The 60,948-nt window shown below is 40.9% G+C and overlaps 1 protein-coding gene across 1 annotated transcript; it reads left to right on the forward strand.

Moving 5' to 3' along the window:
- The first annotated feature begins 6,058 nt into the window (after nucleotides 1-6,058).
- LOC144687345 (mitogen-activated protein kinase 11-like) lies at nucleotides 6,059-57,342 on the forward strand. Its single transcript, XM_078553334.1, has 12 exons — nucleotides 6,059-6,555; nucleotides 20,875-21,004; nucleotides 24,716-24,774; nucleotides 26,972-27,083; nucleotides 29,407-29,436; nucleotides 30,051-30,098; nucleotides 30,229-30,343; nucleotides 33,799-33,870; nucleotides 45,260-45,339; nucleotides 52,807-52,885; nucleotides 55,270-55,443; nucleotides 57,005-57,342. The coding sequence occupies exons 1-12, from the start codon at nucleotides 6,443-6,445 to the stop codon at nucleotides 57,076-57,078; spliced, it is 1,086 nt and encodes a 361-aa protein (XP_078409460.1). The 5' UTR covers nucleotides 6,059-6,442; the 3' UTR covers nucleotides 57,079-57,342.
- Nucleotides 57,343-60,948: the final 3,606 nt, after the last annotated feature.

Raw genomic sequence — 60,948 nt, forward strand, 5'->3', positions numbered from 1 at the left:
ATTAATGCATTTTTGTTATCTGAGGATATCAAAGGATATGGAGCTTGCCACAGGTAAATGGAATGGAGGTACAGATCAGCCATGATCTAACGGAATCAGGAAGCAGACGCAAAGGACTGAATGGCCATTTGCTGTTCCTATATTCCTGGGTAGGTCCTAGTACAGCATGCCTGGAGTAAAGCAACAAAGAATTTAGATTGGAATACTGGGCTGAAGGAGATTACAGAGATAGAGTGAGACAAATCATAGAGGGATTACAGCTGAAGGTGGGGATTTAAATATAACGTTTTTGAGGAGATGGAGCCAATGTAAATTAATGAGGACAAGGCTGATGAACAGCAAAACTAGTTTGGGGCAGAATACATGCAGCAGGTTTTGAAAAGCTTGTGTTTATGATGGGTGTAGGTTTGGGGTTCAGCAACAACTTACATTTACTTAATACCTTAATATAATAAAATATCCCAAGGTCTTTCACATAAGCATTATAAAACAAGGTTTGAAACTGAGCCAGTAAGAAGGGCATGGGAGTAGTTGAATCGAAGATGAAGCTGGCGTCATATTTATCTCAGCGGAGATGTGGCGAGGGTAAGGGCCAGAGTTGGCAATGGCGAAACAAATAGTCTTGATAATGGATAATTCAGGGTTGAATAGGCCAGCAAGATCTTTCATGGGATGTGGCCTTGCTGGCTAGGCCAGCATTTATTGTCCATCCCTAATTTTCCTTCAGAAGGTGGTGACAAGCCGCCATCTTGAACCGCTGCAGTCCATCTGGTGTAGGTACACCCACAGTGCTGTTAGGAAGGGAGTTCCAGGATTTTGATCCTGCGACAGTGAGGGAATGATAATGTAGTTCCAAGTCAGGATGATATGTGGCTTGGAGGGAACCTGCAGGTGATGGTGTTCACATGCGTCTGCTGTCCTTGTCCTTCTAGGTGCTAGAGGTTGCAGGTTGCAAGGTACTATCTAAAGAGCATCTTATATATAGTACAAAGTGCTGTCACTGTGTATCAGTGGTGGCTGGAGTGATTTTTAAGGTAGTGGATAGAGTGCCAATTAAGCATTTGTTTTGTCCTGGATGGAGTCAAGCTTCTTAAGTATTGTTGGAGCTGCATCCACCCAGGCAAGTGGAGAGTATTCAATCACACTCCTGATTTGTGCCTTGTTGATGGTGAACTGGCTTTGGGGAGTCAGGACGTGAGTTACTCACAGCAGAAATAATAGTCTCTGACCTGCTCTTGTAGCAACAGTACTTATATGGCTAGTCTAGTTCAGTTTCTAGTCAATGGCAACGCTCAGGATGTTGATAGTGGTTCAGCAATGGTCATGCCATTGAATGCCAAGGACAGCGATGTCCCGGGACTGAGGTGAGTGGCTGCAATCATCTTCCCTTGTGTTGGGTATAACTCCAACCAGTGGAGAGTTTTTCCACTGATTCTCATTGACTCAATTTTGCAAGGGCTTCTTGACGTCGCACTCAGTCAAATGCTTCTTTGATATCAAGGGCAGATATTCTCACCTCTCCTCCTCCTTGAGTTCAGCTCTTTTTTCCATGTTCAGACTAAGGCTGTTATGTGATCAGGAGCCAAGTGGCCCTGGCAGAACCCAAACTGAGCCTCAGTGAGCTGTGTAATTGCCGATTGATAGCACTGTTAACGACACCCACCATCACATTGCTGATGATGGAGAGCAGGCTGATGGGGCGATAATTATCCAGATTGGATTTAGAACCATAGAAAAGTTACAGCACTGAAGGAGGCCATTCGGCCCATCTTGTCCATGCCAGCCATTTGTCCTGCTTTTTGTGGGCATGACATACCTGGGCAATTTTCCACATTGTCAGGTAGGTACTAGTCTTGTAGCTGTACTGGAACAGCTTGTCTGAGGGCACGGCTAGTTCTGGACAACAAGCTTTGAGTACTATTGCTGTGATGTTGTCAGGGCCCATAACCTCTGCAGTATCCAGTGCCTTCAGCCGTTTCTTGATATCACATCGAGTGAATTGAATTGGCATCTGTCATGTTGAGGATCTCAGGAGGAGGCCGAGATGTATCATCTACTCAGCACTTCTGACTGAAGATGGTTGCAAATACTTCAGCTTTGTTTTTGAGAATAGAGATATTTTTGGAGCTTCCTTCTCCTGTCAGTTGTTTAATTGTCCACCACCATTCACAACTGTATTTGGCAGTAGTATAGAGCTTTGATCTGATCCATTGTTTGTGGGATCGCTTAGTGCTGCCTATCATATGCTGCTTCTGCTGTTTGACATGCAATTAGTCATGTGTTGTAGTTTTAACAGGTTGACACCATATTTTTAAGTATGCCTGGTGCTGCTCTTAGCATGCCATACTGCAGTCTTCATTGAACTAGAGTTGATCTTCTGTTTTGATGGTAATGGCAGAGAGGGATATGCTGGACCATGAGGTTACAGATTGTAGTTGAATACAATTCTGCTGCTGATGATGGCCCACAGTGCCTCATGGATTGAGCTGCAAGATTTGTTCTGAATCTATCCCATTTAGCATGGTGGTAGTGCCAAACAACACGATGGAGGCTTTGCCCAGCATGAAGACAGGACATTTCTTCCCAAGGACTGTGCGGCAGTCATTCCTATCTATACTCTCATGGACAGATGCATCTGTGACTGGTCAATTGGTGAGGACAAGGTCAAGTAGGTTTTTCCCTCGTTGGTTCCCTCACCACCTGCAGCAGACCCTGTCTAGCAGCTACGACCTTCATGACTCAGCCTGCTCAGTCTGTAGTGGTGCTACCGAGCCAATCTTGGTGATTGACATTGAAGTCCTCCACCCAGAGTACATTCTGTGCCCTTGCCACCTTTAGTGCTGCATCCAAGTGGTGTACAACATAGAGCAGCAGCCACTCGTCAGCTGCGGGAGGGTGGTAGGTGATAATCAGGAGGAGGTTTCCTTGTCCATGTTTGACCTAATGTCATGAGACTTCATGAGGCCCAGAGTCGATGTTGAGGACTTCCAGGGTAACTCCCTCCCAACTGTATACCACTGTGCCACCACCTCTGGTAGTCTGTCGTGCTGGTTGCATAGGAGATACCCAGGGATGGTGATGGTGGTGCCTGGGACATTTGATATAAGGTATGATTCTGTCAGTATGACTATGTCAGGCTGTTGCTTGACTAGTCTTTGGAACAACTCTCGCAATTTTGGCACTAGATCCCAGATATTAGTAAGGAGGACTTTCCAAAGTTGACAGGTCTGTGTTTGCCATTGTCATTTCCGGTGCCTAAGTTGATGCAGGTGGTCCATCCGGTTTTGTTCCTTCTTGACTTTTCTTTGTGGTTTGGTACAAACGATTGCCTTGCTAGTCCATTTCAGAGGCCAGTTAAGAGTCAACCATATTGCTGTGGATCTGGAGTCACATGTTGGCCAGATGAGGTTAGGACGGCAGATTTCCTTCCCTGAAGGAAGGTTCAGCCTACATGAATGGCTGAGGAGGGGGATGGAGTCAATGGCAATGGAACAAAGTTTGTAGCAAGGGCTGAAGATGATGCTTTGGTCTTCCCAATGTTGAGCTGAAGGAAATTGCAAATAACCCATGATCAGCTGTCAGACAAGGAGTCGAGCAGCACAAGAGATGGCGAAATATATTGGAGAAATACAACTGGATGTGATCAGCATGCATGAGGAAGCTGGACTTGTGTGTGCAAATAATGTTACTGGTATAAAAATGGGGGTGAGGAGGGAACTAAGGATGAATCCTTGAGGTCTCCTGAGGGGAAATGGAAGAGGCGCCATGCTCAGTACCAGCATGTCATATTCTGAACTTCAAGCCAATTTTATATTTTTAAAAACTGGATAATAAGGCTTGAAAAGATGGTCACTGAAAGTCACCTGACTCTTTTCGTGGATTAGAACTAGTCCCATTTCTCAAGAGGGAGCCAAAGAACGTTACAGACTGATGTATGTATTCCCTTCCCTGAAACCAATCAAAGAGGTATCATCCGATTTGAATGGGTCATTCTAAAACAAAGGCACTGACTGTCTCAAACTATCAGAGGTGTTAACCCGCAACACAGGATGTGGAATCAACATGAACACCACATCTTATTTGGAAAAGGCCTTGAACTTCTGAATAGAAACATGGAGACAGCCATGTTTTCTTTGTCTGTTTAAAAGATCAGCTAGGGGCTGTGTGTAGGTAGTTCCACCAAAACTATCAGAACCATTAGTTTATCCAGCCTGTGAACCAGACTCAGAAACCAGCTGTGAGGCATCAGACAAACATGTAGAACATGTAACCTGCTCCAGTTTTCACAGTTCACCTGCGAACCCAGCTCCTAGATATTTGACTACAGGAAATCTCACATCTGCTGTGAATCCTTTAACTTTAAGCCATTGCATCCATTCAAAAGACCACAGGCCTGCTACATGGGAGACCAAGATCATAAATCAGAGACTGAAATAACTGTAATCTGTGCATGGCCTTTATCTGTATCCAATCGTTATGTATGTGGGTGTGTGAGTGAGACCGAGTATGTGTGGTGTTGTGTTTAATTTGGGTAAGTGTGTGAGAATAAATAACCTTATTTATTTTAAACTCACAAAAGCTTGCTGTTGAATTATTTAATTGGAATACACATTTCAAGGGTAAGAAAGCACACACCTCTTGCCGTACAAAACGTACTGAGTACAGGCAGTAAGAGAGAACATAAATTTTGTCCATGACAGAATTGAGGGCTGCATCTGAGATTTAAATCCATTGGACCAAGCAAGCCAAATCTGACTCCACATGAAAATTGGAAGTAGAAAGGAAAAGTGACATAGACAAAATTGTTGAAACAAAAGCAAAACAGATTACAGCAATAAGCTTTGTGAATTCTAACAATAGGAAGTACGATGGCTGATTTTGACATAAAAACATTCATGCTACAGGAAGACTTAACTTGGGCTAAATTACTGTCCCTAACCATAACAGAGCTAAAAGCCATGGCTAAGCAGGTAGAGCTTGATATATGCCACAAAGTATGGAAGCCCAAGGTACCAAACATACTGGCTGAGCATCTTGGCCTCACTCCAGGTTCAGAACAGGTAGAGGATCCGGAACCTGAAACAGACCAGGTTACCCTTGGCCAAAATTCAACTAGAAGAGCGGAGGCTAGAGTTAGAATTTCAGGCAAGATAAAAGTGGGGGTAGAGAGAATTCTGAGAGAAAGAAAGAGAATTCCAGGAAAAAGAGAGAGTGAGCCTTCCAACTAGAGAAACAATTACAGGCACAAAATGATAGGGAACTAAGACAGATTGAAGCAGCTGGGGAGAACTTGACTTTACCTAGTAGGAGTGGCGGTGGGCGTGTTGCTGGTGGAGAGGGGTCACTGGTAATTCAAATACGCCTAGCTCTGAAACAAGTTTTGATTTCTTAAAGTATTCCCAACTACTGCCCGTGTTTGAAGAGGAGGATGTAGAAACCTTCTTCACAGCCTTTGAGAAGTTGGCAGATCAGCCAAAGTGGCTGGGAGAAGTCTGGACTCTCCTAATGCAAGGTCACTTAAAAGGGAAAGCCTGCAAGGCTTATTCTCTGCAAAAACTCAGCAGGTCGAACAGCATCTGTGGAGAGAAAAACAGAGTGCTTATGACTCATCAGAGAAGAAAAAGAGTCTGAAGAAGAGTCTGAAAAAGAGTCATACGCACTCCTAAGGTTAACTCTGTTTTTCTCTCCACAGATGCTGTCAGACCTGCTGAGTTTTTCCAGTATTTTCTGTTTTTGTTTCAGATTTCCAGAATCCGCGGTATTTTGCTTTTATCTTAAGGTTTATTCCCTATTGCCTGCTGCCAGTTATGAACAGAATAGAGGCTGCAATTCTCAATGTCTATGAACCTGAGGTGCACTGCCAACAGTTCCAAAACTCCATAAAAAAAACCCACTCAAACTTTCCTTAAAATGGAATACACAATCCAAGGGTATGAAAACACACACTTCTTTCCATATAAAACATGCTGATCACAGTAGAGAACACTTATATTCTGTCGGTGACAATGGAGATATGCTGATTTCTAATAGGAAAAGGGAGGATCAGGAGAAAGGGGGCGGAGGAGGAGGAGGGAAAATGTATGTAAGGCAAACAAAAGTGCGTAGTGGAGTTCTCCCAGTAATTTATAGTTTTAAGGGTGAGACCATATAATTAAAAGGTAATTTAATTTAAGCAATTCAGATATTCACACCGTCCAATGTGCTCAATGTGACAATTCCAATTCCAACGCTGGTCGTTGTGCAGCTTCAGCGCTTGGTCCATTTTGCAATGCTGAGCAGATTAGTATCTACCCGCTTGTGCGGATTGCGCGTTGTCTGCCATCTGCGGCCGAAATGTAATAAAATGCAAACGTGTGGCTGTAATCTGTAATCAGTTTCGATTCGACGTTGCTGACGGAGGGGGTTGTCCAGCCGCCGGGCTGCAGCGTTTGATGGAGTAAAGATGTCAGTCAGGACTGGCTTTTACAAGCAAGAATTAAACAAAACGATATGGGAAGTGCCGGAGAGATACCAGAATCTGACTCCCGTTGGATCAGGGGCTTATGGATCTGTCTGGTGAGTAAAATATGTCCTGAACTATAATAGATTCGCTTAATGGGGGATTTATGAGTTTCATGTTGTTTTGTGGCTGTTTTTTTTTTAACCATTATAAGCACATCTTGCAGACTGCTCGATATCCTTTCAAAATTGTGGTTATAAATATCTGGGATTTTTGTTGTTCGCATATGTTCATGTAAAAAATGCTGACCAACGTGGGGATTGATGTTTTAAGTGTACCATAGGAAAGAATGAAAGCAATTTCAGTTAGACTGCGCTTCTTAAAAATTGCAATGACTACTTTATCCGGATAATGGGCTGTATGGGCGTGGTTTGTGCAAGCCAATTTCTCGATGTAAATGTGGGGACACAGTATCGATGCGATCCTGAAAAAAAAGGGGCCTTTTAATATGTGTCTTTTATAATTGCACCGTGTGAGCGGTTAAACAGCGGCTACCCGGTCTCTGTGGTGCACTAGGGCATATTTGCACAAGCAATGAGTCTTCATCTCGCTTTCTTTGGCTGGGCGATGGTGGCACTCATTGTGGCTACACAAGTGACTGTAATCCGTCCTGTCCATTGGGAAAAACCTTTATAAAAATAATTTGATAAGACAAAATTATATCATGGATAATTGCATCTTTTGTGATGATTTGTCTTTTTGTTTTCGCTTTAATTCCCGCAAGGACTCGAATGGTGCTTAGGTTAATGCAAATGGCTTATTAGCCAATTTTATCCTTAATATATTAAACATACAAGTGAAATCTTGAAATATTATTTCAGTAAGTTGAGTAACTGAAGATAGATATTGCATTAGTTGTTTGATTTTTCTATTAGCTGATGATGAGAGCTCCTTGTGCCTAAAATGTGACTTATCTCTCTGATCTATGGTACTACTGGGTATAATCATTCCACATAGTTAGCATGATACAGCACAGAAGGTAGCCAGTCGGTTCATCATGCCTGTGCTGGCTCTTTGAAAGAGCTATCCAATTAATCCCACAACCCCGCCCTTTAACCATACCCTTGCAATTTTTTTCCCCTTCAAGTATATATTCAGTTCCCTTTTGAAAGTCATTATTGAATCTGCTTCCGCCTCCATTCTCATCTTGTCCGATCCTTTTGCCTATTACTTTTAAACTGAACCCTTTGGTTACCTTCTGCCACTGGAAACAGCTTCTCCTTACTCTACCAAAATTCTTCATGATTTTCAATACCTCTATCAAATTCCCTCTTAACTTTCAGTGCTGTAAAATGAAGAACCCCAGTATCTCCAGTCTCCTAACATAAATCTTTCATTGCTGGTAGCGTTCTAGTAAATCTCTTTTCTAAGGCCTTGACATCCTTCCTGAAGTGTGATGCCCAGAATTGAGCACTCCAGCTGAGGTTTAGTGTTTTGTAGCGGTTTAGCATAACTTCCTTTCTTTTGTACTCTATGCCTTTATTAATAAACCAACAGCCAACAATCCTTAATACTTTTTTAATAATCTTCTCAACTTGTCCAACCATCATCAGAGATTTGTGTGCATACATCCCTAAGGTTTTTCTGTTCCTGTGCCCCTGTAAGGTTGTACCATTTAATTCATATTGCCTTTGCTCATTCTTCCTATCAAAATGTATCACTTCAGACTTCTCTGCATTAAATTACATTTGCCACATATCTGCCCATGTTACCAATCTATGCCCTCCTGAAGTCTGTTACTGTGCTCTTCATCGTTCAATACATTTCCAAGTTTTGTGCCATCTGTAAGTTTTGAATTGTCGCCCTGTATAACTAAGCCCAGTCATTAATATATATCAAATCACACTTTGGTTGCACCACCAACTTGTTTATCCTGTCTGTTCGGTAAAGAAGAGTTTTGGTTCAAATTATCAGCAAAAGAAAGGGTTTTGATTAGTTTTATTAGTGACACATTCTCACTCCATGGCACGAACAGTTTTATGGTGGTGCAACACTTTGGGTGGCAAAGAATGATATTCATTTTTCTTATTAGTTCCCAATATGTGGGTATTTCTGGTAAGACCTGTACTTACTGTTCATCTCTAGCTGCCTACAAACTTTAAAGTGGACTCAGAGGTAAAAACAAATTAAATAACAGAAACAACAAGCTTGAAATATATATTTTCACACTGATGCTTTGAGTAGGCCCTCTTTTATTTTGGGTAGATGTTTGATTCAACTGAGCGGCTTGCCAGGTCACTTCAGAGGGCAATCACATGGGCATTGTTTTCAGACTGGGTGAGGATAGCAGGCTTCCCTCCCTGAAGGTCATTAATGAACCCATTGGGCCTTTATGAAAATCTAATATTGACAAGGCTACTTTAATGGATAACAACTTTTTTATTTCTGGATTTTTAAAACTGTGTTCATATTCTCAAAATGCCATGGTGGAATTTAAACTTTAATTCTCTAGATTACACCCCAGGCCTCTGATTACTAGTCCAATAACCAGTGTAAATTAATGTTGCAATAGAGGTAAGTACTGCTGTGTGCTTATTGACTTTGTGTGTTTGATAGTGTGTTTGTCCTATTGGTTGGAGTATAATGTTGTGATGGCCACATGTTAGTGTTCTAATGTAATTCACATATACATCCCTGAAACGGATAGGCCAGAGGCTTCACTAATAGCTTTGGTTATTTTTTGGAATTATTTTTTTCTGGTCTCTTTAAACCTTTAACTTTCTGGTACTAAGTATTGTGAGAGGCTATTTTAGTTCCTGGTCATAATTCTTATGGCATGCATATGTGCCAGAAATTCATTTTAATTAGGTAATTAGTATTAATTCAGCAACATGACTTAGTGCCACTAAATTTAGTTGAACTTGGGTGTCACAGCGTTTAGAATTGTGCTTCATGTCTGCTCTATCTCAAATGCAAACAGTACAAATAGAATTTAGCATTTCAAGCATTTAGAAATTGTAAAACAAAATTCCATGTGCATTGAGTGACTGGAATAAAACTGTTTATTTCCCTCTAATGCACTGGGCACACCAAAATAAAATGAATGTTATGTGTCCTTTGTGAAATGCCTTACCTGTAACAGGATTAAAATGCATTTCATGCACAAATGCAATAACTGAGGTTCTTTTCTTATTTTTCAATTATGATTCCTCAAGTAGTTCAATATAAATCAAATATCGAATCTGATTACAAAGCTTCTTACTGAGAAAAAGGTTTACTTCCAGGAACATAAATGGGTCATAATTTGCTGTAGGACTCGATCTAAAGCTGTCTTGTTAGACTTGCCCTTGCCTGTTTATTCTCAGTGATATTTTGTGCTCCAAATTGCTGAAATTGCAAACTGATGTAGAGAGAGAAAATGGACATCTGGGACCTGAGCGAATTGGACAAGGAACTAGATCTCTCCTTAACCAATCAGATTGAAGGTATGTGAAATTTGCAGTGCAAGGACTGAGAAGGAAGTGGCAATTAGAGTGAGTGAAATCCTTGTCAAATCAGATACGGAAAGGGAAAGAAATATTAGATTAAGGGAGGGAGAAAAAAGAGATAGAAGGGAAAAGAGAAAAAAATACATTTTTATAATATCCAGCAACAATTAAAACCTCAAGGAAGGAGACTCCACACATAATTATTTTCGGTGCCAGAGTAGTTCACTGGTAGTAATTAACAATTAGCATATTGTTAAAAGAATCTTTGGCAACTAATCTAGTCTTAATTAAATATGGGTATATTATAAATGGCTTAAAAATAGGCTTGTGTCAATTGAGATCAGCTCTAACTTTCTATGGTGACTTTAGTTCATTTCCATTGCTCAAGTACAACAACTTCACACCGATCATTACATTTCAATGCTGAGACAATGAATGAGATGGTGTTTTCGAGAAGCTAACAGCAGAGCAGCACATCTCCAGCAGCAACTTTTGGATTCTAATTACAACAACAACTTGTATTTCTGTAGAGCATTTAACGTATTAAAACATCCTAGGGCATTTCACAGGAGTATTATTAGCAAAATTTGACACTGAGCCATATAAGACAATAGATGATCAAACGCTTGGTCAAAGATGTAGGTTTTAAGGAGTGTCTTAAATGAAGAAAGGGAAGTGGAGAGGTGTAGGCAGGGAATTCCAGATGTTCGGGCCCAGGTAACTGAAAGCACCACCACCGATAGGGCAATTAAAATTGAAGATATCCAAGAGTCTGCAATTAGATGTGCTACATAATCCTCCAAGATATGTGCTGGAGGAGATTATACAGTGAGGGGTGAGGCAATGGCCGGATTTGAAAACAACGATGAGAATTTTAACATTGAGATTCTGCTTAACCCGAAACTAGTGTAGGTCAGCAAGTATGGGTGATAGGTGAAGGAGATTTGGTGCAAGTAAAGACATATAGAGCAGAGTTTTGGATGCCCTCAAGTTTATGGAGAGTAGAATGTGGAAGGCCAGCCAGTGCATTGGAATTGTCAAAAACAAGAGGTAACAAAGGCATAGATGAGGATTTTAGCAGCGGATGAACTGAGGCTGGATGGTGTCAGGTAATGTTATGGAAGTGGATATCGGCAGTCTTAGTGATGATGTGGATGTATGGCTCAATGCTGATCTTGGGGCCAGATATATTACCAAGGTTGCAAACAGTCTGTTCCAGCCTTCTATAGGTGCCAGGGAGAGGATTGGTGTCTGTAACTGGGGAAAGGAGTTGTCAAAGGATTCGAAGACAATTGCTTCATCCTTTATTTAATTGGAGGAAATTTCTGCTTATCCGGTACTGAATGTTGGCTAACAATCCAATAATTTAGCAACAGTAGAGGAGTCGAGGGAAGTGTGAGCTGGGTGTCATGTACAAACTAACACTGTTTTCGGATGATATCACCATGGATCAACATTTCTGCATTTAATAGTGCATCTGCCCTCACCTGAATTTGCTGTAAGATTTGTCCACAATTATTTTGACAGCAAATTATGGTCCATTACCCTGGACAAATACTAGCATGTTCCAAGCGTTGTGCTATATCATCATATGTTGTTTAAAACTATTATATTAAAATTTCACATAATAACACGTGCTTTTAATTTAGAAAACTGTCTAGAAATAAGGAAAACATTGCAGAAGGTGCCAATCAACATCAGGTGAACTAACACAGAAGCATAACTTGCAAGCGTATTACAGCTTTATCAGCATTTATTAGAGAAAAGATAAATGCATGTTTTGGCTGAGTTCCATTCATCAGGATTAAGGTAGTTCTGTGCTGAAGCAAAAGAGCATGGTTTATAAAAGCCGAAGTAAAAGTTGAAGTAGCAAAAGACCAAACAGCTCTGAAGTTCTACTGACTGCAGCCAATATCACTGTGTATAGAAGGGACACAGGCTATTGGGGGATGTGTCATTTAGTTACTGTGGCCTCCCAGAACTTATTTGATTGCCTTCAGGGATAGGGGAAGAAATTGCCTTTCCCCAATATTGACCTGGGGTTTGGCAGCAGGTTGGCTGGGCGGGGCAGTAGGTGTTGATAAGTTATGCATAATGGATCTACATGTTTTTTTCCCTGTCTGCCATTTTCATATGCTTATAAAATTTTCTCAGTGCTTGTTGTATTTGAATTACAAACAATACATGTTGCTAGAACAAATTAGTGAAAGTCATTTGTGATTGTGATATTGTTAGAAGTATATTCACTTCTGGCTGCCTCCCGTATCCTACCCTACGTAAAATTTAGGCCATCCAAAACTGCCGCATGTGTCTTAACTTGCAGCAAGTCCCGTTCCCCTATCACCCCTGTGCTCACTGACCTACATTGGCTCCCAGTCATACAACGCCTTGACTTCAAAATTCTCATCCTTGTTTTCAACTCTCTCCATGGCCTAGCCCCCTCCCTTTCTCTGTAATCCCCTCCAACCCACAATCCTCTGAGATATCCGCGATCCTCTGATTCTGGTCTCTTCTGCATTGCCAATTATAATTGCTCCAACATTGGTGGCTGTACCTTTAGTTGCCTAGGCCCCAACTCTGGAATTCCCTTCCTACACCTCTCTGCCTTTCTACCTTGCTTTCCACCTTTAAGACACTCCTTAAAACCTAACTTACCACTTTGATCAAGTTTTTGATCATCTGACCTAATAGCTCCCTAATGTGGCTCTGTGTCCTATTTTGTTTCATGAGGCTTTTGTGAAGCACATTGTAACGTTTCATTGTAATAATATATAAATATAAATTGTTATACAAATGTGTGTTAAAGTGGGGTCAGAGATTCCCATAGGCAATCCGAGTGGGGTAAATTCAGTGTCTGATCTTGCCGATATTTTCATGTAATCCAATGAGAAGTTAAGAAAAAACAGCATCTGCAGCATTTTGCTTTTGTATTTTTAAAAATTAGGTTATTTATATAAGTTGATAATTCACAACAAAATTTCAAATGCAAATGGCATTAATGTTCTGTGCTGCAGAATGCAAGGAAGCACTCTCAATTTGTTATCACTTGGGGAGCTTTCCAATCTCAGCTGCACCTTCAGCTAACATCGAGCGAATATTAGAGAAAGATATAGGGCAAGTCTGTCAGGGCTGTTGTTGCACACCGCCCAATTCAACAATGCAATTGCCACAGATATTTCTTCAAGTACCAAAACATAGAAGTCTAACCTTTGGTTGCTCTGCAGGATTATAATTGTTAATAATTTAAATTTAAAATAAATAGCAAGAAATAGCTGGCACCCTCAAAGAAGCAGTCAGCCTCCTGTTATATTTGGTCAGGGCTTCAATCACACGTTTGAACATCATTTTGAGGAAATTACGGGAGGGATGAAGGTATTTGCTTTGTTGCAACCCAGTCACCAGTGCAGCGCTAGGCTGAATTCACCACATGTGCTTAGCACTGATACTCAGTGCCTTTCTAAACCTAATATTGATGCCTCATCATCAGGTGAACCAATAAATATATAATTTATTAGAAGGAAAGCCCCAGTGCCGAAAGATTCAAACTAACATATTGCATATTTTCTAATGGGTAATTATGAAGTACCGTAGCAGATGTATGGGAGCATGTTAATGTTATACAAATGTGTAACACCAGAAGATTTCGAAAAAGAAAGTACTAAATAACTTATCCCCTTTGTTTCAACTTTATGTGATCATTAGGAAATATGAAATTAATAAGGTGACATAATCCTGTACAAATCATCACCTGAGCTAGAGTGGAAGGGACCCATTACATGAATTGTAACTGAACATGGACAGCATTGGACAGTGGCACTGACTATTGTAGCATTGGTGCACTGCTAGGGAATGGAGAGAAACAAATTTGTTCTAGAAATTGAATTGCGTAAATTAGTTGCCTAAGGGCTCAGTATGGCAGGCAGTTTGCACCTTACTCTGTGCTGCAAGTGCACTTACAGCCATATTGGTTGCAACTCCTCCGTAGGTGTCCAGGGTGTATGCCTGAAACTGGCATTTCGCCCACGTTGCTAACGCAAAGGTGGCGGGTCTGCCATCTGTTTCAGGCTCCTTAGCGAAGTTGAACAATGAGTGATCGCTGCAGGACCCAATACATGCTGTGGTCAGGTCTTTCAGGGGCTCAGCAAGTGAGCCAGCTGGCCTTAAAGTGACTGCATGGAGGCTGCCATTACAAATGTAAATTTTGAGTAATTTTTACTTTTATTGTGGGACCAGGAGGAGCACAGTTGTTCCTTCCAATTGAACATTTAACCTGTGCACCACTGCGGGTCACGACTTGCCACCTTGCTTCCCCTAACTCCCACCATGAGAATCTTTTGGTTCACAGCCAACTGTAGTATAAGGGTCTGGCACATAAAGAGTTAACATGGGACTGAATACTGTACCGCACACACAGTGATGTAAGAGAACACATGACCCACACCTAGGGGTCAGTGTAGCATTCGACAGAGCCGTGTGCAGGGCAAACATGGAGACAGCTCTTAGCTTGAATCTTTTACTGTACCTATGTTTATATTTTCTAGTTATTCAAAAATATTCATTGTCTAAATACCTAAGATTATGAATACCTTAATAGGACCTACTGAGCTACAACCAACACCTTACAACACCAACGTCCTAGCTGGCCAATCTTGCTGCATCCTCAGTAAATGCTGAACTGTCTCAATCATGCTTTAAATGAAATATGCTAAATATACTGCCATATCAGTGAACATATATGATGCATTTTTAAACAAAAGCATGTCATTTGAATTCGGAGAGTAGCTGCATTGTGGGCCATTTTGTTCCCAGCGGAGGAAGGCATGGTTTACAGACTATCCCTATGTGTTTGGAGCAGTATCTTGATTTTGTTTAGGCTTCTGTGAAATTTTCCAACAACATCTGCAGGATGGGACAGCAGGGATCCACCCATTCAGAAACATAGAAACCCGGAGGTGGAGAATTGCTTCGGTTTCTATGAGCAGCTAGATTGCAGTTGCATTGGTGAAGCTTTCCTCTGGTATTTTAAATTGTTCCTTTTTAGGAATTTGCAACTTTGCTAGAAATCTTCACAGGCACATTTGCAATACCACGAAACATAGAGATGACAGGAGTCTGAAAGTCCTTTTTATGATCCCCATAGAGACCGATAACTTTTAAAAAGAGATATGAATTTCCCAGTGACCGAAGCAAAGGATCACACAACAAGGTTTCACATTTTGAGATTTTTGCTATAACAATCAACATTGACTAAATATTAGTTGATAGACAACCAATACATTAAACTACAGAATAGGTAATTTCCATTAATTCTTAACATAACCGAAAACCCCGTGCCACGATTATACATTATACTGCACTCTTAGCTGAAAAGAAGTCTTGTGTTTAAAGTTCCTAAGCTGCTCCCAGCTTTAACAGGATCTCTTCCCCCTGCCCACCAGGATAAATCTTTGTGCCCTTTTAAACAAAGCCTCCACTCAATCTTCTGGACGTCTTTTGGCAACTCCTTGGTCTTTTACTCTCCACAAGCTTTGTTTCTTCAAACTGGGAATCTGTCCTCACTTTGTTTGGTGTTAACCCCAAAACAGTGCTATTTTCCTGCTTGGCATAGCAGCACCTGTTGTGGGTCGTCTTCCTCAAATGTCTCTATCTGACTGACTCTGAGAGTCTGTGGGCGGAATTTTACGGCCCCGTCACAGCAAGGGTGGGGCCAGAAAATGAAGGGGGCCATTCAAAACTCCATTGAAAATCCTGTCGGCTGGAGGGGGTCAGAAAATTCCGCCCAGTGTGTCTGTATGCAGCAAGGCAAGCTGCCTCCTCCTCTTCTGTCAAGGTGTTAAAAATTACACCTTACTTTCAATAAGTTTTGACTTGAGTTCCTGCCTCCATAGCAAGCAGGTCACATGGGTTTGTCTCCAGGCATATTTCATTCGAGGTTACATCCTCCTCTCCAAACTATAACATTTTACCTTGCATTAAAGGAAACAGTTGAAAATGTAACTGTCGTAACAACCTAGTGAAATAAATATTTGCCTTCCTAAATCCTGGATCTGCCTTTCCAGAAGTAATACATTACTGCTTGGATAATTTGAAGCCAAACACAACTGATAGATAAACATGCAAAGTTCTTCCATCATCTACTCATAGTTCACAAAAGGACATTGTAACTTTTTGTTGCCTAATATATCTTTATTTTTTGTAGTCAAATTACTAGGTTATGAGTTTTGATTTTTAACAATGAGATAATATGCACTCCTAGAAAGTTTAAAGTATTTAAAAACAATAAAGAAATTATTAAAGTTAGATGATTAGGCCGCAGAAGGGAGTATGTATCAGTATTTCTGCTGATTAATGATAAGAATGATTGTGTGCACTCAAAAGCCTTCTTGCCTAGAAGCAAGAAGTATTTCTTCTGAATCCCAGCTTTTGGTTAAAAATGCAAGTGGAGAGATTTTTATAATCTGTTAATGTACAAATGAAGGAGAAACAAAAGATAGTTTTACGCCTTTCACTACAAGTAGGTGCACTAACACCAGGAAGTACTTCAAGACAAGTGCTGATGGGCATCATTCACTGAAACAATGTGAACAGTATTTTTGGCAAAGGTTCATCACCTTCTCCTATGTGTTTCTTAAAGGCATGTGGCTAGAAGCTAATATCCAATCTGTTTTAAATATTTTGTTATAGATTCTCAGCTCCACCATAACAATCTTGTGAAGGTCATTAACATAGGGAGAGGCAACACCATTATTTGGAAGAGAATTCTCATCTAAACAAACCACTGAAGGCCTAAAATAACTGCCTGGGATGTTTGCAGATTTCGACACTCAAGTGTTTAAGGGTAGCGGAGTATAGAAGTTGGTTTCAAATTCATAAATTTGAGAAGGGAAAGTGTAAAATATTTGGCAAGGGACCAAGTACACATTGTTTTGCTTAACTACTGCAAAGCATAAAGCACAATGTACAAGATGTCATTAGTTTCTCTTATAAAACAAAAGCTGTCATTATTTTCCTTAAATTAGTATTAATAAATGGAAGAGTCACATTAACGGCCATTCACCTCTGGGGCTTCAATTTGAACCAGGCCTCAATAGTGGTTACCTCTGTCTAATGGATGTCAGTCCCCACAGGTTAAGCATGCCCAAACAGACCCAGGATTGCGCAGTGCGAATTATGAAGTCTGAGATGGAAAGTGCCCTAGGTACAACAGCAAGCCTACACGGCCATTTTTTAAACAAGAAAAAACAGGTGGTTGTTTTCTGCAAAATGACAGGAAGCCTGAAAAACACGTCAAATGAAGGGGCTAGAATGGCCAAGCCCGCACTTCATCTGCCATGGGAACTTTGGAGCTCACTCTTGTATGCTGCACGGTGCTTTATTTTATATTAGCCCTTGTGGGCATCAGCATTGCAAAGCAGCTTTGTTTACCAGACTTAAGTTTCATTAAACAGGAACCTCTGTTACCAGATGGCTGAATATCTGGTTTCCTTTTATAGCACTGCCACTTTTCTCTTTGTTCTTCAGGTCATGAATATTCTTGTGGTTGTCAGCTATCTTCACATGGTACACCAATGAATGTGCACAGAAAAAAATCTGACCTTTACGCCCACCAAGCTTGTGTGCAGACTACAAACTTTCACATCTGGGATTATTGTATTGAATTTTTTTAAAAGGTCATACTATTCATTCAAAATAAAGGAGGAGAAATTTGGCTTCTGCACTAACAAGGCAGTTATTCGATGAAATGAATGTTCTGTGCATCTGCCCATGTCGGCCTAAGGCATAGAGGCAGCTAGTTGTTGGCACCTGCAGATAGGTATCCTGATACACCTCGCCAGATGGGGACTGGCTCTGAATCCCATTAAATATCTACAGCGCTGCTGCACCCAATCATTAATGATAATGCACAGTTAAGAACCTAATGAGATGAGTAGGGGGGTCCTTGCTTTCTCAACAATGGTGGAGTCCAGCACAGACATGCAAAAGACAAGGCTGACGCATTTGTTGGCATCTTCAGCACAAATTGTCAAGAGGATGATTCTCCTTGGCTTCCCCCCCGGATCCCCCACCATTACAGATGCTAGTCATCAACCAATTTGATTCATACCATGTGACATCAGGAAAAGATCGAGCACACTGGATACAGCAATGGTTATGGCCCCTGACCTTGGCTTTAGTGCCGAGGACCTGTGCTGAAGAACTAGCCACAAAACTACCAAACTGTTCTACTAAAGCTAGAACTCCGGCATCTACCCAGTAATTTTAACATTGTCCAGATTTGTCCATTCCACTTAAAGCAGGCCAAATCCAAACCAGGCAATGACTGCCCTATTGGCCGACTTTGAATTATCAGCAAAGTTATGAAAGGAATCATCAACAGTGCTGTGAAGTGGATCCACCAATAACCTGCTTACTGATGCTTTTGTCTGGGCTCTGCCATAACCCCCTTATCTTCAGACCTCATTACTGCGTTGGTTCAAATACGGACATGGGGTGAATTTCAGAGGTGAGGGGAGAGTAAATGCCCTTGGCATTAAAGCAGCATTTGACCGAGCGTGGCATCAAGAAACCCTAATATAACTGGTCAGTGTGGATCAGGGGGGAAAACGGTCAGGTGGCTAGAGTCATACCAATTCTTTGTTCCTGGAGTCAGGCATAAAGGAAGATCATTGGCTTTTAACAATTACAATCATCTCAGCCCAAGGACAGTGTTGCAGGAGTTCCTCAGTGTCCAAGCCCTGAGTATCTTTAGTACTTAATCAATAACCTTTCTTCCATCATAAGGTCAGATGTGGGGCTGTTTGTTGATGATTGTACAGTGTTCAGTTCCATTCACAATTACTCAGATGATGAAGCAGTCCTCCAGGCCAATATGCAGCAAGACCTGGACAATATGCAGGCTTGGACTGATAAATGACAAGTAACATTGTGCCACACAAGTGTCAAGCAATGACCATCCCTAACAAAAGAGGTTGTCCAATGAATATGGACCTTCCAGTGACATTACCATCACCAATTCCCCACCATCAATATCCTAGGATCGTCATTGTCCAGGAACTTAGCTATATAAACTCAAGCCACATAAATACTGTGGTTGCTGAAACAGACTAGAGGCTGGGTATGCTGTGGTGAGTGGCTCACCACTTGACTAGTCAAAGCCTGCCCACCAGCTGCATGACACAATTGAGTATGGTGGTAGACAATCCACATCTACTTGGTTAAGTGCAGCTGAAGATGCAATGACATGCTCAAACCTAAATATCAACCAGTGTACCATGTCTGCAATGTATAGTATTTGCAGAATGCCTCACTGGCTTTGTGACAATTCAGCTTTCAACTATTGCGCACTCTCCTTCCTGTCTTCCTCCCTTGGTCCCTCATTAGGAAATCTTGACCGAAAAGTCAGGGACAACCCCACTTTGGCCGAGTATGGAAGCCTCAACTGAAGCTTACATTGATCTGGCACTTAATGACTGCAGTCAAAGCTTCTGGTTCTCAAAGATATCCAATCAGAGGACCAGCAACTCTCCAGTTCCAGCAGCACCATCAAGTGTGGTGGCCACAGCTGGAACTACAGTCAGCCCCAGGCAGGCCACCCTGGAGGAGGGCCCGAAGTGCAGATAAGTCAGGTCAGGCTCTCCAGGGTTAATCAGGCAGGTCCTGGCAACGGGGTGGGTGTGGGGGGAGGTGGGGAGGATGAGGTGTTGGTTGTGAGGGCAGGGTGGGGACCTTTTTGCTGATGCAACTCTTGTCAGTGGGTGTTGGGAGGGGGGCCTGTGGGCTGCAGGTGTTGTAAGAGTTTGGTGCCTCACTAAGAGGCCTGGAGGCTTGTGTGGTTGAACATTCAGTGGTTATTTACAATTCATAATTATGTGCGTCTCCAAGGTATATCCCTGACTAGGGAGTATTACCATGCTGATTTCTGCTAGACTACTGTTGTACTCAGCTCACTATCATGTGAATCTCTACATCATGCTGCGGGTGGTACTGTTCTCCTATCCTTGCTATGCCGAACACCCTTATGCTGCATCAGAGGGTGCCCGATCATGAACGTCCCGCCCAGCCGTGGTCCCGCAAGGAGGCTGTCAGGGTTTAGCTGGTGGTCTCCTCATGTGGCAAAATGCCTAGCTGCAGGAAGAAGCCCTTAATTGCCACTTTAAGTGCCTCAATTTGCCTAAGGGTGATCAGGCCGTCTGCCACCTACCCCCTTCCAGTGGCAGTGGGAAGGCGACAAGCATCCCATCCTTCACCATCCCACTCAATTTTACACTCCCTCACTCCTCCCAGCATGCTCCCTAAGGCGCTGTAAAATCCCAGCCCTTGACATCAATTCCAAATATAGACTACCTCTAGCATGAGTAAGTTTTGTTTTTTTAAGCTTCTTTTCCCATTCATTGTGCCATTTTCAGATTAGCAAAACTGACATCACCACTGGGGTGGTTACTTAACTAGTTATGGGGTTTATTTTCTGTTTGTTTAATAGCAACAATTATGGATATATACTGAGGGAGTGGTTTAAAATGGTTAATGGTAAGTTAAGGCATTGTAGAAACAAAAATGGAGCACTGTTCATTTTGTGTAGCCTATATAGCATTGCCAACACAAATCCATTTAAAGTCCTTTCAATCTCACAGCAGAAATATGACATGCCATTTCTTCTGAAGTAGGAGGAGATACATTGCATGATCCCTCATAGTGTTGTATTTCAAATTACAACGGCTGCTGTTTGGGAATCCCTTACTGCAAAATGTGACCAGCTCCTAAAATACACAAATGCTCATTTTCTTCTACAGATTCAAAAGGGAATCACAATCAGTTAGTAGCTGAATGAGATACGAGTGAGAACTTTTCAGGTAGCTGCCTAGAAAGCTTTCATCTTGTATGCCATTGTACATTTTGTGCTAGAACTATTTTAGTGAGATGCTGATTTGTGCTGTTATATTTGTTTAGCTCTGCCTATGATACAAGAACAAGACAGAAGGTAGCTATAAAAAAGCTATCAAGACCATTTCAGTCCCTGATTCATGCAAGGAGGACATACAGGGAGCTGAGATTGTTGAAGCACATGAAGCATGAAAATGTAAGTGGATATTTTATTATAAGATTTTTAACTACCTGTAGCAACATTATTATTACAATCAAGAAAATGCTTTTGATTTTGTGGAAAATTTGATCACATTTGATTCAGTTACTTCTATTCTTACAAATAAAACAAAAATATTTGAGAATTTGATGTTCATTTGACATGCAGTCTTCAATCTGATCGAGTTTATTGGTTTTTTTTGCCCCTTCAGGAAGTCTTCAGGGTAATTATTGATATCGCAATCCCAATGGAGAGCTTCAAAAACGTTTAACGTAAATTTAGGTGCATCATGCCATGATTATCAAAGCATACCAGTCAGTAGATTATGGGTGCTGTGCCCGATTTTCCAGTATGCACTCCCCCTGTGGAGCACTAAATGGGAGATTTGCCCCACTTATACATAATTTACCAAGTAGATGGACAAATGCTTTCCTTCAGATTGTCCCAGTTTCATTCTATCAGGGTTGCTGGATGGTCTCTAAGAGTTGCCTTCAAATGTGCCCTTCCTATCTAACATCTTGGTCCCCAAGATTTGCAGCCCCACCAGCGCATTCCTGCCACCACATGGATGAAATCTGCTGGAAGGGCCACAAATTAATATGGCTGCTTTTCAGCCATATATTTGGGCTTCTTTACTGGATGACTACCTGTCACTGCCATGAAAACAGGGACTGTCTTCCTAACCCTGCCAACTTTAGGGTTGTGGCAGAGACCCAGGTGGGTTCGGCCCAACACTTATGACAGAATGTGGCCTGCCTATATTTTCCAGCCTCCCTGCTGCTGCTCCCGCCAGCCCTCCTCTGCTCACTCCTGCGGGTTAAGTTTCCACAGTTTCATCTGTGAATCTGCACTTTCTGTCTAAGGCTGAATTTGTCCATGAGATTTTTATGTTGGCAGCTGGTCAGGATGTTCCGAGTTAGATTCCAGAAATTGAATGGCTCACTGTTATATTTAACAGTGCTCCTTTGCATTAGTTAATATGGCTCCCTACTAGATGGGCCGCTGCGCAGCTGTTAAAGCAATGAAAATAATAAAACAAGGTGTTAATCAGCTTTCTTTATAAACCAGCAGAATATAACAGTAATGCTCAGTTAACCCCTTAATACCAAAACAGTAATTTCTGGTCTATTGCCTTTAGTCAAATATTAAAATAAATAATTCAGCAGATCTGCTAGCATCTGTGGAAAGAGAAACAGAGCTGACGTTTCAAGTCCATATGACTCTTCTTCAGAGCTCTGGCGAAGAGTCATACGGACATGATACATTAACTAGGTTTCTCTCTCCACAGATGCTGCCAGACCTGCTGAGTTTTTCCAGCATTTTCTGTTTTTATTTCAGATTTCCAGCATCCGCAGTATTTTGCTTTTATTTTTTGCTTTTATCTTGAATGTCACAAAATCGTTGACAAAATGTAGTGACAGAAATGATTCCATTCCAGACATGTATGAACAAGAAAGGAGAGATAATATCCTTCCAATAGACTTAACAGCACGCAAAATACCAAACTAGTTCCTCCAGTGACTCAGGTATAGCCACTGGCTGAGGCACATAGGCCAGAGAAGCTCCTGGTTTCAAACTTCGTTTGTGTTGACATAGCTGATCACAGGAAAGCATTTGGAGCACAAAACCTGGGTTAGGAAAGTGAAAATCAACTAGAGTTCCCATTCCTGATCACTTTAGAGTGAGCCATTTTTGAACAGTTGATCTGTGGCTGCCAGGTAAGGTCAGAATCATATCCAGCTATGTTGCTGCTCATTTCTTATTGTCACGCACAGGCGATGGAGAAACTCAACTTCTTTATCCTCTCCCTGTCTGTCCATAAGCAGAGGTGTTTCTGAATTATTTTTAAAGTAGGCTGTGCCGTGTTTCTCCAAACCCTCAGTTTGTGTGATCCAATTTAATAAGAACTCACAGCAACCTTGCGTTATGACTAACTGAGAACATTAGTTTATTCACAGTCAAACTTGGGGGAGGGGGTAAGTGTTCGCAACCACACACACACACACACACACACACACACACAAAAATAAGGATGCTAGAAAAGAGGAAGATTTACAGCTAAGGGCAACACAGTAAAAGAACCACAGAAATGAATATTAGTTGACATGATTTCTAGAGTCTATGAAGTCAAAGTCCGGAGGATGTTTCCTTCATGGTGGAGTTCAGTCCAGACAAAAAATCCTTGAAATGTATGATGCTGCAGCACCATGGGATTTTTGTGCTTAGACTGCTTGGCAGGCGATGATAAGAGACTTTTAAAAATCAAACTGGCATTGAGGAGTTGAGAGATGGTGGCCGGCTGCTTGGTTAGCTGGGAGATCTGCTGGAGTTCTTTCCAGTTGGTGTTAAATCAGCAGACTGAGGGTTTCTCAGTTCTCAAAGGAATATCGAGATTTCAAAATGGTCACTCGAGTCATGTAACCTTCTTTCTCCACAATGATGTCAAAATGGATCTTTACCTATTGTCTGGAACTGGCTTTTGAGTCCCAGCCATTAGTGTTTGAGTTACCATCCAGCTTGAGGTTCTTGTGTCAGGAAGCCATTGTCTAGGCAGACCCTCTGACTCCACTAGAGGGGTAAACTTATCAAAATGCAAATGACACCAATTATCCCCTCAGATGTCCCTTTTTGAAATGGACCTGGACATTCCCAGGTGTGAGTTGGGTCTGTTAACAGGTCTGCAGGCATAACAAGCTTTGATCTGTGAGTCCCCTGGTTTCATGAGTAGAATGTCCTTACAATTAGGTGGGAGATTCCAGAATGATGAGAGGAGGATATTTTTGTTCTTGTAACTCCTATTGGTAGCTTCCAGAACAAAGGAGCTAATCATGTGGTCATGTGACTTGCAGCAGCCATCTTTTTGGTTCAGCAAAAAGTCCATTTTAAAATGGCAAATAACAATAATGTATTTATATATATATATATATGTATAGTTTTGGATTTCTTTTCATGTCTTATTGACATAACACTTATTGACACATTGTTAAAGTACAAGTGAATTATGGCTGCCTGCTATCCATTGGAACCTTAGATCTGTAAGGGGAATCAATGCCATCAGGGCATTGGGAAATGGCTTCATGAGTATATATGCTGTGTGATACAAACTAGAAATATCCCAGTGCTGAGTAGCTTGATCTTAGACAAAGTAATGATGGGACTGCACTGGAAGTGCTTTTAACTCACACTACCCAGGCACATACCTTTATTGCCATTTGGAGAGCTTTGCAATGAACCTCTACCTCAGTGTGATTTGTTTCTATTGGGAAAAGAGAAAAATATAATTTCTAGTCTTTGAAGAATATTTATTAATTAAATTTGCAGAAATAGATTTATCTTACTGCCCGTTTCCTAAACCTTATAGGTTTTTGGCCAGATTTCTCGCAGCCAATTAATTAGTTCTTGATGAGTCATATGAGAAGAAAATATATTATTTGGTTATGACAGAATTAAATCATTATAATCTTCAAGAGAAATACAATTCAATAACTGTAGATTTTCTTATCATTTTTATAATTTTATTAAAGACTATTATATACCACAACCTTACAGAATTTTCACAAGCACTTAAGACTGTCACAACAGTATTATATGATGATGATGATGATGATGATGAATCCATTGGAGCTTTAAAGGCTGCTTAATTCTTTAACTGTCCATTGTTTCACAAATGGGTGCTTTAATTTCATCATTTCTGTTGATTTCTTTTAGGTAATTGGATTGTTAGATGTCTTTACACCAGCTGTTACACTGGAGAATTTCCGAGAAGTGTAAGTTGAATAGATTCTTTTGTTCATCAGTTGTAGCTCACTAGTTTGTACTGGAAAGATGTTGCCTGACTCTGGGGCAGCCCCAGAATGAGACTAGCCCAAAGAATGGCCCACAAGGGATTCTGAACAAGAGAGTGCAAACAGCTTATAGTAGCAAAAGACTGCAGATTTGTGGGGGGAAAAAATCTTTTTTTTGGTTGTGTTTCATTTAACCCTCGGAGTTGCTTGGTGAAATCCTGCACAATCGTGTATTGGTCAAGCTAAGGATGAAGAACTGACACTGAGTTTCCTTGTTCAAACCACACCAGCTCCAACTGGATATTAGGAGAACATCATTGATGGTGGTCAACAACTTGGCCTCCTGGCTAGAGTAGAAATGGAGCAGTAGATGTCCGTTTGAGCAATCAGGATTTGGTGGTTAAACACTGTTACAAGTATCTTTTTGGAAAATATAAGCAACTTGTAAAAATAAAAACTAGTCTGACAGTCCATGGATGTGATACATCTTGCAGCATTTTAAATATTGTATGTAACATGGAAAGTGCTTTTTAGAGACAATAGGCTGAATGACCTTTTTCAATGCTGTGAACTTCCATGGTTCTAGGTTAGGCACAGTTTCAGTGCATCACAATTTATAATTAACAACCACCAGTGTGGAATTTGAGAGGTCAGTTTAGATTCCAGTTTATTCTGACCAGGCATATCTCTGAGTTGGTGATGAATGGGATCTATCCATGGCGAAAAGCCAGAGCCAGGTAAAAGAGTTCATACGAGCGAAAGCAGCCAGGGTTTCCAGTCAAACCTGCATTTGTGTTTTCCTCGAGAGAAGCCCTTTAAATTGTGCTCTTGCAGAGTTCATCTTGACTGTTAACACTGTGATTTGCTGAAAACATTCGTGGCAAGTCACAGACCAACAAATGTAGGACCCTTATTTAAGTATTCTGCTGAGCAGTTTTAGTACTTGTATGCCCAGGATGAGTACATTCTAATACGATGGGCAGTGCACTTCCAGGTCAGAAAGAGTGCACAGAGTCTGCCTGCTATATTGGGCTTGTTTTACAGCTATAAAATAATGGAGGGTGATGAAATTTCTCGGTTTCCATGTGAACTTGTCCCACTTCAATTCCACCCTTTTGCCAGTGGAGGTGCTTAAGCAGCATCACTGACAAGAGCTGTACTTGTGGAGGCAGTTTCCATTATGAATATGAACACAAGAATTTATAATAGGAATATAAATACAAGGACAGAATGTATGATTTTAAAATGGCAACTGTGTTATGTCTGTGGATCTGGTTCAATTACCCCTCATAAGAAGACCATGCCCATGACTCCCAATGTACAATTCAATAAAAGATAGGAAGTAATACTAGGTTTTGGATATGTTTTGTTTGTTCTCCCTGGTTATCACCGGAACCACACATAGGGAGTGAGAGCTGGTAATCTATTGTCAGTATTTCTGCTGATATTTTCTTAACCTCTGCAGGGAGAAGTGCAAGATTAGTCTAAGATAACTTGTCTTTTTAAGGAAGAAGCAGTTGATGACCACTTCCTGTATCTCATACTGCAGAGTCAGGAATAGAAATGTGTTACATGCGGAATGATAAGGCTGAACAGGCACTCTATTAACTTGTGACAGCATATTGAAGTATTCTAATGGACTATTAACTGAATCCATTATTCTAGGCATCTCTAATGATGCAATTTCGAAAGGTTTCAAGTATTAACTGATATATTTTTTGCTTTTATCTGTTAGAAATTATAAACTTAGGAACAGAAGTAGGCTATTTAGCCCCTCTAGGCTGTTCCAGCATTAAACTAGATTATGGCTGATCTGGATCTTGACTCCATTTACTTGCCTTGGTTCCACATCCTTTAGTATCCTTACCTAAATAAAACATCTATCAAAGTTTTGAAATCTACAGTTAGCCTAGTTGCAACAGCTTAATTGTAAAAAATATTCTTTTTTAGGTTCTATTTTGTTGTAGGAAAGGAACTGTTAGTGAAACTCAATGATTATGATGCTGGAAAATCCATACCATGACATTCCTGAGATACTACTGCATGTTTGAGGAAAGGATTATGTCCTTAAAATGACCTGTATTTGACCCCAAAGAGACTGAAAAAGGTTGATTATGTGACTGTCAAACTCTTTCTTTGAAACATTTGTCTAAAGCCAGTTATATTATTACTACTCTAGGTATTTGGTGACAAACCTCATGGGTGCAGACTTGAATAACATAGTCAAGTGTCAGAAGCTGACAGATGATCATGTGCAGTTTCTTGTGTATCAATTACTCAGGGGACTTAAGGTACAGTAATCAATGTACTATATGTAGAAACAGAACTAGACTAACAATAGACAATTAAAAAAGGGTGTGTGGTTTTCATTTCTCTTTCTTTGTCCAATGCATACTTGTGTGGTTTCAATATCATTTACACATTTCAGTAACTTCTATCAATTTTATCCTCTCTGATCTTCCAACGTTATGCTACCCAAGACATAATGACTGACTCCAAGCAAAGCCCACATAACTCCATAAGTTATTGCCCTAACAGCAACCCATTTTCTGTATTTAAGCACTGCTTTCAGCAAACCTAATTTACAACAGATCTTCCAAGTACTCAAAATGCCTAGGGCTATAATGCAGTTTGCAGATATTTTTAATTATTACTTAAAGTATTTCATTGCATCTCATTTACATACAGACAGAGGAGCTTTAGAAGTCAATTCTTTCAGGTCTCACTCAGGGGCAAATTGTCACTGCACAAAATGTGATGTAAGCCTTTTAAGGAGGCAGACTAAATGGAATTTATCATTATTCATTAATTACTTGGTGAAAATATTAGCTTGGTTATCAATAATTGCATCTTCTCCTGTGGGTATTATTATATGAGTGAAAATTATCTGAGTGTGAAATAAAAGGTTACCCAACCTAATTCATCAAATGGAAAACCACATGCCTGTTGATCATCTTTTCACTGGAAAAAACAATGCAATGTTGTGACAGAAGATTAACCTGCTGAATAGTCATATATTTTATATACACTATACCAAGGTTCCCCTCACCCCCCACCCCCAACCACCACCACCACCCGTCTAGGGTAGCATAGATACAGATCTCAACACCAAACAACAACTTAAAAATAATTGACAGGCCCCCAGGAAAGCTGGTAGCTCAAACTTAATTGTGAATATAGACTTTATGACACTGACTGATCTTTGACATTTTATTTGGTGTATTTTGAAGGGAGCCTACTGTGGTTCTACTTTTTATGTCAAAATAGCTTTTCCTGGAAAAGTTACATATTTTAAACATGAAAATAAAAGTGGTTGTCAATCTTTAATAAGTCAAAATAAATAGATTTATACATTAAAGTTATGTAGAGCAATTTGCAAAGCCATGGTAGCTCTGGGGATAAAAGTAATCACATAGCAAATATTTTTGTAAAAACGAAGTGCACCAAGGTATCATTCCCAGCAACAGGGATGGAGAGTTGAATTTTACAACTGCCTGAAGTCTAAGGTGGTCATTGTACCCTTTGTCACGCTTCATATAGACCTTGGATGGTGACTACTCTACTCTAAATGGTGGAGGGTCTTTTTCCAATTACTTTGCAGTGAGAAAGGACCCTCAACCATGTATACACTTAAACTGTACTACCTGTGTTATAAAATTGACACTCTACCACTAATCTGGCTCATCCTCAATTACTAGCATTCGATCCTTCTCGTGTTGGCACTGTAACCTTTTTACAATGTTACCCTGGTAAAATCACTGCCCAAATCTTGAACAGGGATGTACTGGTGCTTGCAGCAGCTCCTCAAAAGGTAATTTGTGACTGTTGTGCAGAAATGTTCACATATGTGCTACTGTGTGGGCAAAGGCTCACCACACAGGAAAAGAGTGTGCTAATCAATAGGAACGGCCCTGTGGAAGATGTCCAAGGACTCCTGGACAATTAAGCCTGGCAGGATTTTCTACTGGTATGTTATTTTCTTGATATTTTCTCTTTTACTCCTTTGTTACTGTTCACTGTGCCACACACTAATTTTAGCTATAAGAATCCACTGACTGTTAGGGCTCCAGCAACATTGTTCTGAAATAAACTGCCAGAATATTTCCAAAAGCAGCCATGGTGGTTCCTTCTCTTATGGGAAAGCACAGACTGAGCCCAAGTCCCTTGGACTTATGCAGGCAAAATGATATCTGTTGTATGTTTACTCACTCTTTGACCAATGCCAAAACTGACTCCTTCCAGTAGCTTCCCCAAGACCCCGACCTATCCCCTTGTAGACTCAACACCAATTACCTCAACTTCATCAAGCAAGTATCCTATAACAAATAAATCAGCATTGAAAAATGTTTTACTTTTCTAGGTCAACCCTTTCCCTCCCTCTCTTTTTTGGTCTCCATCCTCTCTAATCTCTCCCAATGTTTGTGGAGAAAACAATTGTTCAGACTTTATCAAAAGGCAAACATTTATTGCCTTTGGCAGCTTAGCTGTGTGAAAACAAAATGGTTGATTTCAACAAGAAAAATCTGGCAGTTTCAAGTTCCATTTTAGAATATGCAAATGTGATGAGGCTTTTGATTTACAATGTCATTTTTTTTCTGTTTTTTCTTCTGATAGTATATCCATTCAGCCGGTATCATTCACAGAGTAAGTTTAGTTCTTATTATGCGTTGTATTCTGTTCTCTGCATGTATTGCTTAAGTGGAAGTTTAATGAGACCAAAGTAAGTCAAGCCAGTAAACAATAAGTAAGAATCAAATCAATTGGGTGAATTGAGGAGAGGTGGTTTCACCACACAATGACCAAAGTGTCTGACCTCATCAGAGTTTCCATTTGTTTAGTGGTGACTGTTGCCCTGCCAGTTTTGTTGCACCATAGGCTAGATGGGTTCAGCAAAACACGGCCTTCCCAGAAGTCGTAAGCAAAGCTGGTAGATTTAGCTGTAAACAGCCGCAAAATTTTGAAAACGGCCCTTGTTTACATGAAGATGAAAGGCCATATCTAATAATAACACAGCTATGGAATACAAATAATTAAAGACTGTAACAGATGGTTAATCAAAACTACAGAACAAGATTAATTTCCTCATGCTATAAGGTTTATCAAGTGATAGTGGCAGAAGTAGTAAGAAAAATCAGAATGACAGCAGTTAAAAGAAAATGAATTGCAGAACCTATGTAATATCCTGTTTATGCACTCCAAAGCATTCAATGTTTCTAAATCAGTTTGGACTAGTGATATAAATTATTTTCCCTCTGCAGGACCTGAAACCAAGCAATTTAGCAGTAAACGAGGACTGTGAACTACGAGTAAGGATAACATAGTTCCCTTGGTATTTAATTTGTATTTCAGAAAGAATAACCTTTTTATTTACCTCTTACTCCCCCTCTGCCTCTTGCTCTTAATATTTAGTTTAATGTTGTCCATCTAACTTGGCAGATTCTAGATTTTGGGTTGGCACGGCAGACCGACGATGAAATGACTGGTTACGTAGCAACCAGATGGTATCGAGCTCCAGAAATAATGTTAAACTGGATGCATTATAATCAGACAGGTAAAAGTGGCACTTACTCTTACAGAAACACCACGCAACTTTCTTAAATGCTGCAAAGGGTTCTTTGAATGTAGATTGTAGAGTCAATGTTCCAGTCTCAGTTTGTATCATGGGGCCAGTGCTCTGCAAACCTTGTATTCTAATATTTTACTAATGGCCGGCCCAGCCAGATAACTGGGTTTGGACTAATTATATTTAATACAAGCTCCCATCTCAGATCGGATGTTCCACCAAGAGCTCACAAGATGGGGGGGCCATAAAAAGGCAAATTAAAGGAGTGAATGAGATGAATTTTCCCTTTTTAGCATATTCTCATAATCAGGGCAAATAATTTTGCAAGTCAGGAAAATTGGACAGAAGTCATTTCCAACATAAAATAGTTCCCTGTTTGCATGCTCTGGTCCTCTCAAGCATGTTCCCACTGAGTCCCTAGTGTCATAATTTACCTTATGAGAGCCAAGGGCACTGAAGCTCTGAGTTCCCTACTCCTACATTCACTTTGCCCGTAAATTAAGATGGAAAATACAGTGTGTGCACACGAGGGAATGTTATTAGCGCTCTTTCTGCATGATAATTTTGAACAAAATCTTTGGATAGAAACTGCTAGAAGATAAAGGTATTCTTCCCTCACAACCGCTGTTTGAATGATACTGATGTATTAGATACAGTGCATAACCAAAATTCAATTCAAGTCAAAACTCTGGCAAAAATATCAAGTCCAAGCCTTTGGGAGAGGCTAGGGTCTTCAAGCAAAAATGTTAAATAAAAAATGAAAAGACATAAACGACAGTATGGCAAATCAATTTAATTACGTTATCATGATGTATATTTCTCTATTTGGCTCAAACCTTTATTTTAGGCACTAAGTATTTCAGTTTCTGAGAAGAAAATGATAAGAAACATTTTTGGAGAGCATTTTGAGGAATTTGTAGAACATGGTGGCCAGTTTTGCATAGAATAACAAGTTTATGTAGACATAACCCATTATAAATGTGCATCTTCCTTAACCTTTCTGTAAATTCTTCCTTGGCATCAATGGCTGCTAACTTGTTTCAAGCTAAGAGCTTTCTTAGGTACTTAAGATTTTTAAAAATCCTTTAAATCATTGGCTGAATTAAGACTGTAGTGTCCAGAAGAAGAAAAACTAACTTAATGGCTTGTGTGCCATTAACAAGGGCGGACAGAGCAGTTATCAACTAATAACAATATCATCCAAGCAGTTTCAATGGAATTTTTTGATCTATGTTGTAAAAAACAATCATTGTCATGCAAACTTTGGCCATCCAGGCCTCAGGCCTGTAATCAACAACAACTTATATTTATATAGCACCATTAACGTAATGAAATGTGCCAGGTTCTTCACTGGAGGATTATAAAACAAAGCACGACACCAAGCCACATAAGGAGATGTTAGGTCAGATGACCAAAAGCTTGGTCAAAGAGGTAGGTTTAAGGGCTGTCTTAAAGGAGGAAAATGAGGTAGAGAGTCGGAGAGATATAGGGAGTGTGTTCCAGAGATTGGGGCCTAGACAACTGAAGGAACAGCCACCAATGGTGGAGCAATTAAAATTGGGGGTGTACAAGAGGCCAGAATTAGAGGAGTGCAGATATCTCAGAGGGTTGTGGGGCTGGAAGAGATTCCAGAGATAGCGAGAGGTGAGGCCATGGTCTTGTAGACGTTTCACTTTTTTAAAAGAATAGCGTGTTTTTGACTTCCACATTACAAAAAGCTATAGCTATCTGCTCTAGTTATGTTGGCACTGATGAAAATTGAAACAGGTTGTTTATCACCAGTACACAGCTGGTAGAGTGCTTCTGTCCAGATTGCACTTACAAAACAAGGCAGAATCATCTACATTGTAAATATGTCCCAAATTATAGATCTGCAGAATTTTGTGGACACAAACCTTCCACTCGTTATCGAGATTTATCCTCACTGCATGTTTGCAGCAAATTTACCTTCGCTGCCCTCACGTTGTACACAACGTGATGCCAAGGCTTGAGATGACAAACCACTCAAATGCTGGTGGGGAAATTTTCCTTGCTCAGGTAGCCAGCAAAAATCTTGGCCGCCATAGTAAAAATTTTGGGCAAGATTTTCTTAAACCCTCTTGGCTAATGCGTCCTCGATATCTTCATATTTTGTAGGCATCCTTTTTTATCTGTGACACGCAGGTTCCTGATTGTGTTTGACCTTTATGTCTTCAGCAGATTTCTACCAGCTGTCTAGGCTGTTGTTCTTAACAGAGCAAGGTTTGGCAGACTTTTTTTTCTCTGCACTTTCCATTCTCCGTTGCTTTGTGCAACACTTTTTGTTTGATTTCCAGCATCTGCAGTATTTTGCTTTTAACTTATCCTTGAGTGTTCTGATGTCATGCTTCTGTTCAATTCCAGCCTTGCTGTTCATTTTAAGTAAACTATGATCGGCACTCAAACCTGGCTAACTTATAGGCCTAACAAGCAGGCAGCACACTTCCATGTCAAATCTGTCAACTTAAGCCATTCTAACAAAAGGATTGTCATACTTAGGAATTTAGGCTTTGTCAAATTCGACTTGTCAGAACTTATGTCAATGTGCGGAGTAGGTTTTTGGTAATAGGGTGTGGAGTTAGGACTGGGACTTCCCTTTTTTTGTTGAAATTAGCAGGGTTTCGACAAACTGATTTCAGACAAATGGGCTACACCATATTGGAAAATTGTCGGCAGTGTACTGACTACTGAGTGTGATGTACACTCTAACACAAACTAAGGTGAGAAAAAGACAAATGTGAAAACATTGGGCTGAATTTTCGTCTCAAGGCTGAGGCAGGTTTGGAGATGGGCATGCTGGCAATTTCCCACTACTAGTCGGTATGCCGGGCTGCCGGCATGTTCCCGTCGCCAGCCTATTTCCAGGGAGGCAGCTTCTGGGTGTGATGGCTATACATCCATCAACAGCGGATAACCAAATAGGCCTCTTCACACACCGTCTGGATTTTCCAGATGGCAGACACCATTTAACACTGTTCCTCCATTCAATGAGATCTGGCCAATTTGTGACCTAACTCCATATACATGCCTTTACCCCGAATCCCTTAAGACCTTTGGTTGAAAAAAAATCTATCAATCTTGTTCAAAGTTAGCAATTGATCTGGCTTCCATAAGTTGTCGTTTATGGAAGAGAGTTCCAAATTTTTACAACCTTTTTGTGTGTAAAAGTGTTTCCTAATTTCACTCCAAAAGGTATTGCTCTAATTTTAGACTATGCTTCCTAGTCCTAGAGCCCCCAACCTATAGAAATAAGTGAGAAAACCGGTGTTGCATTTGAGCCTTGTGCGAACATTTTAAGTGCTTGCCCTGTAAAAAAAAATGAGTCTATCATGGTAAAATTGTAATACCAATATCCACAATATTGTTTTGGACTCTTGTTTTACTGTATTTTCTTCTAAATCCCTTTGATTTTTTTTCTCCCATAGTGGATATATGGTCTATTGGATGCATTATGGCAGAGTTGTTGAAAGGAAAAGCCCTTTTCCCAGGAACTGATTGTATCCTTGACAAATTTTGCTTACTTTTTTTTAGTATTTATTCTGATTTTAGATTAGTGAATGAAATGAACATAAAGTAAAATGACTTTCCTCCTGAAAGAATTTGAAATATAAATTAACTGGAATTGCAATAGCATTTATATTTATCCCCTGTTACGACCACAGCCGATGTTATTTGCTGAGCAAGCCAGATCCCAGAAGGAAACCTGTCTCACTGATCATAACCTTTTTTTTGTGTTTTGAAAACGAGGAGGAAAAGCTACTGATCTCAAACATAGAACTCCAGCAACACCTTTAGGATTTTAAAACACTAAAAGATTTATTAACAAGAAGAAAAAAAACTTAAGCACATAAGATTAATGTTACACTGTTGAATCAGTCTTACAAAACATTCCCCCAGACAAAAACAAAAAGCTAAAAGCTACTGCGGATGCTGGAAATCCAAAACAAAAACAGAATTACCTGGAAAAACTCAGCAGGTCTGGCAGCATCGGTGGAGAAGAAAATAGTTGACGTTTCGAGTCCTCATGACCGAAGTTCTGCCGAAGGGTCATGAGGACTCGAAACGTCAACTGTTTTCTTCTCCACCGATGCTGCCAGACCTGCTGAGTTTTTCCAGGTAATTCTGTTTTTGTTTTGGATTCCCCCAGACAAATCCACTTGGTCAGAATACACAAGTAAACTACTTGGCAACAGCTCCCTTAGAGATTTTTAATTATAAAAATCCAGTAATATTACCCCAAGGTAAAACTGCTGTTACTCTGGTAAAGGTATACCACACACTCTGCTGTGGAAATCCAAGAACATTCAGAAAACAAACTGCTTTCTGAAACAAGACTTTTCTGGTTTGACTAGATGGCTGTTTCAGATTTCACACTTTTTCTCGTCCTAAGATCAGCTCTGTGCTATCTCCCCCACACAACTCAGCTCAACATCTTTTCCTTAAATATCCTTTTCCCCTTTCATCTCAGATTCCATTGTCCTCAGCACATCTTTGAACTCAACTTTTTCAAAACACAAAAATCTTTCATGTTTTCCTTTTGCCTCCATTTTCAGGTCAAGTAAAATTTAATAACCTTCCCTTGTTTACTTGTGAAACCGTTGTAATTTGTAAATGTCAATTAACCTCTCCTTTGAAATTTAAAGGCTGAAAAGCCAAGTCCCTACCTATCTCTTAATGCAAATTTTTAAAACCCAACCTATTGTAAAGCCAACTTCACCATAGGCTCTCATTACAAATGCATGTATCTAACACCTTTATCCTTTTATTGCTCAACTCTCACTGACAAGCTGTCTCTATTAACCTTCCCCCAGTTTAATTAATCATAGACGCACATCCTTCTTTATGGAATACCACCATATTCCCAAAATAGTTTTTAAAAATTCATCTTCACACCTCCCTCAATGCAAAAAAAAAGTCATATTTCAAAAAGATGCTTTAATTTTCACATCCCACTTTGTATTACTTACTATACTTATCTATACAAAACGAAACTATTACACTATGATGTACATGCATCAACCATGAAAATATATGAGTGTTTTGTAAGAGTAAAATTCATTCTGGTCCATTATCAATTTCCCAACATCCAAGTTCTTTTGAATTTAAGATTTTGACACTGCATCTGCAATTAAATCCTCTCGTCCAGCCACATGTATAATTTTTAAATTGAATGGTTCGCAATAACATGCTCCACCAGAACAATCTAGCATTTTTATCCTGAAATTTCACCAGAAACTTCAAAGGGTTGTGGTCAGTATATACAACTGTCTCTGAAGAATTGTTTGCAACATACACTTCAAAATGCTGCAAAGTCAAAACCAAACTGAAAGTCTCTTTTTCTACAGTTGAATATTTTTTCTGATGTACATTCAACTTTCGTGAGAAATACCCCCCCTGGTTCTCAAGTCCCAGTTCATCTTTCTGTAGTAACACAGCACCAACATCCACATCACTGGTGTCAACAGCCATTTTAAACTGCTTTGTATAATCGGGTGTAGCAGTTAGTACAATTTTCAAGCTGTCAATGCAGTCTGAAACTCCTGTGTCCATTGGTATCCCCCTTTTCTTTTTTAATAATCCAGTCAATGGAGCAACTACACTGCTGAATTTTGGCACGAATTTTTGATAAAATCGACTCATGCCCAGAAATCTCAAAATGTCCCCTTTCTTTGTAGGCACTGCGAACTCTACAATAGCTTTTATTTTTGCATCCCGTGGGGCCCCTTGACCTTGTGCAACAATGTTCTCTAAATATGTAACTTCTGCAAATTAAATTTTGATCAAATTTACAACCAAATTGGCTTCCTGTAGTCTGTCAAACAGTTCCTTTAAGTGTTTTAGATGTTCCTCCCAGATTTGACTGAATACCACTAAGTTATCAATATAAACAACACAATTGCTCAGTCATTCAGCCACTTTGTTACTCTTTGAAATGTTGCTAGTGCATTTTTCATACCAAAGGGCATTACTTTGCATTGAAAAAGATAATCCAGCATCATAAAAGCTGATATTTCTTTTGCCCTTTCCGATAAGGCTACTTGCCAGTATCCTCACAGTGACTCACTTTTTGTGATAAACACTGACTGTCCCACTTTCTCAATACAATCCCCCAATCATGGAATAGGATATGAATCTGCCTTTGTTGCTGCGTTTACTTTACAGTAATCAATACATTGTCTTTGTGATCTATCCAGTTTTGGCACCATTACAATGAGTGTACCCCAATTTTTGTGACTGGTTCTATAATGTCATTTTGAAGCATAAATTCAATTTCTTTCAGCACTTGAGCCAATTTTACTGGATTTAATCTATATGGGTGTTGCCTTATTGAAACTGAATCCTCCACATCAACATCATGCAAAGCTAAATCTATTTTCCCTGGTCTATTTTCACAAATTGATTTGTGTGAGTGCAAAAGATCTTGTAAATCACTTCAGTAGTTTTCTGGAAGGTAACGTAAAATTACATTTAGATTCTTAAGTACTTCATCATTGTCCAATTTAATCAGAGGAAGGTCAGCTTCCGAATCTTTAATTTCTGTTTCCTCCTCCTTACAACTACTAGTATCTCCTTCTGTTTATCCTCTCTGTCAAAGTATAACCGTTTTAATTTTAGTTCCTATGCTGTAACTTCACTAACTTCAATGAACTAAACACCTCAGCCTCATTCTCTCCAATCTTCTCCTCCTGAGTAATCCTTTCAAAAATAGCTCTGGTCAACTGAGGTTCAACATCCTCTCCCTGTCTTTTAGATTCTTGCTCTTCCTGTTTAATTTTGTGCGCCTGTGATCTTGTCACCACACAATCTGGAAGCAATCAAGAGTGCTCTTTCTGTAAAACCTCTGTTGACTGTATCTCATTAGGTTCCTCTACTACAGTAGGCATAGTCAGTATTTGTGATCCAGCTATATCATTCCCTAGAATAAATTGAACCCCTGAAATAGGCAATTTCTCCAACATTCTAACAATTACCTCTCCTGTTTTCAAATCACTTTTCAAATTTATTTTATACAACGAGATAGGTCTAAACCCTCCATGTATTCCACTAACTAACACTTTTTCATGCAATAACCCTTCTGGACAGCAGATGGCACTATCCCATAACATTAATGATTGACTGGCACCAGTATTCCTTAGGATTTTGACAGTATTTCCTGCTTTTCCCAGAAAACAAGGATATACTTTACCTTTGCATAAAAAATCTTTAAACGTCTCTAACTTTCCCTTCAGAACTTCCTTGGGTAGGCTGTGAACACGTTTCCACCTCTCTAACTAATACTGACCCTTCCCTTTTCACCTGTACAAAGGCTACTAGTCTGTCTTGCTCTTGGGTCTCAGAGCCCACAGCACTTATACTTACAGAACTCTTCTGAGTTCCTATCGCTGCAAATGGTCTCATATTTAACTTCCAGCAATTTGATCTTGTATATCCAGCCTTGTTACAATGGTAACGTATTACTTTTGCTCCTTCACCTCTTCCTTTTACCTTTCCATCCTCAATAGACTGGTGTCTTTAAACTTGCTCATTTTCAATATCTCCAATTTCCTCACATCCTTTTCTCACACTGAACTGTCTGTGTGTAATGTCATAATTATTGGCTAAAACAGCAGCTTCCCAGATCTTTCCCTGATCTTTTTACTTTGTATTTCATCTAAATATGTTTTGATAGTTACTGGAATACAGGGCAGATAAGTTCCAGATTTGCACTAAGTGCGGTAGCGGGTGGGTTTTCACGCTGTATCATCCTAAACCTGCCACATTATTTATGCACTCCCAGGAAACACACCATTTCCATGGCAGGTGGGCTCTCATTCACCGGCGGGCGCCATATTGAAAGTCCAGCTGCAAGCACACATCTCAGTGCTTCCAGACCACCACTGCTGCATGCGAGACATGGCCCTGAAAATGAAGAAGACTGCAGCCCCCAGGTTCAGTGATGTGTCCCTTGAATGCATTTTGGATGCCATGGAGGCCCAACGGGATGTCCTCTACCCCGCTCTGGCAATAGGATGGGCAGCAACAGCACTAATCTGGCTTGGGAGGTGGTGGCAGTGGTGGTCAGCTCCCAACGCCCTTCAAAAGAGGACAGCCACCCAGTGCCACAAGGGGATGAATGATGATCTCTGTTCCGCCAGGGTAAATCACTCTTCTCATCACTCTCAACTCACAAACCCATCACACATCCACAGCGTCCTCACTCACTGTCAGTTCAAGGGACATCACCATTTACTCTCTCACACACACCTTCATTGACCTCATCCCATCCATGGGACCACTCACACAAGCCAGGCATACTTATCATCTGGCCTGGCAGGCATCCTGCTTACACTTTCTCCATCTATCTTCAAGCTGGCACACAACAGGGAGAGGTCGTTTACCAGTGGAGGAATGCCCAAAATCAAGGTCCTCATGGACTTTGAAAACAGAGCTGGCCAGCAGGGATCTGGACCGGTCCTGTGCTGACGTTGAGGTCGGCGCTGCTCTACCAAGTGAGGATCCAGCAGTGCAATGTCCATCAGACAACCATGCTGTGAGTGATGTGTCCTCTTTCACAGGCCACTGCCATGCACTAATTATCCCCCCTTGCTTTCACAGGCACATCTGCCAAACAGAGTCAATTACCCAGGGCCTCCAATCAAGCCCGAAAGAAATCTCTGAGGAGGAATCTGGAGGCACCCTCCCTGAAGTCCCATCACAGCGCTCACCCACACCCTCCACCAGCACAGAGACAGGCACCTCAGTGGGAGTTAGCATTAGAGTAGCCTCGGGATCAAAATCTGGTGAGCACATTGCACCGTCTGATTCACAGCAGGCGGAGGCAGGGACTTCCCAGGTTTCTGGCATTCGGAGGACTGCTGGAGGCAGAATGTTGCTGAGTCTGAGTCAGATGACGAGGCTCTGGACTCGGTCATGTCACAGTTGCTGAACTGGAAAAGCAGGCTCAGGAACATCAGGAAGGGATGTCCGCTGCACTGCTCAGATTGCAAGGCATGATGGAGGAGTCCATCCATCTTCAGGCTGAGGTGATAGCGTCGGCATTGCAATGCACTGAGATCAACACTGGCAGGATGGCGGCCACCAAGGAGACTTTGGTCCAGGACGTCATTCCTGCACTGCTGCGCGGGCTCAACTCCATCGCTGATGCCATAATTGTCCTGCAACAGTGTTTACGTGAGAGGGGTGCTGGGCAGCTCGATCTCATTCCAGCTACCCCTGCTCCTCAAGGAGCCCACCTGGGGCCCTCGGGCACCCATAGGGAGGAGGATCAGCAAGTGCACACTCCGGGGCCATCCATCCAGGTGACTCCGAGAGTATCCAGCCCATCCGACTTCCCCTCTTCCTGTGACCTCAGCAACTCCAGCTTCACAGGCTGTGGAGGGTGCCACTGCCACACAGCAGGACCCCGAAAGCAGGCCGGGGCCTGCCGAGTCTCGGCCTCCAGAGGGTGCCCGCCAAGGCCATCACAGACAGGGCGTTGTAGTCAGCAGGCTGCCTCCACCTCCACTGTGGATGTCCGGGGAGCACCAAGACGTAGCGGCAGGATTAGGGAAGTTAAGGAGAATTAGTTGCACATCCTGGGCATGGGTGTTAATCACTTGTACATAATGTTCACTATTGTCAATAAACTCCCAAGAATGTCTCCCTGCCTGTGGCTCCTTGTTCTGATGAGCAGTGTTCTTGTCACTCAGATGTGAAACCTTTCTGCACAAGATAAAAGGCAGGTGTCTCAGTCCAGGGTCACCTCCCTGTGCTTTGTGCGGCCTTCAGACCAAAGTGATGGACCAGCCTCACACTCCCTGGACACATTACTGATGCCTGTACCTCGGCGGTGCTGGTCATTGCTGCCAGAATGTAGTGGGCAGACGCCACAGAGTTCTCTCATTCTCTCTGTGTGCTTTCAGCACCTTTAAGGAGGGGCTGGCCCCCATTTCTGTAGCATCTGTGACCACTGATGCTGTGCTCCTGAAGGTGTCAGGTGCTGAAGGTGGACAAAGCATCAGATGTTTCTAAAGTTTCATGGCTGCATCTCTATGATATAACCTTGATCACAGAGTGCAAGTGATCTGCCCTCGACCAGACAGGAGTCAGATATTCTGAGGTTATGTGAAGATCTATGGAGTATCCTCACCGCATGTCGGCATCATCCTCCTGCAGTCGAGCAACTACTAGGGCCTTCACTGCATCTCCCATGACAATAGCATTCTCAGAGAAGGTGTTTGCGCTGCCATAAGCCAAACTGGAGTCAAACGTTCACTGATGCGATGTGAGGATCTATGGGGTCACCTCACTGCATGTCATCATCATCCTCCACAAATCTGGCAGCTATGAGGGCCTCCGGAATGCACCTGCCTCATCTAGCCAGTGCGAGGGCCTCATCCCCATCATCGTCCCCTCCAAGGAGCTCCTCACCCTCATCCCCATCAGCGGTGTCCTCATCGGAGGAGACATGCAGCTCCTCCATTTCCTCCTCAGCCAGCTCATCTCCCTGTTGCAGCGCCAGGTTGTAAAGGGCGCATCCAAAAATGACAATGCATGACACCCTCTGTGGACTGTATTGCAGGGCTCCACCAGCCCGATCCAGGCACCAGAACCTTATTTTCAGCATCCCGATGGTCTGCTCCACCAAGTTGCAATTTGCAGCATAAGCCTCGTTATACCGTCGCTCTGCTGCAGTCTGAGGCCGCCGCAGGGGTGTCATCTGCCACATCCTCTGTGGGTAGCCCTCCTCCCCGAGGAGCCATTCCTCTGTGGACCCTGGAAGACTCCAGAAATCTGTGACCGACTGAGGATGTAGGCGTTGTGCATACCCCTTGGAAACCGTGCACACACCTGCAGGATGCGTTTCTGGTGGTGCATGCCAGCTGCATGTTCAGTGAGTGGAACCCCTTGCGGTTGATGTAGTCCACCATGTGTTGTAATGGAGCCCTGAGCACCACGAGTGCAATTAATTGCACCCTGCACCTGTGGGAAACCCGAGATCTGGGCGAATCCAATCGCTCTTGCATCCTGGCTGTCCTGGTCCTGGTTGAAATGCACAAGGTTGTGTGTCCTCACAAAGATGGCATCCATGACCTCATGGATGCATTTGTGGGTGGAGGCTTGTGATATTCCACTCTGGAACTCTGAAAGGAACCACTGGCGTACAAACTGAGTGCTGCTGTCACTTTCTTGGCCACTGGCAGTGGATGCCCTGTGGTGCCAAATCCTGCAGTAGCTGGCAGATGTGACTGACCAGTTCCCGAGACGTGTGCAGTCTTCAGCAACACTGGTTCTCTGTCACCTGCAGGAAGAAAGGCGGCGTCTATAGACTCTGGGTATCACTAGGCACCGGCCTGCAATGGCTCACTGTGGCTCTCAGGCGGGAAGTGTGGGAGCCCCAACCACCTCTTCTTCCTGAGTTTGCTGCTGCTGCCTCTGTGCAGCCAGGAGCCTCAGTCGCTGTCTCTCCTCCATCGTCTTCACGCTCTGTAGTCCTTCAGGCATACAGCTAGTTCACCAGGCTCCATGATCCTGTTGTTGTACTCCTGCAGGATGAAAGAGAGAGACCTGGTTACCATGGGTGTACTAAGAACCTGTCCTGGTTATGTGTGATGGCCCCTTAACGCTTCCCGGAGAGTGCTGGCCACCACTTGCTTGGCCAGAGATTAGTGTGCTGCATGGCTGCCCTGTTAGCTTGAACCATGGAGGAAACTGGTCCAAACCGGGATGCTGACATTGCAAGAGGCTGTGAGCGCCTCCGGCAGTGACTGCTCCATGACCAGCTTTAGCAAGGAGATTGTATAACGCGTGCAGTCGTCCAACTGTTCTGCAGTCCATTAAAATGTGCAACCCTGGCAAGAGATGCACAATGTTACTGTGTACTCACCTCCGAGTACCCCACAAAGTGCAGGTCACCAAGTGCATGCCCTTTTGAAACCCATTGGCGTGCTTTCCTGCCAATGTGGACAGACAATCCAGCAGGGAGGTAGGGTGGGCAATTCCGGTGGGCTGGCCTGACAATGATATGCTGATTTATTACAATGAGGCTCCCAATGTCCGATGGCAGGAGATGTGGCCCGCCGTTGGTGGGCTGAGCGGACAATCGCGAACTGGTTTCCTGCTGTCATAAAACCAATTGCACCATATTGTCTGCTCACGTCACCGATCATGCCTGTGCCAACGGGCACCGAAAGTTCCACCCACTATTTCTAAATTCTTCCATAATCATAATTTCTCTTACATTTTCAAAAGTCTGTCTAACTTCAATGCCCTAAACCGTTGATCCCAGAGAATTTCTTTTTCTCGTGCAAACTCTACAAATGTTTGATTAAGTCTCTTTCTTACAGTGCTAAACTTCGACTGGTAAGCTTCAGGGACAAGCTCATAAACATTTAGTAGTGCCCTTTTAACTATCGCATAGCCCATTTCTCCTGATAAACTTGCATACACATTCATGGCTGTACCTGACAGAATACTTTGTGACAGTATGGTCCAAGCATCTCTTGGTTAATTCCATTTTAGAGCTCTTTTCAAATGAGTTGAAATATCTTTCTACTCCATCCTCCATAAATTTAGGCACTAAATCAAGAATTTTAGTTGAATCAAATTCCTCACAGGAATCAGAGTCTTCATCCCAATCACTATCTCTCCTTTCCTCCTTTATTCTAAGCTTCATTTTAGACAATTCATACTGTCTGGCTTCTTTCTCAGAAGCTCTCTATCTCTTTCCTTATCCCTTTTATCACTTGCTAAATTCTCTCTTTGAAGTTCAGTTTCAAATTTTCACATTTGTATTTCTTGCAATCTTTTCCTTTTCTTGGTTCCTCTTTTTCCCTTTGTAGTTTTTTTGTTTTTATTTATTTAAACATATCCTTTTCTTCAATTATTTTCATTTTCTTTCTCTTTTTCTTCCACTTCAAGTTTCTGCCTTTCCCTATCTCTTTCTATATCAAACTGCTTCATCTACAAAAGTAGTCTTACTACCTCTAGCTGTGACACACTGGTTCCAGGTGGCTCCTCCTGTAATTTTAAATGCTGAGTAAGTACTTTAACCATATGAACCTTACAAAATTCTATTTTTATCACTTCCTGCACTTCATCTGCTAGCTCTCTCAGCCGAGCCTTAGTCAAAGATTTCAAATACTCCACAGTTACATCTTCCACTCCCAGAAATGTCTTAGCAACTGTCAAAGCCATGTTGCAGTCCAACCACTTTAAAAATCCCTCAACATAAAACTCCTGAGGTCAGTACTCTCCTCCTGCTTGTATCCTTTAGACTCTCAAATTCCCATTCAATCAAGGAATTTTAAATCCTGCAAAGACCCCCCAAATTTGTTACAACCACAGACAATGTTATTTGCTGAGCAATCCAGGTCCCAGAGAGAAACCTGTCTTATTGATCGTAACCACTTTTCCTCCTCATTTTCAAAACAAAATAAAAAGCTACTGATCCCAGTAAAACCAAGTCCCTACCCATCTCCTAACTGGTTGGCTCGCTGTCAGCTGTAAAGCTTTGCCATAAATTTCAGTGCTGAGAATATTATTTATCAAATGGCCGTGTCATGCAAAAAGCTATAATACTGTTGTATAGTTCATGATGCAGTATAGAAACAGCTTTGGAGTATTCTGTGGCACAGAATGGCAGGTTGTGGGTTTACTCTTATTCATCCATATGATCAGTTACCAATTTCAGTCATCCCCTCGGACCCAGCAACTCCCTATAAAGAGGGAAACTAAATGAGAAAAACTTGACTACTCTTTTGCTTTGCTGATTGTCTCCATGCATGACACGCCTTCACTTGTTCCAGCCAACTTGAATCTTCACTTTATTGCTTTCCAGAGGAGAGAAATTGTTGGAAGGCTTTTGACTGCTGTTGCCTAGTTATGACCACAAATTTCAGCCCCCTTTTCAATAGAGAACCACCTTCCTCTAGGTATTGGGATCTCTTCTCCTACTCCAACCCCCTACATGGTTTTCTCTAATGCATCACTTATAAAAACCTCTCCCTAATATTTTGATGTATAGACATTTGCTCAGTGAGGCTGACCAACTCTGCCTTGAGTGCATTGACCAGCTTGCTATTGTTTCAGATGAATCCCTCCAGAATATTGGCCTGGAAGGCAAACATCTCAACTTCTACAATACACAAAATATTCCCTCCTTATGTAACAAAGTTTTAAGCTTATTTGAGTTATCAAAACATCTTGAGAAAAGTAAGAAAAAGGTGAACCCTCTTCAATTACATTTCTTGAATTCTCCCTGCTCTCTCATTTTTCCTCTTGCCCCTGGTTTATTAACTTGGTAACACCTTCCCTCTCTGAATCCAATTTCCACCTCCACCAGCTTCCCATTTTAGAAGCTGCCAGCTCGTGGCTGTGGTCCCCATGATTAGATTTGCGCCTCCTTTAAAATGGCAGATAAAGAGGAGTGTCAGGCAAAAGCATTAAGGACCTGTTTCGCTAATGTCAGTAACAGTCATTTCTAGATTTTGAGGTTTCACTTAAAGGGCACTTTCTCAACGTCATGCTCTGACCCATTGCAACTCCATGCCAGGGCCACTGATTTGGAAAATTAAGCTCAAGTTAAACCATGAGGGCAATAGTGGAGAAGCTTAATTTTTCACCTTCCTGTAATGGAGCTGGTCAAGGGCTGGGTATGAAAAGTGAGAACAGTTACACTCCCCAGCATCAATATTATTGATATATATAAAAATCTTCCCTCTTTTATAAATTAATGCTGTTAATAGTTGAAGTGTGAATTCGACTATCCTTGCTTTCTCTAGGCCATAAAGCTTTTTCAATCTTGTATGTAAAACTTGATGAAGAATAGATTAAGCCGCAGCGAGATATTGTGACTTTTCAACAAGAAGATTCTCTTTTATCCTCTATTTTCCTATAATGGCACAGATATTGATCAACTGAAGCGAATAATGGAAGTTGTTGGAACACCCAGTACTGAATTACTGAAGAAAATATCTTCAGAACATGTAAGTGAATGTTTGATCCTCATAGTAACTGTGTTCAATAAGCAAATTGTTTATCTCCTTATATAGTCATGAGGTATTGGATTGGAAAGTAAATCTTATGATAATATTCTGCCCTTTGCCTTTTTAGATAGGTTTTCCTCCATTTTCTCCTGCTTGTTGACTATTTTGGTTCATTATAGTTCCAGGGTAATTGTGAAAACTAGGTGGTCAACGTTCGCACATGATCCTTAGAAGTGTGTGTTAACAGGCTATTCAAAGACAAGAGCTATCATAACCAAGCTCTATTGATCATAAGCACTTTCAGGAACAATCAGCCACAGGAACCCAGATGGTTATCCCTTCTCTAATCAGGGGTTGCTGCAACCAATTGTATGGCCCCAACTACTGCCATGGCTGAGATCTGCTAATCCATCAAAAACCAGGAGTCAAAGTAGGATTACTTTGGGCCAAATGGCCTGTTATAATTTAAATCAACCCCTGTTGTTTATCCTCAATTCAACGGTTATCCTAATCCCATATGCCCACCCTATTCTCAAATTTCTTTATCCCCTCCTTTTCCTCCTAACGCCTGTCTAACATATTCTTACATGTTCACATGGTCTCTAGATTAATCAGTTATCTAATAGTGTTTTCCACAGCCTCTCACCCTTCTTGCACAAGCAGCTCATGGTTTCTCTTGCATTTATTTTAATGGGCAGAAAATTGCAACATGCATTTGATTTTGCAATAAAGGTTCCCACACTCCTTTCCGAGCTTTCATACCCATTGCTAAAGAGGAATCTGTCCATTCTATTCTTGGGAACAGAGAACATGACACCATAGGACTCAGAAGTTTTTGAGTTTCATCCTATGCAAGCTGGTTAATCACACAGCACCATTTGAACACAGTAATGGTCTGAGCTGCACTGCCTATCCAGTCAGAGGACAATCCTGAGCTTGGCATTCTTGAATGTAAAATAAGAGAAATTTGCAACTTTTTTAAATTGTTCTATAAATGATGACCTGGAAATTGAATTAGCTAGACTTCACATGATTGTGAATTTATTTAGTTTGTTGCTACTTTACTTTGCAATAATATTATATTGTATATGCTTTATTATTCATTGTATTTTCCCAATCTCGGCATTCCATAAAATACACTGCTAATACAACCTAAAAATTACTCCTGTGTCTTCCCTTTAACCTGTATAATAGTTTGAGATAAGCTTACATGTCAAATGAAGAACTGGCTTGAAAACATCTCAGCGTAAGCAATGCAAAATACTATTTTGGCATTAATTTTGGAGATTCACTTTCATTTCCAAAATTGTAAAGCAAAGGTTAAAGTTTTGATTTTATATAAATTAAAATAAGATAGTCACGCTGAGAGCATCAGCAGATGTTTAAGTTGGCTCCCCAATTATGTCTGAATCATGCTGGATCCTGTTCTGCAAACCTTAAGGCCACTGGTCGTGGTTAGGGAGTCAGAAGATAAACCGAAGATTGTTCTACTTACCTTTTTATTATATTGCAGCAAAAATTGGAGATCACAGGGACAGGAGATCGGAAAAGATGGAGCTAGGACAGCAAAGGAATAGTTCAGAAAGAATAGTGTACACATAGAAAGAGTAGTGGATAATTACAGAGAACAAATAGTGTGGCAGGAAGAAAGGAATAAAAAAAAGTGAAGCAGCAAAAACCAAAAATTGAAATTGTAAAAAGCAATAAGAAAATTAGTGAGAAGAGGATGAATTCAATGGAGATTGAATCGAGCCCTTTTGCAGGAAAACATGTGAGATAATCAATGCGAGCCAGGGAAATACATATTCATCACACAATAACAATTTATATTTGCATAGCGCCTTTAGCATAATAAAACATCCCAAGGTGCTTCACAGAGGCAAAATATGATACCGAGCCACATATTAAGGCCAATGATCAGAAGGTCAAAGAGGTAGGTTTTATGGAATTTCTTAAAGGAAGAAAGAGATGTAGAGAGCTGGCAGAGAGGTTTAGGAAGGGAATTCCAGAGCTTAGGGCCTAGGCAGCTGAAGGCACAACCACCAATGGTGGACTGATTAAAATCAGGGATGTTCAAGACCAGGATTAGAGAAGGGCAGATAGCTCAGAGGATTGTAGAGCTGGTGGAAGGTACAGAGGTAGGAGGGGTCAGGCCATGGAGGAATTTGAAAGCAAGAATGAAAATTTTAAAATTGAGGGATGTTTAACTGGGGGCCAGTGTAGGTCAGTAAGCACAGAGTCAATGGTAATAGGGCTGATAGGCAGACTTCATTAAAGACTTGCGCACTTCCTACAAGTCATTTTATTTGTGACCTGCTTTTCTTCTTTTTTATGTTTCTGTATGATTTTGAATATTAATTATTCTAAACATGTTGAGCCCAAGGCTTGCATAAACATTAATGATTTTGGTTTATTCTAAACCCCATTAAAATTTTATCCTGGATTTTGTTTTAAACTTTGGGGACTTCGTTTCTACATGAATTATTTATATGGGAATAACGTGATGTGGTATCAAATTCTAAATAAATATCCAAGAAGAAAGATCTGCAGCTTGTTAACAAATCCTTTACTTCTCAATACACTGACAATATGAATTCTAACGTTTAGTGGCTCCTGAGAAACAAATGCTGGCATCTTGACGATTTAAAATTTCCCAAACTCAAATTCTAATATAAATTTCAAGATCTTCTGGTAACAAATTAATTTGTTGAAGCCCGAGGAGCTAAAATTCCAGAATCCCACTTAATTGGTGAAGCAGAAACTCTGTCCCAAGTTGTGGCCTGAGGTTAGTGCATGGTTGGGTTGCTCCCTGGTAGCTACAGGGGCACTTCAGCGCTTCCCATCCTAATCAGCTCTGTAAGATGGAGAAGATGGCATAGTGGTAATGTCACTGGACCAGTAATCCAAGGGCCCAGGTTAATCCTCTGCAGGACATGGGTTCAAATTCCACCATGGCAGCTACTATTGGAATTTAAATTCAATAAATAAACCTGAAATTGAAAGCTAGTCTCAGTAATGGTGACATAAAACTATCAATTGTTGCAAAAACCCACCTGGTTCATTAATGTCCTTAAGGGAAGGAAATCTGCAATTCTTACCTGCTCTGGCCTACATGTGACTCCAGATCCACAGCAATATGGTTGGCTCTTAACTGCCCTCTGAAATGGCCAAGTGAACCACTCAGTTCATGGGTAATTAGGGATGGGAAACAAATGCTGGCCTTGCCAGTGATGCCCACATCCCATGAAAGAATAAAGGGAAAAAAGCTCACAATTCTTAACCACTGTGAACTTGCTTCTAGATATCAAAGGAAGCTTTACTAATATCTGGAAGTTTGTACCCTCTATGCTTGAATATTGTTTGCAAGCCTTGAAACCTAAATCAGCAATAAACTATAGATTGTTTATGTAGAACCTGCCCCGACCCGATTGCAAACACTGCAATGGGTAAGCATAGATTTATTGCCCATTCATAGTCAGTCTCACCTCCCGGACCATGCAGAGGTTATTAAAACATGGCCAAGCCTTACGCTACTTTCAGATCCATTACTATTACCACCCTACCAATCATCCAGTGTAATTTTGGCTGAAAAACCATGGAATTCCGCTTGCACTGTTTCTGAGAGGAAATTAATGGCCATGATATCCAAAATACCATACACGCTTTTGCCAAAACATTGTACAAAGCAGTGTTTGGAATAAAGAAAACCAGTGCTGGATTCTTGCTGTGGCTGGAGAGTCTCTCTGCTGACTATACGTATCGGAAAACCATGATTCTCTATTATTAATGCAAAGCGTGGCCAGGTTTTTCTGCCACGCATATGAACTAAGTAAATTGTCCTTTAGAGCAATGGCGCTCAAAGTTTTCTGGGCCATGCTCCACCAATGAATTCTGATCGTTTCAAGCCTTACCCTATAAATTCCATTAGGTATATTCTATATTGGAGCTCAAAGTTTCTTCTTGACATTTTTATCTATGCTGCAGCACATCTGTCCCACACTGAACCCAAGAGACTATTCTAAGTGATTAGAACAACTGCCACATGGCCAGACCCATGCGACTCCCCAAACTCTATAACTTCTCTGCCTTCACTGGAAAAACTTCATTTAAGAAAAAACCTCATGCTGCTCTGTCACAATCGTATATTTAAAAAAAATGTTCTTTACGGATCAAGAGAGCACAGACCACGCAAAAATACGAACTTGTTTAAAAAGAATCTCAACCCCTTCCTGTTTGTCACAGGCACGTGTGATTCTTGACTCAGCTCGTGATGAAACATTTGCCATAGTATTAGAATTCTGGGAGACGATGAGGAGTACGGTGTTGGCCTTGCATGGGCCCTGTGCAATGGATCAGCTTAGGGCCCCTACATATCACCAGACAATGATAGTAAATATGACCCACTTAATCAGGTGTCAGATCCACATTTCTATGATCAATAAGCAATATTTGGAAGTCCTGCCTGGCTTGAAGCCCAATGCAAGCATCTATCAATAGGTATAAATTGGGGTGTAGTGAGCATACCTTTGGTGCCGCTTCATCTATGTGCATTCATTCTTTGCTCCTGCTCTTCCTCTATCTAGCACTAATACAGAGGGATTCCTAATGGGACGGCCATGCTGTCCAGTTGAAATAGCACGAAAACAAAAGAAACTGACATTGCCTCTAAATTAAGTGAATGATGCCAATAATGTAAAAATAAAACAATATAGTGCAGGTTAAAAACTGGAAAAGGCTGGAGAACAACTTTCAATCTTCTGTGCAATCATGACAAAATCCAACTCTCTGACATCTGTTTTCGAATGTTATGACTAAGGCACAATAGAACCTTAGCCTTATCTAAATTTAATTACATTGCAATGAAACTCCCATCAGTTGCTGGCAGGAACTTGCTTGCCCAAAACCTCACCCACTGAAAGTTGTTGGCCAGCATGTTATGGCAGCAGATTCAGTGTACGCAATCTCTCACTTACACCCACCCACCTCCCTCAGACTCGTAATGAGATTTGTTGTCCGTATTGCAGATAGCAGGGCTCGTCTCATCTCTGCATTAGTCATTGGGTTTAAGCACCTTTCTAACCTGGAATTTCAGTAAATGGTCTATTAGGAACACACCGTCTCCCTGGGAAAGCCATGTGTGTCTTTTCTTGGAGATTAGCTTGAACAACACCAAGGAGTGAATTTTAACCTAGAGTGGGTTTCAGGCACAGAGGATAAGAGGGAAGTACGCCCGCTGTCATAAATTTCAGACTGGTGATATTTTAACACCTGTTTACATTTGATTGGCAGGCTTCCCATCCAATTGCATCTGGAATGAACAGCCTAACCACTTCCTGGCAGTAATTTCCAGTGGGCTTTCAGAGCCCTACTTAAAGCCAAAATACATCTCTCAAAGGGAGATTGCATTCACTTTACTGACATTGCTGCCTCTTTGTGCTGCAAACAGGAAGATGAATCAGTAGCAATCGTCTCCTGATGGTGACAATCATTCCTGCAACTCATCCTCCCTCCTAAACAACGAAGTTAGAATGACATACATGATAAGCTGTGACTGCTTATTCAGGGTGAGCAAGGGAAAGATCAGAAACGAGCAATCTCCAAGCTTAGAAATCTCTTGGGAATCAAAAAAAAACACAATAGTACACAGATCCTTTTGATCTAAGTGCCAGCATCCATCTATCCCTTCCAGTGCTTCTAGCCAGCCTCTGAAACCAATGCAGAAGATTTTACTCAGCAGTTTGATGGTGGGCAGGATAACATTAAAAAGATGTCAAGATCCTAAAGACATTATGGGATGCTAATGGATGTTTATTCATGAGACATTAGTCTGCTTCAACAGGCACATCAGCCACCTAAGAAAACTGATGACTGAAGCAGCTGTGGACAGAAATTGAAATGCATTGGTGCACTGAGATGTTGGAAGCAATGTTAACTGCATGCCCAGCCTGTTACAACCAGTAGGGTTGGGTTAAAAACTTTTCTCAACACTGGTTTCAAATTATTTCTTAGAAATTTTAAGATTTTTTTTGCTAACTGTGCAGATTCTCCAAACAGTCAAGGTGATAACAGATAGTAGCAAAATACTGTGGATGCTGGAAATCTGAAATAGAGAGAAAATGTTGGAAAAACCCAGCAGGCCTGGCAGCATCTGTGGAGAGAGAAACCGAGTTAATGTTTTGAGTCCGAATGCCTCTTCAGAGCTCTGAAGAGTCATATGGACTCGAAACATTACCTCTATTTCTCTCTCCTGTAAAGAACCTACTTTTTATTTTCTTGGACTGTGGCTTTAAAAACTACCATGGATGCAGTTGAAAGACATGTTCACTGGAGCAGGGTGAGGAATATCTACAATGTTGCTAGCCTGGAACATAGGGTGCCATAAGAGAACAGGATGGTGCCGGAAAGGAGTTCTGGACTAGGGGGAACTGCCTAACAACAGCATTTTAATTGGCTGCTGACCTCATGACCAAGGTTTTGTGTGATAGCAGTGAGCAGAGAGACCCTAGCCTGCAAAGAGAACACACCTAACCCCTCTCTCTCCCATGTGTGTAAGATTCCAGTAAATCTACATGGCAAGCTAGCTGGCTTTTTCTTCATATCTCTCTAACCTGCACTCTGAAAAACCCCCTGTCAAGAGGAAAAGGGGAAAAATCACCAGTAGAGACATTGAAAAGCAAGTTTTTCAACCAATGAATCACAGACTGAAAGTGCTGGGTGACCACCTCATGTTATCAACAACAAACTGCAAGGAATTTAGAAGACATCAATTAAAATCAACCCATCTTAACCTGTACTCCGGATTGGGGCTATTAAACTGTTTTACCTTTGTGTGTTTGTGTGTGTGTGTGTGTTTGTGTGTGTAAGAAGGGGTTGAATTTAAGTTATTGAGTTAGAAGTTAGCAGTTCATAGTTCTTTTGCCACTAGTTAAAGACGATTTGTTCAATAAACAGTTATTTATTTATTAAGTTTACAAACCTGGTGCTCATATTCTGTTATCCTAAATTAAGCCGTTAGGTAGAATTGCAGCAATCTGGTGGTTTGATCAAACCTTTTACATTTGTCACAGCTCGGGGAACAGTGTGACTCGATATTACAGTGCACTATCCCCAGAGAGTCGTGACAGTCCACAGATGCTGCCAGAGCTGCTGAGTTTTTCCAGCATTTTCTGTCTTTAAAGTGACAACAGACTTTGATTTTATAACAAATAGCAACAAGAACTCATATGGTTGATTATAGCTAGAGTTCCTTGTTATGAATCATTGTACTTTGTACATTCAAGCACTGAAATGTTTCCATTCCTATGCTGCCAATGAAATGCCATGTTTGAAACAGTCTTTTGTAGGGGAGGCAGTATTCCAAGTTTGTGATATTTCTCATAGTAGCATTCTTCTAAAAGAGGCCAGTTGGACAGGATTTACTTTAGGAAACTCTAATCTGTTAAATGACAAGTGGTTAACTCTTTCCAGGCTAGAAAATACATTGAATCTTTACCGTACATGCCCCAAAGAGACTTGAAAGAGCTATTCAATGGTGACAATCCTTTAGGTAAGGCTTTTGCATTTAAACTCAATGTAAGTGTTCTGTATGGGGATAACCGTTCTGTTTTGTGGCCTGATGTCTCTTTCTTGTAGCAAGTACAAAATGTCATTGTGAGAATCAACAGTAATGTACTCTGCCATCGTAGTTCGTCCTGCACTATTGGCCTTAGCACTTCATCCAGATTTCACAGTTGAAAATTAACCTTCATAAAATATATCAAATGCAGACTGTCATTAATTATGAAATTAAATATGTTTAGTACATAATTCCAAAAATATTTAACAGAATAAACAGTTAAGAAAAGTCTGTACAAAGAAGGCTGCAATTCAAGATATACGTTTAGGATTCAGTCCATTTTTATTTGAGTTTAATATCCCAGGAGTAAATATATATAAATACTTATAACGAAAAATGTTAATCTTTTGACAAAGCTGTGATTTAACAGTCATGCATAGCATTCAGATTCATTTGGCCATCTTTAATTTACTGTACAGCAAACTGGGATTATTAGCAAATTTTATATTATGCAAAACCTCTTCCAAGTAGAAACATTTTTCTTTGTCTATGCCTTGGTGCTGTGCAATCTGCTTCATTTACACTCCAGGATGCTTACTGCCAATGGCAGTGGCAACACAAACATTGGCAGCTGTCTGCCCCCATTAACAACCGCTGTTTATTTTATTGTGGTTGCTTTACTCCCTCTGCTGGCATGAGGGAAATCCACCTCCACATTGCCAGAAGCAGTACCCCTGTTGTCAAAGCCAAGGTTGCTGGTGACATTGGTGTATCAGGATGAACAGTAAAAGGTGTTGCATTTGTGCAGTGAGACCAGTGGGTAGAAATTTTTCAAGGCCTGGTTTGTGCTGGAGGGCAGCAGTAAACAGTGGGAGAGGTGGTAGAGTATGGCTGTCAGAAATTATATGGAGCTGGGAGGAACATTAATTTAAAAGAAAATGTGAACTCTTCATTTTAATGGTGGCCACTTGGTAGGCTGCAAAAACACTTGGAAAACATGAATGGAGCATGTCAGAAGCCAGGTCCATTGTCTGCTCTGCAGGAGATAATATCCCTGAGGGGTCCTCAAACAAGCATAAACCCCTCATTATTGTATGCAAGCAGTCTAATATTCATTATAGGTAGCTACCTGGACACCTGAAAATCATCAGAAGACAATATAGCACTGGGACATTTTACAGATGTCTTTGAGGTGGAGGATGCAGTCCTACAAATTTAGTCATTTTTGTTTCCTTTCTCCATCTCAAAAATGAGCACAAGATTGACTAATTTAACCTCTAGAACTGTGAACCTGGTACTTAACTATACATTACGATTGAGAAAGTTAAGAACAAGCAGCTTTCTGAACCAAACAATAATATGTGAATGATTTAATTGATCACGAGATCAGAATCATGGGCCGAATGGTCCTGGGTGTTCAGGTGCACATCAGGTGTTTAAGAGGGTTCACCTGGTGGTAACATTCATCGAATTTCTTGCTGGTGTTGCCACTGGTTAACACTGAAAGGATAAGATAGAGAAGTTATTTGTTTTCTAGTTGTGGGGAAGATATGCTGATATAGTTGAATGACAAAGACCAGGGGCAGGATTTTCACCCCCACATGGGGGTGAACATGGAGGTGGGTGAACATGAAAATTCGTGCCACAGGTTGGACTTCCAGTTTGCCGGTACCACCCTGCAGCCAGCTCATTTTTCCGCAGGCAGAATCAGCAGCTGAAAGGTTAGTTGCCCTTTAAGGCCTATTGTCAGAGGCCAACTGGGTCATCAAAGAACGGTCAGGCCATCTGCCTGGAAGCAGCCTTCGGTGACGGACCAGGGAAGCCAACACTCCAGGCAGGATCTGAGGCCCTCCCAGCCTGCTTGGCCACAGCTGCACCCGCAAACTGCAATGTGGATGGAATTCCCCCTCCACACTGGTTGCCTGGTGTGAGACCATTTTTTATGATTTTTAAAATGTGCAAAGAGGGTGCCTCAAAATGGAGGACACCTTCCACCCTCACCTTGTGAGCTGCAGGCTACAGCTCTTTCCATGCTGGAGGGGCTCCTATTGGCCCTCCAGCTTAGAGGGCCTGCCCAACCTCCTTAATGGAGTGATGAGCCCACCTTCTGTCTGCTAATTGGTCAATTTGGGGTAAATCATTGCCAGGCGACTGAGGGGTTGTGACCCCAACCCAAAAGGCAAAATCCTGCCCAGCCTTTAGTTGCTCTATTTCATTTCCCCCTCCAAAAATGTTTCTTCAAGACAGTGGATGCTAGATTAATTTATTTGAAGTTGTTGCATAAATTGCACTGTGACCATTATGAGGGGTAAATATAATCTAGGTGTTGTATGTAAATCTTTTATATAGTTTATCTTGGTCCCTTCCAATCATAGCTGTAGATCTGCTTCAGAAGATGCTTATACTTGACACTGATAAGAGGATAACTGCAACAGATGCTCTGACTCACCCTTACTTTGCTCAGTATCATGACCCTGATGATGAACCAGAAGCAGAACCATATGATGAGTCAATAGAGAATAAGGAACGGACTATAGAGGAGTGGAAAGGTAGGCATTTCTCTCTCAATTTCAAATTACATGTACTATTTTTGTTGAATTATTCCAAATGTTGAGCATCCTAATAACAAGCAAAAAGTTCTACCATTTTAAGCCAGCGTAGATACTTGTACAGATATACACTCTCATCCATAATGGTCTCCATGACTGAATTACCACTTAACACACACACACTGCCTTGGCTCACAATAGGTGCTTGACAACTTTAAAGCACCTTGCATAATATCCTCGTGTTGATAAAAAAGAAGAAAAGCTACTAAACAATTATCCTGACAGAGCCAGGAGACAGAACCAAGCAGAAGCAGTGAAGTAAGTGGGCTGGGAGTGGTCATCTTTCTTCACCACTGCAACTTTTAATGTTAGGATTAGCAGCATTTATATTGGCGATACTGGGCACTTAAAAGCAAAAGCACTCAGGAAAAAAAAAACATGGTTTTCAATGTTCTACATATTCTGGAATTTCTGCAGCAGCAACATCCCTGATTATGCTCCAGTACAACTGTACTAGAACTCATTGCATTGCCTGGATCTTACCATGTTGTCCTTAGAGGCCATAATACACAAGGATAATTTTAAGCCCAAGTGATGTCATTCATTGTGTCTTTGCAAGAAATGCTGTCACTCCTGCTGTAGCTCTGCTTGGGAGGTCACCTTGGGTGAAAATGATCAGAAAGGAAAATAATTTACAATGCCTTCAGTTTGTTACTCTGCTTATCACCACATCTACTGATCATGAGGTGTCCAGCAAAAAAATTACCACATGAATAAAAGGAAATAGTTGTAACAGGGAGTGTGAGAAACAGATACATCATCCTAACACATAACCCAGTGCAATTGAGAAGGTGAATGGTCTATTGGGTGTATCAACTGGGTTGAGAGAATGATGAAGGATGTTGCAGTCATGGTAGACTAATTCTTTTAAATACAAAATTCTTCAGCCAATCAATTCACTTAGGTGAATTTTAAAAAATCATTGCACATGGGTGATGCTGCCTACAGAGAAGGAAGGAGCACTTAAAGAAGATGGCATCAGTTAGTTATCCCAATTTGTCCTGAGAACAGCCCCTGGAGTAAATAGGAGTGTTTTAAAAACTCCAAGAACACTGTCATCAAGTTTAAAAGTGGATCCTGCCAGATCCAAGTTTTTTTTAAATCTCAATTGGTATAAAATCCTCAATAATATCACTCTCTCTAATAGAAGAACCCCATGTTTTCATTAAACATTTTGGGACATTCACTGTAGTATCATTTTACTATGCTTTTAGGAACATGCCAGAATCCATAAATGTAAGCAACAATTTAACAACCAGTAATTATTTGTACTGTTTCTTTGTTCTAACCTTAAGTTAGAACAAAGTGCATTTTATAAATGTTCTTGTATAATAGGAGTCACTGTACTTCAAAAAGCGATTCATTGTGCAAATCATTTTGTCTTTCTGACATGGAGGGTACGCCAATATTACTGTAATAGTTTATTATGGTGAATAGAATTATTATGGTGAATAGAATTATTATGGTGAATAGAAGGTAAAATTCATTTTTATGTTCACAGAGCTTACATTTGAGGAGGTAAACAGCTTTGAGTTGCCACCATGTACAACGGATAACATGGAGATGGAACCTTAGGAGCAGCCTCATTACCTGTAGTAAAAGATAAAAAGCATTTCAGTTGCCTGCTGGTATATGACTTATCACGGGGCTACGTTTTGGATATAGCTTCACCACCTCCACAGCTCATCACACAACAGGACCGATATTTTGGATATAGTCAACTTAAACCAAAAAGAACAGATTTTTTTTTAATTTTAGTTGGTTGAGCCATGTCTTTTTGCATGACTGTCTTCTGTAAACAGTTAATAAACCAATCCTGTCCGGCATTCATGCCAAATATATCAATGACTTTTTATGTCTATATCAATACCTGATGTTATGATTGCTAAAGTTGGCCAATGGCACTGACTCGTACAAAACATGTCCTTTTGAGAGCACAAATTATTTTAAGGTGTCAATAAGTAACTACTATTTACTTTATCTATCATCATTCACCCTGCTTACAGAAAATACATTTAGGAAATGAACAAACCACAAGTCAGAAAAATTCTGAATTAAACTAATTTTGTTGTCTTCATCTCTGTACACATTAATTTTAAGCATAAACAATATTCCGTATAAGCCTTTGCTGCTTTTGTGTTTTTATCAGCAGTAGCAAAGCACATTTTAGTTGACACTTCAATGTAATTTTTGCGAAGGATCGCGGCGTGATAAAAATTGCATCAGAGAAGCGGACAATCGGGCATCTGCTAATGGTCTGTTCTTCAGCTAGGGCTATTGGCTCTAATCCCACTGAATACCTTATTTGCAAAATTACAGCACATTGTAATGTTTGATTCTTGTTAGGTTAGTAGCTCTGTTATCTCAGCATTCGGGATCTGAAATGCTTACATTTATCAAGGAACTCCTTCTGTGCAAACAGGAAATTCCTATTATATTTGGATTCTAAGTTTACAAGAGATTGTTGCTAGGAACTCGTTACTGTGTAATATCATAGCTCATAAGATAACTGGGGCGGAGGGAGGAATGAATCCTCTGCATCAAGTGTAAAAGAAATGCAAATTATTTACCAACAGATTGATTTATTTTGTTACACATAGCATGGAGGGATTTTCCCCTCAGATGTGTTAATACCTAAAAGTCATTGTGTTACTTAGTGTATAAGCCCATGCCTGCCAAGGTGAGAAGATAAACTGTGTAAAAGTGCATTAAAAGCCACAGGACATGACACAATAAACATTGTAATGAAAAGACGGCAGTCCTAGTAGACATCTGAAAGATTTATAAAATAAAGTCCAAGTAATTTATAAATCTTAAAGCCTTCATTGATCTAAAACTGTAACAAGCCTCTGGCAAATACACATTTCTTTTCAACCACAAGAATCCTCACTCAAAATTTACCTGTCATAGAACAAAAAAAAAATAGCTAAGAATTGAAACCAATTCTCCTATTGCAATTTCCTTTTAGTGTATTTCATTCTCATTTTACAATTTTATGAATCATGATTTAATTATGTTGTGACCAGATCAGAAGGAGTCAAATGGCTCCCCTCTTTTCATCTTCCTCAGTTGTTACAACAAAGATTCAGGTTCCTTTTTTCACGAGGTTATACCTTTTCTGAATCCAAACGTATTTACCTATTCAAACTTTGAGCAATAAGGAGCCAACCAAACAAGGTTTTCTTGAGTTAAATAAGCAGCAAGTTTGTTAACCACTAAACCAGAGGGAAAAAAAACACATGTCTCACACACACAGGTATCAGAAATAAGGGAAATTAGAGTCCAATAAAAAAAGTTAAAAGAATATATGAGTAAGTGACCTTTCATTGTCCTTGAGGTGTAGATTTTCAAACATTGCAGCCTATTTGGAATAGCTGATTTTGTGGATGCAGTCAAATGTAGAAGATGTTACAGTTCGCTGGTAGATTTCTAGTAAAGTTGACTTTCGAACTGGGGAATACACTTGTTCCGAAAGAGAGAGAGCCCAGCTTTCAGCCTGTTTCATTAGCTGAAAACTTCTTGCAATCTCTGTGCAGTGGCTGCAGCCTGGCCTGGAGTACTTCACCCACTGTGTATTTCCAAGGAGTTTTGGGTGGGTCTGTCTGTGGCAGCCATAGTTTCAATATCCAGTACTTTGCATTTTAATGTCACTTCCTTAGACAGTGACAAATTTCTATGGGTCTCTGAATGATAGGAAATGTCTCCTTCTTTGCACTCCCTTGAGGGTCACTTCTTTGTTTTTTCACCTCCTCGTTGCATTTTTAAGTAATTTGTTCTGTCATTTCAAATTGCAAAACTTCTTGTCAGTTGAAAGTTTAAAAATATTTTCAAAATTAAAGGGGCATAGTGTAGTAATTATAGTTTTTTTTAGTGTGCAATGTACCTTTAAGAATAGTACTTGTTAGGCAAGATCACATGACCTGTAGTAAACAATAGGAGAGTAGCACAGGCTACCTCAGCAGTCATTGTAGAGATGGAGTTGGAGTTGAAAGCCCACATGTAGTTGCTGCTGAGTATATTGTAAATAAACTTAATGATTCCACCCAAGAAGTGTCTGTGGATCAACTCTATCACCAACAGCACAACTCAGCTACTCTATAACAAACTGGTGATGAGGATAAAATAGGATTGAACAGAAGAAATCAAGTTAAAAAGAAAGGAAGATATACTTACCAGGTATGCTGTCACTTTAATTTAAAGCAAAAACAGGCCCTGATCCAAATGGCTGAGAAATCTCCCGGAGCACCCCTGACATTTAATAAAAAAAAGCCAAAATTTCAAGATCCCTAAGTGAGAATCCACTAGATGGGTGAGCAAATCATTAACCTACTGAGCCGGCGGGGCTGCCGCCTATTTTATAATGCAAGTACAGATTCTCTTTTTTAGAGAAGTTGGCACACAGCTTGTGAGTTTTATAAAAAATGAAAAAAAACATGCAGAATCACCCAGAAAAGGGAGAAGAAATCACTGCTGTGCTTTTTCTGAACAGGAACGAAGCTTTATAAAGTTAAAAGAGAAGAATGCCAACGATCGCGGGGATCCCGCCAAAACTCAAAGCTCAGGAGAAACAGCACAGAAAAGTCGAGTCCTGCAGAGACAGCCCGAGGAAAAACAAGGTGACTTCTTAAAGTGGCAATACATTTAAAGTGACGAATGCAAGAAAAATGGCTATGGACAGAAAATTAGAAGAGACCCCAGAGATAAGGCAACGAGTGACCCCAGAGGGAGGGCGACTCTGCAGAAGGCATCGAGAGACCTCAGAGGGAGGGTGATTCTGCGGAAGGCACTGAGACCCCCCAGAGAGGGGGCGACTCTGCAGAAGACAATGAGGGACACCAGAGAGAGCGACTCTGCGGGCCTCAATTATTTACTATCTATATTAATGACTTGGAGGAGGGAGCAGAGTGTAATGTATCCAAATTTGCTGATAAACAAAAGTGGGTGGGAGGGCATGTTGTGATGAGAACATAAGGAATCTGCAAGGGGATATAGATAGGTTGAGTGAGCAAAAACTTGGCAGATGAAGTTTAATGTAGAAAAGTGTGAGGTCGTGCACTTTGGTAGGAAGAATCAAAAGGCAGACTATTATTTAAATGGAGAGTGACTCCAAAAAAGTGCAGCACAGAGGGATCTGGATGTTCTTGTGCATGAAACACAAAATGTTAGCATGCAGGCGCAGCAAGTAATTAAGAGGAAAAATGGAATTTTGGCCTGTATTGCTAGGGGGTTGGAGTTCAAAAATAGGGGAGTCTTGTTACAACTATACAGGGTGTTGGTGAGGCCGCACCTGGAGTACTGTGTACAGTTTTAGTCCCTGTATTTAAGAAAGGATATACTGGCATTGGAGGCAGTTCAAAAGAAATTCACTAGGCTGATTCCTGGGATGAAGGGGTTGACTTATCAAGAACGGCTCAACAGGTTAGGCCTTTATTGATCAGAGTTTAG

The sequence above is a fragment of the Cetorhinus maximus genome, chromosome 12 (genome assembly GCF_964194155.1).
Source record: "Cetorhinus maximus chromosome 12, sCetMax3.hap1.1, whole genome shotgun sequence".
NCBI lineage: Eukaryota > Metazoa > Chordata > Chondrichthyes > Lamniformes > Cetorhinidae > Cetorhinus > Cetorhinus maximus.

Excerpts from the sequence above, each read along its gene's own strand:
- LOC144687345 (XM_078553334.1), top strand. The coding sequence starts at position 6,443 with ATGTCAGTCAGGACTGGCTTTTACAAGCAAGAATTAAACAAAACGATA. Across the intron at positions 6,556-20,874 it reads GGGGCTTATGGATCTGTCTG|CTCTGCCTATGATACAAGAA; the intron begins GTGAGTAAAATA and ends ATATTTGTTTAG. Across the intron at positions 33,871-45,259 it reads CCTTTTCCCAGGAACTGATT|ATATTGATCAACTGAAGCGA; the intron begins GTATCCTTGACA and ends ATAATGGCACAG.